The 59684-nt window shown below is 41.1% G+C and overlaps 1 protein-coding gene across 1 annotated transcript; it reads left to right on the top strand.

Annotated features, from left to right (window-relative positions):
- Positions 1 to 38014: 38014 nt before the first annotated feature.
- Positions 38015 to 40307, top strand: MID1IP1 (MID1 interacting protein 1). Its single transcript, XM_012730418.1, has 2 exons — positions 38015 to 38300; positions 38498 to 40307. The coding sequence occupies exon 2, from the start codon at positions 38759 to 38761 to the stop codon at positions 39308 to 39310; it is 552 nt and encodes a 183-aa protein (XP_012585872.1). The 5' UTR covers positions 38015 to 38300; positions 38498 to 38758; the 3' UTR covers positions 39311 to 40307.
- The last annotated feature ends 19377 nt before the right edge of the window (positions 40308 to 59684 follow it).

The raw sequence follows: 59684 nt of genomic DNA on the forward strand, positions 1-59684 counted from the left end.
GGGCCAGAGACTGTCAGGCCTCCTAGCCCCCTGCGAATCTTAACTTTTTACGCTCTCTGGCTTCTCCTGGTCTCTACTGCACTGTCCTCTGCCCCCTCCCGTCTCCTGCTGCTGTGTTTGTGTGCTCTTGCCCTCAGCTCTCCTGCCGCCCTTGTATGCTCCGTCTCTCAACTCAGGTGTGCCCACTCACACCCCCCCACACACACACACATCTTCCAGGCGCTGCCATCGGGCATGCGTGTAAGACCACAGGTGTTGATCATTGATGCTAATGATGGGAGGGCAGGGGGCTGGGGGGGATCTGGTCACTTCCATTTATCCTACAGAGGCCTTTTGATTGCCCGGTGCAGGGATGGCAGGTGCTTAGGGGATGTGGGTGTATCCCAACAGAATCCAATGCGATAAACATCCCTGGTGTTCTAGATGTGGCCAAGGCTCAGAAGAGACCAAGTTTTAGAAAATTCACTGGGATTGCATGCAAAACCACCCTAGTTTTGTTGCCTTTTTAAATGATCTTTCTGGTTATACCCCCTTTGACAACAGCCATCAGCACAGATGAAAACACCGACATTTTATGAAATGGGTTTCATCTACGCTGGAATTTTGCTACACTTATTATCAAGTAACCCACGCGAACAATATATAATGAACTAGAAATGACCTGGATTAGAAGGAAAGAAAAAAGCACGGTGTCTCATCTACTGCTGCAGAGGAAAGAGCAAGGGTCACAGTTCATATGGAGGTGTCTCAATTGTCTCAGCAGCTAGACCAAGGACATTGACATTTTCTATGCATCTGGGATGCCTTCCAGCTGCAGCATCGGGACCTTAATAAACGAGCCATATTATGTTTATACTTTACTGTTTAAGTAATGCTATTTCATTCTGTGTAAAGCCACTTAAAACACCAGTGGAAACACATGCATGGACCATGAAACAACTTTAAATGGATAATCAATTTTTATCACATATTGAGGGTTAGACTGGTATATCTGAGTGAATTATGAAAGTCTGTATTTGCTCCGGCAAGGAGTGTTTGCATCCCAAATCTTTTTCTTTGTTACAGAATCTGTTTCAGGATTGTATTAGAACATCTTAATTACTTTGCACGTCAATTCTCCTCTAAAATAGAAGGGATAGGATCAACATGGAACACACTGAGAAGAATTGCCAAGCATGAACATGAGCTTATTGATAAAAGGCTAGAGTGTATGGTTCTGGAGCATGGTTTTAGAACAAACATGAAGGATTTGTTTATGCAGTGACTAGCAAACACGTGGAACTCATTAGACCAGCAAAGCTGGGCGGGATGAGAAGGTGAATGTGGTCAAGGAGAATTTGGATCAACTCATGGATAACAGAAACTTAACAGTTCACTAAGGGGAAATTAGGCAAGTTCAAGTTACATCCCTAACCTCTAAGGATGATGTCATGGTGTAGACGGCCACATTCTTACAGCGGAGTGGCACCACCGCTGACACAGAACACAAATTTGGGGAGCTACTGATCGGACATTTCTTAAGTTAACTTGGGGATGTCAAAAATGTCCTAAAACCTGAGTGCCCCACAGGGACTATGGCAATGGTGTATGAGTGACTTGGTGATGGGAATTCTATGTGGACAACACCCGAGAGGAGAAAGCAAACACAGTACAAAAATGAACAATAAGGGTCCTCCCTGGTGGCCAAGTGGTTAAGTCTTAGCGCTATCAAGCTATTGCCAGCCACTGAGGCCTGAGTTCCATCCCCAGCCAGGGAGCTGACCCACATGGCCCAGCAGACCTCTCCTGACTCACTGCTGCTCCCCTCAGCAGTCTGTTTCAGTAGATCCGCCGTTCTGCTTCTTGCTCTGTCTCTGATGAATCTTCCTATCCTCCACACCTCTGACCTACACCCTGGTGTTTGTATGCATAAATAAATAAATTTTTAAAAAATGAGCAATGCGGGCCCTCCTTGGTAGTGCAGCAGGTTAAAGCACAGCACCAAGAAACTCAAGCCACTTCCGCATGAGTTCGATCCCCGCCCCAGAGGTGACCCACATGGCGTGGCAGACCTCTCCTGACCCGCCTGCTGCTCCCCTCAGCAGTGTACTTCAGCAGTCAGCCTGTTCTGCTCCTCACTCTGTCTCTGGTGAATCCTCTCACAGTCCTTGCACCCCTGTTCTGTATGTATAAATAAATATTTTTTTTAAATGAGCAATGTTTTAAAATATATAAGCAAATAAATTATAATGGAAAAAAACACACACAAAACAGAACCTGAGGGCCTTAAACCACCAAGAACCTAGCAGCATTTTGACTTCCCAAGTTCTCCAAAGCACATTCCTTTTCGGGTCCCCAAAGTTAAGGGAGTATAGGTGTCCTGTCTTGATGACCCTCTTCTCTCAGACCACAAAATTCTCACCAACTATGAGCTAAGATAAAAAAAAAAAAATCGATATACTCTTCTACTGGTAAATGAGGACCCGGAAAGGTGAAGGGCAAACTAGGTCAATCTTAATTTATTTAAAAAAAAATCCATGCCTCATGCAAGCATTAATTTATTAATGCAAGATGTTTGACCCTGTTCTAAACACCAAAAGAGGTTCAGGATCAGTATTTCTACCAACATATCCTCATCGTCAGTTGGTTTCACTTGTAAAACTGTATTACGTGGTGAGTCAGGTGAGACAATTTCAATCAAGTCCCCATTTGATATTTGACCAGGTGACAGGTTCACCTATACGGGCACTACCAGAGGGGTTACCTTCTGAACCTTCACATCGTGACAGGTTTATATCAAGAGCACTGATGCTGTAAGATAGGATTTTGAGCATGTGACAGTTTTAACTTGTATTCATTGATCACATTAAATGGTGGAATATTTTTTTAACCATAGTCTGACCTGTGTGCTGAGATGAATAAACATGTGTCTTAATGTAAAACACTCTTACATGAAAAAGAAAATTCTGGCTTTATTTTAGGTCATCATTCACACAGATCTTTTCTAACTCATATTATTTTTCAAAATGTTCCTAACCCTCTGAGAATTTATTCTTATTACCTCTGCCCCCCTTATGATGTGCAAATCAGGAATAAGAAAGAGGTTGAGGAGAAAGATGAAATGCAAAGAGGTTTTCTTTATTAGCAAAGAAGTTATTTGTGCATCACAAATGTGCATTCAATCAACAAATGACTTTGGTCAAACCTTCATTTTAAGTGATAAATATATCAAGTTCATTAAAAAGTTGTATATTAATGTAGGGTTTATTTCGTCGATATTGTTTTCATCACAAATAATTTATAGATGTAGATTTAAGAGAAAAAAAAAACTAAAAATTTCCCTTTGGAAAAAAATTGGTATCAGATGCTGGACTTGGGGATACATTATAGTGATTCTGGTTAAGTCAAAAATAATCTGAATACAAAAAATAATACATTATAAGTATTTTTAATTAAAACTAAAATAGCTCCTTCCTGCTTAGTAAATGTTAAAGAAAAGGTATAAGTGATATTTTTATTTACTTTCAGAAAAGCCCTAAACACCTAGCTTTGATGCAAAACTGACATAAAAACATAAGGAACATAAGGAACTGAAGAAAATATTAAATATGAAAATGATTGCTAGAACTAAAGCCAACAAAAATATAACTTTCCAAAGTTTTTTTTTTAATATTTCTGAATCAGTTCCTTGAACTCTCAGTCTATCCTACTAAGTCAATGGTAAATAATAGCAAATAAATAAATCCATGCATTTATCTGAAAGCAACTTTAAGTACCTCATCTTTTGTACTAAGCACCAATGGTAAATAATAACAAATAAATAAATCCATGCATTTATCTGAAAGCAACTTTGAGTACCTCATCTTTTGTACTAAGCACCTTATGGTAATTTACAAAAGAAGGGAGTTTACAAAAAAAGTCATGAGCCCATATGCAGGAGTGAAAATTGAACCCCTGAATTAAAATAACCAAATACATTTAAAATAACACATTGATAAGGAAAATAACAAGAATAATCTGTATATATACATGCAAACAATTTACACACCCTAGTAATTAGCCCGACTTTAAAAGTATATTGCTGCTTTTGAAATCTTTAGTTGGATTTTGATAGTCACTCAGCAGTATTCAACAAATCACAAATTAAGAGGAGATAGAAGATAATCTTTCTAATGGGAAATTCCCATATACCCCTGAAATGAACTTACTCTGGCTAATTTATATAAAATTCTTCATGTATTTGTTTCAAATTATTCCACATTAGGCAAAAATATGCAATACTTTAGGGTTCTACCCTAATGTTCTTCCTTGTGTCTCTAAATCCTAACACATCCATAACATTCATTTATGAATAATAACATTTCAGTGCACTAGGTAATACATATGTTTTTTATTTGCCACAAAGAATTGTATTTCCTCAACTGATTTATGTACCACCTGGACAAAATTATTTTTATTATGGTTTATTTCATTTTCTCCGGCATCCACAACTGAAAAACACTTGTAAACCACTGATGACAATGGTTTTAAAAAAACAACCTTGAAATTCAAAATCAGAACTCTACATTTCTTCAGATAATCCCAATGAAGAATGCAGCTACAATATTTTCAACTAGCAAATTCAAGGTAAAGCAACAGGCTCCAATATTTTGCTGTGTTTCCATATAGGCAACTAGATAAGATTCACGGACAGTTCCAAATTTTTTCCAAAACAAAACTATTTGGGTTTAGAGAATGCATAAGGGAATTGTAAGGAAATGATTCAAGTCCTAAAAAAATTATCATGATATAGTAACAAAGAAAGTTAATGATATTTTCTAATCACATGACTTCATTTCCTGAATTATACTTTATCTCAGACCTAAGAAAAAGTGCAGCGAGTGTTCTAAGTGGAAAATGCCTTTTCACAGATGGTGTGGTATATCATTTTGATGATTTCTATTGAATTTTCTTGATAATATTTTAACCAACAAAATTGCAACATGTTAAAGGCAGCAATTCACAGAATATTTGGAAATCATATCAGATATTTGAGGCCATTTGCCTAGTGAATATAACATGAACTCATTTCATTGCTTCTTTCCTGGAATAGCTTTGAATTTCAAGCATTTGTTAGTCATTAACTACATTTTGCATTGAATACCCCGTATGTGTAAAATAGAGTCTAGTGTCCATGTGCAAAGCTAACTATTTTGTGAGCTTATAACTCTACTAATAGCCTGCCCAATAGCCACTCAGGTTAACCTCTCCCACAGTTAGTCTAACTCAACAATTAGTCTAACTCAAGCTAAACAGTTTCTAGGGCCTTTTCATCTCAAGATACTATCTATGACTTGCAAAGATACCTATGCAAAGTCCTCCAGTGTCTTGTCTCAGTGGCTCAGTTTTGTTTTCTCCCTTTAAGTCTTACCTATGTCAACATTTGCATTAATATAAGCCATCCTTTTAAATCTGGTGACACTTCAGCTATTTTTTTTTTTTCATGAATCTGTGAATCCAACCAAAACAGCAATGCTCATTTGTTAATGAACAGGCTTCTAAATATAGGCCATAGGGCACACATACAGACATACCCATTACTAATGTAGGTATTCCTTGACTCGGGAATGTCTAATTTATGAATGCCGTTGTGCATACAAACAGCTAGCCAGAATGGCCCCAGTTACTTTGTGAGTAGATTTATGAGTCTTTTCTAATCACGGGTTTCATTCTTAAACTCATCCACAAACTTTTGGGGGGAGGAGAGATGAGATGCTCTGAATTCCACCAAATAACAGACCCATTTGTAAGGTGTTGGTTTACAAAGCAATTTACCAAGTAATTATGCCTGCGACCCCACCCCCACTTACAAAATGGTGGCTCTAGGGGTGAGCTATAAATGTTCACTCATATGCAGAAAGATTGTCTTTCTACATGCGCTATGAATTATCCCATAGATTTTATAGCCTTCCAGATAACTCCCGTGAAGCTGATTAGATTTATAACTCCAGGGCCAGCTGCACTGAGTGACCTTTTTAACCTAGTTGGGCACGGTAGCCCAGTTCCCAGGATGGCATGACCCAACTTTATATATAAGCCAGTAAACCATACTGGGTGTGCTGACATAATCCTCAGTGTGCCCACAACAAACCATGAGCTTTTTCCAGCAGGCAAGCCTTTGCAAAGGTATTTTAGGCTCCAAAGAGCCAAATGGATAATCATCTCATTAATCTATTGGAGAACAAATGTATTTTACATTTATTGAGCACCCACCTACTGTGCTTAAAACTGATTTGCATATGAATGAAGAGGACACACACACACACACACACACAACCAATGCAAGGAAAATAGGCAGTTGTTATGAGAGGATCAAAAGGAAATGAGAATTCAGAGGCAGAAGATATTACCTTGACCAAATAATTCGGGAGCCACTTGATAAGGAAGCCTTAAAATATGGATGAGAAGCCAATGACTGGAAATGGGGTCAGGAGAAAGGGGTGGGCAATTGAGGCGTGAAAGTGGAAGCAGTACCAAGGGCAGGAAATAGGATATTGTCAGAGCGCTAGAGGTCCCCTCCTCACGTGCCATGATATCACTGCCCCCACAGGTAACCCTTAATTTAGCTTTAATGCCAATGACATCATTGCTTTTCCAGATAGTTTTACCACCTAGATGTGCACTCCTTAAACATAGCTTAATTTTGCTTGTTTTATAGAAATGCAATAATGTATCATTCTGTCATGTATCTGACTTCTTACATTCTGGGATATATTTATGAATTTGTTGTTCGTTCATTTTCTTTGCTCTCAAATATGCATTTGTGTGACCATCACATGTTTCCATTTTGCTGCTAATGAATATTTTGATTGTTTCCAGTTTGGGCCTATCATGAAGAATCCAATCTCTTGCACCTGTCTCTTGAGCCATATAAAATCTAATGCTTTACCTGCTGATCCTATCAGCACATAAAGATGGTGTAGCCTGCCAAGTGGCATTGCCAAGGAAACTCCTTTGAAGATCAAGAAACTAGTTAGGCAGTTCTTAACTAATTTTGCAAGTCTAGTCTGGGGTAGGGCCTGACGTCAAAAACTCACTAGGAAGAATTTTTGTTTCCAATATTCAAACCAAAGTAGGACTATTTTCTTCATTTCTTTAAAAATATACATATATTTTAAAGATTTATTTATTTATGCATACAGAAATGGGGTACAGCCAGAGGTACAACGGTGGCGAGAGGATTCACTAGAAACAGAGTGGGGAGCAGAACAGGCAGATCGACAAAGTACACTGCTGAGGGGAGCAGCGGGTGAGCAGAAGAGGTCTGCTGCGCCATGTGGGTCACCTCCTGGGCGGAGATGGAACTGGCACTGAAGCTGCCACAGTTCGGCTTATCTTTGCAGTGCAGCTCCAACCCACTGTGCCACTTTCTTTTAGCATTAGATTGCAGGAACGAGGAATTTGGCCCACAGTGGGCTAGATCAGCAGCTCATTTATGACCTATTCAATTAATTTCTCATTTTGTGTATTCCATTTGTTTGAAGCTCGTGGTAACCACCTGCGAATGTACAGCCACAAACAAAAGACAGGAGGTTGGCGATAACTACAACTAACTCTGTTTCCCTCATGAGTCCGTCCGATGGCCTCCCGCAACCAGGAGGAGTAGAGGTATTTTCGAACATTACATAAAACCCTCAAAAAGGACTATTGACCCTAAGTAAGTATCCATTTGTGCTGGGCAAGTAGAAAAGAATATTGATTTCAGTCTCTTTATGTCCTGTTATTTCCAGGGAGGCAGATAAATGATAAAACAATAAGTTGTGTGAATCATGTGCACACACATTCTTCCAAGACAAAGCAATTACTTTGCACAGTTTTTTCATATATTGCTACTCATTCCTTTTAGAAAGGTTTCTAACAAAAAATACCTTATGCAGTAACAGGCTTCAAGATAAGCCAGGAGATCCGAAAAGCCTTTTCTTTGATGCTAAAATAAAGCAATGTTATGAATTTTAAATTCCTTTTTTGTAATTTTGCAACCGAGAATGGTTGGTTTTCAGTTTAAGCCTGAATACACACCTTTGGTGGCCTGAACCATGTCGGGAAAGGCACCACGGTTTTTAAAAAGGAATGTTAAATCCAATACTGGAAAGTTACAGTAGATGGCGCTAGACAGGTGCAAAAGGCCTCAACAGCCATTTGGGCCACCTTGGAGATTTCTCCTGAGCTTAGCAGTTTAGAAGATGTGCAATTTAGATTTATCAATTCAGGAGAGGCACTCAGATAAAACAGTTGAATTAGTGAGATCAATGAATGCAGAACCCTATAATTAGACAAATGTTAAGGTTTTTATGGAAATTAACAATGAAGACAACTTTAAAGCCGAGGTCAAATCGTCTATCTTCCTGGGGTACTGGTGCCAATGTTAAATTACTAAAAGAATGATTTTCCATTCATTTAAAATAATGTCATCGGTAAAGTTAATTTTAAAGCTAATTTTCTCTTGGTATTAGTTATTTATCATTTATAAAGTATTTGTACACTTTGTAGGCTAGCTTTGAGATTTAACTATCGTGTATAATGTATGCAAAGTGATTTACAAAGCATTACCTGCTGTAAATTATTCTATAGACATAGGGTATTGTTATTCTTATTGTTACTGCTAATAGCGATTTCCGAATCTTTGTGTCCATTATTATTTTAAGCCAGGTTGTGCTGGGTATTGGCCTTCGTAACTTTTTCACTTTTTAGGTGAATCCCCCGAGACTTAGGATAATGAAGTGAATAACTTCAAACATATGTATTTTCCTTTGCAGCACCAGCACCAAATAACTCTTAAATCAATGAGCCAGAGAACAGGCAAGCACTTGCCCTTAATGAGAGGGTTATCTAGGGTTAAGAAGAGAGTTTCCCAACCACCTCACTGGATGCTTCTCTGGAACAGCTGTTTCTCTCCCCTCATCTGCTGTGAGTTTCCTTGATGCGTCGGGCCTCGGTTTCCCTTGAGAAGGGTGCAGCACCATGCTGCTCACCATACTGGACATGTGAGTTATCTCAGGATCTGGCAATGACTGCAGGAAAATCTCGGCTGTAGTATAAGTCACCCCTGCCTCTCCGGAGAGAATATTCTTCAGCAATCCTGGTATGTCCAGTGTAAAGTAGCCTCTTTAAATGTGTACTTACAAAGGCATGGGACACCGAAGGTCTTTTCAGAGGTTGTAAGCTCATACTTTTAAGTGAACTCTCTCTGTGTATTTATGAATCATTAGGGCCTATTGATTGAAAGTATGAGCTGCGGCTCTAATACATCCGTTGGACTTATCTAAACAGAATATAAAATGTCCTGTAAAAGGAGCTACTAGCAATAGCGATGAGATTTTGGTAGTATTTGCTTTTTATGAATTCTAGTATCTAAAAGCTTAAATATACTGTTAGCGCTAAATAATGATAGTCACATGCATATTTCTCATGTTTATTTTCCAATATGCACTTAGTGTTTATTGTCCCCTGAAGAAAATGTGTCTCATCCTCGCTGTGATCAATAGTCGCCATAGTCAAAGTGGAGATGGTTTCTTCAAGTGTACGGACAGTATGTCCAGAAATTAATGTGCAGTAGGCCTGTCCAGTAAGGGGCGGGGAGAAAAATCCATATTTTTAAATGTCATAGAAGCTATTTCTACAGTTGCCCAGCAGTCGACTTTCAAATGTTAATAATTAGGCTGTGGGCCAAGCCTAACGCTCCGCAGCTAGCAGCTAGCAGCTAACGTGTCTTGCGCGTGCTCTGGCTCACTGGAAGCTCCCCTATCTTCCAGCGGGAGCAGGGAGCACGGTGGAGGTGGCACGGGGTGCCTGCAGAGGAGAGCGCTGCATGATATATTACCACTCACCAGCCCTCCTGGAGACCTGTTTCTCCTGGTCGAGGGGTTGTGGAGCACTTTACAACCTGTGCTGCAGGAAGGCAGGGAAGGATTTAAATGCAAGGCTGGAGGAACTCCTCCATAAACCTTGACCTGATCATCCCTGATGCATGAGAAGTTTCTGCTTCCTTGCCTTAGAGACAGTCAGATCAACATTTATAGGAAAATGTAAACTTTACACATGGACTGGAATGTGAGACGTGCCTATTTCAATCTGATGACAAATTTAACAGATAACTTGGGAAGCCTCTGGAATTCTAGCCTGAAAATGGCTCTTTCTGACAATTGAGGTATCTCTCCCACAGATCGCCATAGTGCACCCACCAACACTAATGGAAGAACACTCCTAATAAGGTCAACAAGAATGTTCCTCTAATAGTGTTCATTAACAGCGCTGTTCAATGTCTGTTTAAAATTGTTCCTGCTACAGCCTCTCCCATGGATGAAATCATTTGTTTCGTTTATTTAACCATTGCTTGGAATTCTAGTCTTTCCACAACTTCCACTACATTCCTTACTTTTAAGATCACCATCATCATCATTATTGACTTTATTTTCAATTTACACATTTGGGGAGTGCTTTCAGTGGGTTTTCAAAGTCACCCCATCGCAAAATAAGGTCATCTTCCTTTCTCGCGCTTGTCACCATTACTCTGTCAAAGGGCCCATTCACTGCCCAGATTCATAACTTCAGTACTTGGTTTTCTCTCCTCTTCTTCTTAAAGTTTACCATGGACCCCACATGTTTATCTTTTTCCTCCACACTATCTCTTCTATTTGGCAATTCACTAACTATGTAGTAAGTGTCTGGAATAGGGCTCCCAGTGGAAGTTCTGTGCTGGAGCACAGAATTAAATTTCTACTCATTGCCCTGGGCTAAGTCTGTGGTAGGTCAAAGATGGCCACAAATTCTCTGACAGTTCTCCCATTGAGAGTTTCTACACATCTCATGAGATTATAAGTCTTATCAGGTATGATATTTACGCTCTACATGTAGATCAAATATGTGACCCACCACAACCAACATTTGTTAACACACCCAAAATATTCATGCTATTTTGAACTTGACAGAATCACATTAGTATTGATGTGAACTTTGGGAGACTCACAAAAGTCTGCAAAGGATTTTAGATCTAGAATCAGAAACTTGGCATTGCATTTTCTTATTTTTGATACCCCCCCCTTGAAAGAACTCGTTATAACTCCTTTTTATGTCCTTCATAAGACCCAAGGGATCCTTTATTCCCTTGCAGTAGAAAGAAGCACATTTTATAGTCCAAGGATTTTCTGGTGGGTCGTAAGAGATCAGATCTGTATACCGGTTAAAGAGATCCCATAAATGACTTGATTCTGCCATACCAATTTTATTGGGCAGTGATAATTCATATCCTTAAATTTAAATGTTAATATTAAGTTATCACTAAACCATTTGAACTCTCCAAGTGCTCTCTCTAGTCATTCTGGGTAGAACCTAACTAACTTAATTTGACATTCAATGTAGCTGGCAAAAACCTACCAAGAGCCAGGTTGATGCATCAGACATGGTAATCTGAGAACTATATAAAAATGCTCTACAAGCAAAAATAGCAACCTTCAGATGTCCATAGAATTCTTATCTTGATCTTCACCTACCACCCAAACAAAGCAAATAAAGGACGAGTAACATTCATTTGTTTTTCAAAGCCATAAGCAATGTTGGCCCTAACTATTATATGTACTTTATTTTTTACAGACATTTAATAAAAACAAACAATCCAAAGATCATGTATTGAGCACTTAACCTTGTAGAAACCCTGTGCAGGAATTATTTTCCCATCATCTATTGGGGGTAGGGAGGGAATGGACATAAATTACCAGAAAACCAGTGTTTTCTGGTTATTTATGTAAATGGAAAAACATGAAATACAAAACTACAAGCACATGCTTTGGGAGTACCAGGGGGAAGTGATTAACTTCACTTGGGGGAAGATGTAGATCGTGACAGGAATTGGTGAAAGAACCCTGAAAGGATCATGTTTCTTCTAGGGATTGAGGAATAATTTCAACCAAGTGAAGAGGAGAGGAAGCAGGGATTCTGGTTGGGGAATTCTAGGAGTGACATGCAGTGTAAACGTGGGGAATGGAAAACACAGAACCCATAGTGGCTGCTGCACTGGGCGAGAAAGAGGGAGAAGCAAGTCGGGAAAGGTAGGTTGTGATGGACTTAAGAAGCCCTCCGGAGACATTGGGATTTTTTGCAGGCAATGAAAAGCCATAAGATTTTTTTGAGCAAGGGAGTGATATTGCTGCTAAATTATGTTTCATTATATTTGGCGTCAGTAAAAGGACTAGAGATAACCCACTCTTGAATACAGAGACTTGTTGGGGGGAAGAACGTACATCCCTCATTATACATAAATAACCTCAGGATATGTCATCAAGCAAAAAAAAAAAAAAAAAAGCAAAACAGTATATTTAGCATGCTACCTTGTATTTAAGGAGAGGAAAGAGAAAATACTGATAGATACATGTACTGACACACATTTTTGCTTGTACTTGCCAAAAAAGAAATCACTGGCAGGGCAATTGCATAAGAAAAAAGAATGTATAGAGGAGGGAGGAAGCAGGGTGGAGGAGACAATACTGGAAGGGAAACCTTTCTGAACATAACTTGCTAAGTTATTTTGACTTTGGAAACTTAGATATATTTTAGATAGCTAAAAATAACTTTAAAAGGAAGCAAATAGATGGCAGGCATAGTGGGGAGACTGGAAGCAAGGAGGCCACTCAGGGGGCCGGCCGTGAAGAAATAAGGGCCCCAAAGCACATCCCTGGGGGGGACAGAGGTGAGGAGGCACAGAGGCTAGCAGGTGATAGCGAGTCATTCCTTCCCGATGTTGATGTCACTTTCTCATGTGGAGGGAAGTGTCTGACTGAGGACAATTCGGGCACCTCTAAAGGTGACCGTCGAGGTGAGGGGGGTGGTGGGAAAGTTGCCAGAGTGCAATGAGGCAGCCTGGGAGGTGAAACTTGGTTTTTGTTAAGTACGGATTTATCCTTACTGCCTCAGCCCACTCTAGCCAGGAGAGTGGAGAGAGGAGAGTGTGGGTAAAAATGGTGCCAGAAACACCTCTGGTGTTGAACCCTACAGGATTCCTTAAACCCCTGAAGCCTGTCACTTCTCCCAGAATGACTCAGCACCACTGAGTTAGGTGGCAAGTACATTGCCCCCTCACCTTAATGGCTCCAGTTTTTCTGTGTTACCACAGATGTTGTTATGGTCCTTCTAGAGGGTTCATTGTTCCCCAATATGCTGCCAGCATGAGCCCCAATGATGTCATTCTCCCAAGGCTGCTTTGGTAACCTCACTGAGGTGGCCTTGCTCTGACTTCTCTAGTCTCTTACAGCATGAAGTTTCCTCAGGTTGGGGAAGGGAACCCTCAAGAAGCATCCACCAACCTGTTGTCACAGCAACCAACTCACCTTGATTGTCTGAAGAGGGAAAAGGCCTGGAAAAGAGGAGAGAGGGGACCATTGTCTCCTTTCAGCTGAGGAATTTTAATTGTAGGGCTCATATGTTAATTCCACTTGTCATCATTTTCATGAAGGCCACATTGAAGAACTGCCCAAAGTAAGTATGTTTGCTTTAAATTGGGTGCTACCATTGACTCATGATTCTTCACCCCTCACATAGAGGTGACAATGATTCTTTTGTATCTATTCACTATTTAACAAAATAGTACCTCAGGAGAGTTTTGAGGCCTTTTTCATCTGGGCTCAGGTCCCAGCTGCAACACATAACAGTTGTGTGACTTTGAGCCACTCAACTTCCCTAGGCCTGATTTCCTTATCTGTGAGGTGGGCTTGTCATAGAGTCCACCTGATAGGTGGTATGAGGATTACACTCAAAAATGCATACAAAGTGCTAACCAAGCAGTGCATAGTGTTTATTAATGTCCACTATTACTTATTAATGTTTGCTATGACTTAAAATATAATGGTATTATAAGCAGGGGGATATAAATACAGGCTATGTGACTTCAAATATAATGATGTGATAGCACGGGAATGTATTCATAGTGAAATGTGGAGTGGAATAAGTTGAAAAGATTTGAATTGCTCTAAAATTGTATATATAAAATATGTAACACATAGAAAAATAATACCTGGATTCTATGTATAGAAATAATCCTGGCACAAGATAAAATGTTAACAGTGGCTATCTTTCCAGAAGTGTGATTACAGGTGATTTTCATTACCTTTTTATACTTCTCTATATTTTCCAATTCTCCACCATTAAAAACAATTACTTTTCATGATTAGGAAAAGAACAATAAATACTCTCTCAAAAGACAGAGAGGATAACTGGAGAAGCCTAGATTTGGGGAGCCAAAAGCAAGATGGAGTCTAGAGAGATAAGCAGAAGGCAAGCCACCTGGAAGGTTGATAAGCTTCCTTGGAGTTTTGCAGCTCTTGATTCTGAATGGAAATGGGAGCCCATCAGAGACTTTAACTATCAGAGTGGCATGGCCAAGTCAGACTTTCTAAAAGCTCACTCTAGATGCAGGGTTTCAAGGGTGATTGAGAAAAGAGACATTTCTTACACTCCTTTGCTCCAACCCCACAGATTTGCATGAAGAAAAGTGACAGAAAATTCCATCCACAATGACACTAAGATATGACTCCTACAACCCAAGTAGTGAAGGATATTTGACAAATACAGTTGTCAAAATGGCAAAGTTATGGCTAATGCTGAGAATTAATAAATAACTCTGGATACCCATCAGGGTGTAAATGTCGCTGCACATAAGTAAGGGGGTTTTGAGGTACTTACAGACAAGCATTAGATATCACAACTAGGCTGCAGGAGTGGGCTGCAGGACTGGGCTTGAATAACAGGGGTTTGCCATAAAGGCTGCTGGTGGCCAGAATCAGAATAAAAAAACAAACAAACAAACAAACAAAAAAAAACAAAACAAACAAACAAAAAACAAAGAAAACCAAACAAAACAAAAGCCCTAAATCTGTGAAAGAAAAAAATTCTAGTGAGGGAAAAATTACACCAACAGATCTCCTCTGACAAATACCTCCCCCTTTAGGTGGTGACATGAGCTATCAGAGACAGGTTGGCTCCAAAGAAGAGATCCCGATTTGGACACAAAGTTTTCTAAATATCTGATATGATTTAAAGCTACAGGTACCACAGCGCACTTTCTTTCATCCACCCCAAAATTCCTTTGGTTTGCTTGTTTTTTTACAGTACAATTTGCAATAAAAGACACAACTCTGTCTTGCCCACTGCTCCCCTCAGCAGTGTCCCCACTTGGTCTTGGTGAGTCCTCTCACCACTCCTGTACCTCTAGCCTGTACCCCAGTTCTGTATGCATACATAAATAAATCATAGAAAATAACAACTCTTAGTTATATGATTCAAGGAGCTCTAGCAATTTCATATAGCTCTGTATTCACCCTTCTAATGAAGAAAAACATTTTCAACAGGACATTTTCATCACCTAAGAAAGCTCTTCTGTGTTCCTTGGTAGTTAACTTCTAAATTCCCTTCTATTCTGCCCTCCCCTATCAGAAATCACTATTCTGATTTTTATTGCCATAGATCAATGTTGCCTATTATTGAATTTCATATCAGCATAATCATAGGCTATGCTTACTCCTTCATGTTTGGCTTCTTTTGTTCAACATAATAGTTTTGGAATTCATCCATATTCTTCCATGTGTAGGCAATTCATTCTTTTTCATTGCAATCTAGTATTCCACAATGTGAACATATCACATGTTAATTAACATTTGGATTTCCAGCTTTTGATTCTATGAACATAGGCACTATAAGTATTCTTGTACAAATCTTTTTGTGGACAGTAGTTTTCATTTCTCTTGAATAATTTGGAGTAGAATTAATGGTTATAGTATAGGTATATAATTCACTTTACAAGCAACTGACAGTTTTTCAAAATGGTTGTACCATTTTATACTCTGATGTAAGTGTTGAATTTTAGTTACTCCATGTCTTCACCAAAATTTAGTGTTATCAAACTTTTAAATTTCAGTCATTTTAATGGGTATGCAGGAACTGTTACACTGTGGTTTTAATTTGCACTTTCTGATGACTGATGATGTTTAATACATTTTCATGTACTTATTGACCTTCATTTATTTTCTTTTGTGAAGTGATTTTCAAGTATTTTATGCACTTTAAATAGGGTTATTTGTCAGTTTTATTGAAGGTATTCTTTATGGATTCTGGATACAAGCCCCTTGTGAGACATATGTATTGTGAATATTTTCCACCAACCATGACTTGCCTTTTCATTTAATTAACAAATTTTTGATGAGCAGAAGATTTTACTTATGAGGATGCCCAATTTATTCTTTTTAACGATTAGTTTCTTTTATATCCTAATTAGGAAATTTCTGCCTCTTCAAAGTCATAAAGATAGTTCCCTGTTTTACTTTAGAATTTACAGTTTTAGTTTGTTTGCTTAAGTCTATGATTAATCTAAAATAATTTTTGTGTATGGTGTGAGGTAAGGTTTTTTCCCCTTTAAAATATGAATGACCAGTTATTTTAGCCATGCTTCAAAAAATAATAATTTATTTTTATCCTCTGCATTGTGTTGGCCTCTTTATCAGAAATTGTGCACGATTGTGTATGTATATTTATCTATGTCTTTATGTACTGTGTTTTATTTCTTCAATTTATTTTTCTTTCCTGTGGCTTTTGATTTTGATGACTTTATTGCAATCCTTGAATTTGGATAGTATGCCCTCTAACTATATTGACTATTCCAAGTCTTGTTCTGCTTAGCTCCCTTCTCCCTAGAACACTGTCAGAAAATTCCATGTGCTTCCGCTGCTCCAAAGTCTGAGCCTCTCTCTCTCTCTCTTTTTTTTTTTAAGATTTATTTATGTATATAGAACTATAGTATAGGCCAAAGGTGGGGAAGGGTGAGAGGAATCACCAGAGACAGAGAGGGGAGAAGACAAGCAGATTTACTGAAATACACTGCTGAGGGGAGCAGCAGCAGAGATAATGGAGGTCTGCTACACCATGTGTGTTAGCTCCCTGGCTGGGAAACGAACTATGCTGTAGTGGTTGGCAATTACATGATAGTGCGGAGAATTAACCCTTATACCACCAGGAAGGCCCAATGAGCCTCTTATTTCAATGAGATTGCTGAGTATATTCTGCTCGGCCTGCACTATGAGCCCAAGGTACCCTAAGACAGAAAGGTGGTGTGGACGCTAAGTTTACCTCATGTGTTTCAAGGATCACATCCCTCTACTACCTGTGCTCCAGGCCCGAAAACAGTTGTCTCATGTACTTTTTCCAGTTTTATTGCTTTGTTTATATGGTGGAAAGGATAAGATCAGTTCCAGTGACTCAGTCATGTCTTGATGAAGAAATCTTCCTCACATCGTTATTATTATTGTTAGCATAACTTCCACCATTTAAAGACAAGGAAAGTGAAGCTAGGAACCTGTATGGCCTGTAGATAAGCAAGATATTAGCACCACAACCACTGTCCCACCCACAAGACGAGAAAGGGAAGAAAATAAACATATAATATTAAGTCAGAGGAGGTGTTTGCATCAAAAGGATCATCTTGAGAAGCAAGAGAATGTCAGTTATTTAGACCAGCACCATCCAGGAGAACCTTCAGCAATGATGGAGGGTTCTATTTCTGAGCTATTCAGTGTAGGGACCACCAGCCACATAGGAAATACTTGAAATGTGACCAGAGCAACTGATGCACTGAATGTCTAAAATTATTTATATTAATTTAGATATTAACTAATTTGAATTAAAGATCATTTATTTTCACTGATTTAATTTCAACTACTGGTTACTAAAATCATACAACTCTAACGCTCTATACACTCATTTTATACTCTCGTATGCATTTTGGGGGAGGTAATCACAAAAATAATTAGAAAATCAAGTCTGTGAGGGGCCACTTTTACTAAGTATCAGATTATACCAGAAAACCACTTTTGTCAAATCAAAATAATATTGACAGAAAACACAAAATACAGTTTAACATAAGAGAATCAAGAATGATATCGTACTATATATGGTAAATTAATAGACGACAAAAGTCACAGTTCAAACCACTCTGAGGGGAAATATTAATTTATTAAAATAAGTGGTACATTACAGTTGGATAGCCTAGAGAAAACGTTGGGGGAAACATTTTAAATCAAGATTGAGAACACAGAGCCTTAAAGGAAAAGATCGGCAGACACGTATTTGCAATGTGCCTAGTGTGCAAGGACCGCTGCTGTCAGGGATGAGGGTGTTGACTGCACCCCTCTGTGGGGGGCAGGAGCCTCAGAAGGGGGGCCTGAGGTAGCAGCTCTCTGCTGAGAAGCTCCAGCCCCACAACCACTTTCTTCCTTTGGGAGTGGGGTGTCTGTCTAGCTTATGCCTGTCTCCTCATGGTATTTTGGAAGCATTTCTTAGTTTACAATGTCAGAGCTCCAGAGATGTAGAAGTTAGCCCCTATAACTCATACCCCAACTCTCACCCCTTCTTCATTTAGATGTTTTATATGATGAGATTTTGAAATTTTTAAGTCTGTGATATTTAGGTGAGATTATAGATTTAGAATGAATGCTGAAACAAGGCAAGATTCTGGGGATGTATTTTACATCTGGTGGTGGATATGGTTTTGGGCACAGGGGCAGGCAAAAGGTGGATGGTACCTTGAAAAGCCCCTGACCGTGCAGAATGTCAGAGTGTTATACTTTATCTAGAAACATGGTCCTTTGTATATGTCAGGGGAGACTCCAGCACAGGGTGAGTGTTGGTAAATACAGTGTGACAGAGTCATCAGATGAGGCTGCCAGCAGCCAATATGTTTTAAACGATATTTTTGAGGACTGTTTGATGACACAAAAAAGTTTATGAAATCATTTAAATGATGACACACACAGAGACAGGTGACAGCAGAAACAGGCCAATGTGCTCACCATGGTTATTTCTCAGGAGAGCAATTCTTTCTCATGCAGTTCTTTATTTCCTGATCATCTGTTTTACAGCTATGTTTCTTACACAAGAATAAAGGCAAAGAAAAGAGAGACTGTCTAAAATGAATGTGGCTTTAGGAGTGAGACAGATGTGGGTTTAAATTCCAGCTCCCCAATGTGCTAGTCAGAGGGACTTGGACATAACTTACCACTTGGAACCTAATGATCTTCACCCATAAAATAGGGCCGCTTAAACACACACACCACCACCACCACCATCATCATTTCTGCAGAAGTAGTCATAATGGATTCTAGTGAACCTTAAAGGCAGTGACTAGTGCCCTAATAAGAAGGCCGTGAAGACAAACCACATAAGATGGAGGCAGAGATCAGAGTCTTGTGCCTGCAAGTTGAGGAACACCAAGAATTGCCAGCAACTGCTAGGAGCTAGAGAATGGCATGAGACAGATTCTCCCTCAGAACCTCCAGATAAACAACAATTCTGTTAACACCTTGATGTCAGATGTTAAGAACTATGAGACAATAAGCTTCTGTTGCTTGAAATCACCAAATGTGTGGACCTGTGTTACATCAGCCCAAGAAACAAATGCAATGTTCTGGCTCAGCTCCTTCCTCAGTTCTAGTTAACCCAAGTGGGGTTTCTTCTGTTAAATAACAGTGATTGGGGCCTCAATCACATGTCCTTTACTTGTGACTTCTCATTTCTCTATCCCTTTTCAATTTTGTTGAGGTATAATTGAAATGTCCTATTTCATTTCTCTTTTGCATGCACTGAGAATTGGGAAGAAGCTCCAGGCAGTGTCAAGAGATAATTCCCTTCCCCCACTCACTCTCCTGATGATACACTGGCTTAGCTGCAGTAGCAGTGTTTCTAGATTCATTTAATTAGTAATTATTTGAACACTAAAAGAGCATCCTACAAAACTTTTGCATGGCAAAGCACACCACGAACAAAGTCAACAAGCAAAATCCTGCAGGGTGCTATAGACCATAAGCCAATCAAAGGCACCATATCTATAATATACAAAGAGCTCTTACAAACTGACAAGAAAATGAAAACCAACTCAATAGAAAACTTAGAAAAGGGTATGAACAGTCCAGGAATAGCAGTGCAAATTAAGGGGGCATTACTCTGGGCGGGGGTGGGAGGGTGGGGTGGGGTGCTCAAAAAAAAAAAAAAAAGAAGTGCAAATTAAAATAGCAAAATTACATAAAGAAATGCTCAAATTCATGAGCAATCAGAGAAATGAAAAGCAAAGCAGTGCGAAAAGGTGGGGAAGATTAATAAAGAACACTGCCAGCACGTCTTGGCAGCGATATAGGGAAGAATGTCATAAATTTCTGGTAAACGAGAAGCATTACAGCCTTATTTGAAAAGTAACCTGGAAATTGCTATTAAAATTAACAATACACATATGTTTTGACCCAGGAAAATTATTCCTGGGAAATTAATCCCAAAAGCTAATTTTCTGGACTGTTCAAAATGACCAATTAAAAAAAAAAGGGAGGGGGCAAATTGAGTACTTATCGAAAGAAAAATGGTTGAACAATTCTAGTAGGTTCGTAAGATGGAGTAATATGCAGTCACTGAAAAGTTGAGTCAGAGATAAGATGACACTGTAGAATTAGTTCCACGAGTTGTTACTGAGAAAAGCAAGATGCAAATAAATTACAAGACATGATTCGATTTGTGTACAGCAAACGTGAAGGTGTATGTGTTTGTTTATCATATCCACAAGACAGATTGTGTTATGATTCCAATTTTATGTTCCTTCTTCTGTGCATGCCCTCAGTATGAAACTTCACAGTTTCTTCCATCAAGAGATGGGATAGATTGCCCTGCCCATTGATAATGATTTTAGTCAATGTTGGTCTGATTGGCACTGAGAATGTTAGCTGATGTGCCGCAAGTAGACACTTACCAGTTATCTAGGTGACTGGACTTGCCTTCTTCTACTTTCACAGCTCCTTGCAAAGGATATTGTGCTTTCACTATCCTTATGGGAAGGATATTTTGGTAAGACCCCTATGATCTCAGAGGAGGGTGAGAGATACATGAAGCAGAGGCCCTCAAGATGTCATCCATACCCAGTTTCTAATAGAGTCATGCTTTAGTATCAGTGTTAGATATATCTAAGATGTCAAACTGCTTTTCCAGTGGTACAAAGTGAGTAGGGCAAACAGAAAATGGGCAAAAGTGACAGTGTTAATCTGTCCACTTTTAGAAAAGGTTTCCTGAGAGTCACTGAGAATGTTGTTTTCATGTCACTGACCAGAACTGACCTCTCCTACTTACAAGGAGTCATAGTCTCAAGGTATTTTGAAGTTGGAGCCAGGGTCATTTAATGATGGGTTCAATGTGATGGAAGGAGAGATGTAAAGAAGTAACAAATGCACAAGTGGAAAAAGGCAGCTGCCCTCAGTTAAAAAGAAAAGTATAACTATGAAGACATTATAAGGAAAGATAGTTTTTAAAAAGGGAAAGGAAGAGTGGCCAGGAAGACCTTCAAAGGATGAAAGATGCTGAGAAAGGGAGATAAAATACATTAGTAGGACTAAGGACATCCAGATACTGGCCAGACAAGTATAGAACTAAAACCCACATTTGTAATGGAAAGTATGGCTGTGCCAGTGCAAGTTCATTGATTATAACGAGTGGCACGGGTCTGGGACTGGGTGTTGGTTGTGGGGAGGCTGTGGGTGTGTGGGAGCAGTGAGTATCTGAGTACATGGGGATGCTGTACTAAAACTGAATGTTAATTAAATGGTTAATTAAAATATTTTTTAATCAACCATGCAGAAAAGTATAGAGAATAAGAAACAACCTATATACCTGTAACCCAATTTCACCAAATATTGGCACATTAACCACAGTTAAAAATATTTTGAATAAACTACATTAGATGGTTGAAAAGAAAAACATGACATTTGAAAAACAAAAAATGGAATAGACGTTATTGACATCAGAGGTGAATAAGATGGAGATTGGTTTGAAAAATTATTCAATATGAATTGGAAAAAGACAAATAAGTGACAGTAATTAGAGGAAAACTGATAGCTATGAAAGAGAGAATACTAATGAAAAGGGAAAGAATACTAATAAACCTTAGAAGAATAGGAAACCTAAAGAAGAAAAAAATTTCATTGATAAGATGAAAAGAAATTTGATTGAAACTACAGAAGACACGAGCCTGTAGATTGAGACTATACCTCATTCAATAGAAAAATTATTTAGCATGATAAATATTCAGACATATACTGGTGAGGTTACCGACCTCAATGAATACATTAAATCCTAAGGGCATCCGTAAAACAAAGCTAGAATAAATCAGTGAAACTTTAGACTTCTCCACAGTAACATTTAGCCCTGGAAGATAGTAAAGCAATGTGTTCAGAGTTCTGAGGGGAGAAAAATGATCCAATAATATTACAGCCAATTCAGCTGTTGTCCAGAAATTAAAAAGAAAACTATTTGAAAGCATACAAAAACTCAGAGAATATTGTACCCACAAACCCCACAAGCTCTTCCTGAAAACAAACAAAAAATCACCTGATGGCAAAATCCAGTCAATGAAGAGAACAATTGAAGTTAAAATAACAAAACAAAACAAAGAATGAGAAAGCTGATGAAATTCAATGACCGAAAAAACAGTTTGATATACACAGATTTGCATTAAAACAATGGGTAAAAACATCAGGCAAATGGGAACAAAACAAAAGAAATCATTGAAATGAATATCCTGTAAAGCTGCATTAAGAAAAAGCACATTAAATTGGCAAAGAGAACCAACTTTCAATAATAAAAGCTACAATTCACATTAAGAAAAATATATATATTCATCAAATAATATATAATCAAAATGCTTAAATTAACAACCTGAAAGAATGGCAAGTAACATTTCAGTAACATGCTCAAAAGCTAGAGACTGACTCACCTACAATGAAATAGATTCATCATTTCATTTCATCCATACATCACCGAAGTCTAAGTAAGAATTCAGAGAGGGTGTAAATAACATAATTAAGAAAAGAGATTGAATAAGATACTGAACTTGATACTCTGAAAACAGAAAGTATTTCTTCTTTTTGTGTGTCCACAAGCTGTAAGACTATGTCTTGAATTCCAGGATTTTATCACAGTAAGAGATACCAATGATTCAACAGTAGCTGTAGGTGGGGAAAAAACCTAACAGCTGTCAAATTTCTTTTAATAGAGACTGTGAAATGTGTAACAATTTTCAAAAAAGTTGAACAAAACATATTCATCAAATTTAAGATGCCCTCAGATTGTAAATTCTGGTGTTATTTTATGGAAAACTGCTGCCAATTATAACTGTAAGACATCATTAATTGTTGATAAAAGCTCCTTTTTATAGACATTAACATATGCCTTAGAATCAATAAAAAGGACAGTAAAATAAAAGGGGCAGTTGATGGGGATGTAAATTGATGCAGCCTTTATGGAAAATGGTATGGAGATTTCTTTCAAAAAACAATGCAAATAAGGTATAAGCAAAGAAAACTAATAAATTCTCAAAAGCAGGAATCATGCAGATTATATCAGTTGCCCTCAAATAAAGAAACCTAAGTTAGTAAGAAACATTGAAACTAAAGTAGCTTAGTTATGGAGAAACAGAAGAAAATGAAACAGAAGAAAACATGTCTCTGTGGCTGAGGTGGATAATTTCTCAGGAAAATAAACACTTTTACAATTGATTTAAAACATTTAGAAAAATCCAAATGGACCAGAGTGACCAGAGCTGTTGCAGCCAGAGCCCACCCGTGCAAGGGAAAAATTTAGTTGATTTGAATTTTCTGACAAGGTGTTATTTTTTTAAAGATTTATTTATTTATGCATACAGAACTGGGGTACAGGCCAGAGGTACAGGAGGTGAGAGGATTCACCAGAGACAGAGTGGGGAGCAGAAGCCTGTTTGACGAAGTACACTGCTGAGGGGAGCAGCGGGCGAGACAGGCGAGGTCTGCTGCGCCATGTGGGACACCTCCCTGGCCAGGGATGGAACTCACACTGAGGCTTGTGTGGCTAGGCTAGCTTTGTAGTGCTGTGCTATAACCCCTTGCACCACCAGGGAGGGCCCAAACAAGGTGGTATTTCTTTTAAAGATTTATTTATTTGTGCATACAGAACTGGGGTACAGGCCAGAGGCTCAGGGGCGGTGAGAGGCTTCACCAGAGACAGAGTGGGGAGCAGAACAGGCAGATCGACGAAACACACTGCTGAGGGGAGCAGCGGGCGGGTCAGGAGAGGTGACCATGTGGTCACCTCCGGGGCAGGCGGGAATCAAACTCATGCGGAAGCTGCTTTAGATTCTCAGTGCTGTGCTTTAACCCGCTGCGCCACCAGGGAGGGCCACAAGGTGGTATTTTTAAAAATATATAAAGGACTCATACAACTCTGCAACAAAATAAACTAGCAACCCAATCAAAAAATGAGCGAAAGACCCTAAACACACTTCTCTGAAGAAGACACACAGATGGTGTGCAGAGCCATGAAAAAAATGTTCACTGTCATGTATAAGAAAAGTGCAAATCAAAACTGCAAGGAGATATCACTTCATCCTTTTGAGAATCACCTGTATCAAAAAGACTGCAAACAAGTGTTGGTGAAGCTGTGGAGAAAAAGGCACCCACACTTAACTCTAGGTGGGGATATAACTAGCTGGATCCTCTATGGAAAATGGTATGGAGTGTTTAAAAAAAAATGGAAAATTTTTTTCAGTGATATCTTGCCTAGGTATTTATTTGAAAAATATGAAAACATTATTAATGTAATAAGATTGATTCACTCTAGGTATGTTAACAGAGAGTTTTAAATATGGAGAATGAGTTACCTGGTCAGTGAAGGGCTGAAAGAACAAAAAGGTGGCTTTCGGGTAATGCAAAGCTTTAGCTGAAGCAGCAGATAATTTACCAAGGACTGGGGGAGCCAAAGGGAACAGGTTGACATGATTAAATCCTAAGTGTTTGGAGAAGAGGTCCTGAAGTTGGTGCTCAGAGCTCTGAAGAAAGATCCTCCCCAACAGCTACTGGTGGCCCATGCTCAGGGTTACCTCCTGGGGCCTGGCCTCAGGATTCTGAGCAAGTCACTAGGCTGGGCTGTGTCTGAGGCCGAAAAGAACCTGCAGGCTGGAACTTCCCACTGCTGCTGGAATGTTCCACCACTGCTCAGATGAGCAGGCAAGGACAGCAAGAAATGGAAAGGAAGCCTTTTCTTACCTCTGCTCACATCCCATTTTCCTCTTAGTTCATCCTCCTCCTTAACAGAGACCTGGCGTGCAAAGATATCTGGAAAATGTAGTTTATAGAGTGTAAGCCCCCAACATGCTTAACTCTGGAGGAATTTACATTTTAATGTATTAGTGGTGGATCCTAATTGTCTGGATGTATGTGCACACAAAATATACATTTGTGGATGTGTCTGTTGTAAACATATTTAAAGTTTTCACATCGGTATTCATTAGTGTGACTGGGCTGTTGTCATGTTTTAAGCATTTCTGTGAGGTTTATTTATCAGTGTAATATTGGTTGGACAGATGGAGCCCACTAACACATTAAGAGAATGATACCCTATAACCAAAGAAAGCTTGATCTAGAAATTTTCAATGTTCTACTATTATCAACATAATTTACCATATTAACTGGTCAAAAAAAAAACCCATAAAATCATGTCAATAGTTGTTATCAAGTCATTTGATTTAAATCATTCTTGACTCAAAACCACCTTAGTATGATTCAGGACATATTTCCTTTCCAGCATCACATTACACTTATAAATTCATCTAACCAATCTCTCTTGAATGCCTATTGTATCAGCTCCTTGACTAGGTTCTGGGTGTTCAACTGTAAATAAAGTAGACAAGGTTCCTATGTTCCTCAAGTTTATATTCTTGTTGTGGCTAGACAATAAATAGGCAAATTAATAAAAATAACTACTGACTGTGGATAAATAATAGGAGGGAAATCAATAAGGTAATAGGATAGTAGCTGACAGAGATTTGTCTTAAATAGGTTTATTAGAAAAGACTCCTTTGAGTTGAGATCTGAAAGAGCAAAGCAATCATACACAATCCAAGAAGAGGATACAAGACCAAAGCAAAGGAGTTGAAGGTGACAGATATGAGATTTGTTTAGAGCCGAATGACTAACTTGCATAAGGTTTCTTCCAAATTTCGGGCATAAGTAGCTAACTGGTTGGATAGTCGTGCCAATTTATGAGAAAGGTGATACTTAAGGGAAGCAGTTTTGGCAAGAGTGAAGGTATGGCTTTCCACATGAAGAGTTTGAGATGCCTGAGGGCATATTGATCAGAGGCTTAGAAAATGGTCTTGGCTGAAGACACATTTTTGAGTCAACCCCATATGGATGATATTTGACACAATGGATAGATAATATTGCTCAGGGCAAAGTATAATGTGAGAAGGAAGCAGAGCCTAAGAGAGAGACTTTGTGATCTCCAACTTTTAAAGTTGGCTAGAGAGGGCTAAGTTAGCAATGGAAACTGAGAAAGAGAAAGGAGAAAAACACCAAGGAAATAGTTCATTTCAATGAAGATGCGGTCGACAGTGTCAAATGTTGACAATGTCAAGTATTATGTGCAGTGCGAAGTGGGTTTGAATCATGGACCATGGCTCAACCATGAGTAGCAGTATCTGCAGGAGCAATTTCGAGAGTCACAGCACTGAAACCCAGAAAAGAGGGAGGAAGAAATGAGTGTGAAGTGACAAAGATGGTGGATAATTCTGGGTGGACAATTCTGTGGGAGGTAAGTTGAAGAGGATGAGGGAGAAGATGTAGATGTTGAGAGGGTCAGGGTTTTTTTTTTTTTTTTTAAATGTTAACAGTGGATTTTTGTAATCAAAATGAAGCTAAATTAAAAATATATTGTAATTAAACCCTTTACATATAATCACCTGTGATGTATAGCCCTCCTGGAGGGCTCAATGTTTGATATTCCAAAATTAGCATTTTTAAAATTGAATTCTTGATCTTCTCAAACATGCTATGGTATCAGTCTTTCCCATTTCAGCGATAACCCTTTTTGGTGGTTTTGAGCAGAAACATACCCTTGATTATTTTCTTTTTCTCACATCTAATGCAATCTATCAGCAAATTTTACTGGCTCAAACTCAAAAATATACAGCTCTTCCATGACTTACATGGAGTTACAACCCTATTAACCCATTATAAGTTGAAAGTATTGTAAGTCAAAATTACTATAAGTCTAACTTATCAAACATAGCTTAGCCTAGCCTAACTTAAATGGATACTCAGAATGCGTACGTCTAGTTCACTGTAGAGTGTTATTTGTTTATTCTAGTGACCAGGTCGCTGGCTGGGAGATCCAATTCGCAACCTCTGTCCTGAATGACAAGAGAGTATCATACTGCTAATAGCTAACCTAGGGAAAATACCGACATTCAAAATTCAAAATATGGTTTGTACAGAATGTGTATTACTTTCACTTCAACCTAAAGTTGAAGAATTGTGCGTCAAATCATTTTAGGGTGGATCCCTTCTGTACTTAGAACACCACTGCTCACCACGGCAAACGTCGTCACCTCCATCTCTTTCCTGAACTATTGCAATAACCTCCTTACTGCTTGTCTACCGAGCCACCCACCTCTCCTCTAGAGTCTATTCTCCACCTAGTGAATAATACAAGGTTCCTCTTAAAGATAAATTGAATATAGTCATGCTTTTGTTCAAAACACACCAATGACACATCTTCCTCCAATATAAACAAAAGTTTTTAAAATAGCTTACAAGTTCTTATGTGATCTGACTCCTTTGCCTCTATGACCCCATTACCTGACACTGTTTTTCTCAGTCTGCTCCTGCCACACTGGCTCTGTCATTCCCTGAATAGTCCAAGCATATTTCTGCCTCACAGCTTTTGCACTGACTATTCCCTTTACCTGAACTCCATTTTCCCTCAGTATCTATTTGGCTAGCTTTCTTTCTGTCTTCAGCTAGTTTTTCATCAAGTACCACTTTTCTCAGCTATATGGTTTGAGAGGTTTAAACTACATAAAATCTTAATTATATATAATGTTAAATATAAATACAATGTGATGTAAATATACATATAATTTAAACTATATACACTATATATTTTAAACCATATAAAAATTTTCACATTTTATATGGTTAGGGACTTGTGTATTGTTTTAAGAACGTGCACGGCTATAGAAAGCATAATGAGAGACTAGACAAAAACAAAATGAGAGAGAGAAAATGAGGAAAAAGAGGAGGAAGGAGAAGAGGAAGAAAAGAGAGAATACTGTTACTGTCTGCAAGATAGTTCTAGAAGGAAAGAAATTAATACCTTATGATTAAATAAATATGCAATAGAATTTTGAATAAACATGACATTAGGGAGTGGTAGCCAAAACACTCTGTTGTCTAACCACAGAGGAATTACATAAACTGTAGAAACAAATCTGAAGATTTGAGACAATTAGTTGGATGCACAAAAAGCACCATCCCTTCTTTTCTTCAGGCCAAGACTATAAAAGCAGCTGAACTGGCCATTCTTCATGATATCTGATTTGCTTTGAACCAGATGTAACAAGACTAAGTGTCCTATCTGAAACTAAATGACTAAATAGGATAGAATGAACAAACATAAAGCTCACATTTAGAATGTCTTAATTTCATATTTCTTAATCTCCCAAGAAGCTTTAATCTGTAATTCTTTGGGTTCTGAATCCAAAACCCAAAGATTAAAATTATCTTCTAGTGAAGATGACTAAACAAACAGAGATGTGTTTTAATACCTAGTCATGTTGTTCTTTCTTTTAGATTATTTTAGTTAGTAAATCAGGTTGTTCATCCTAAAGCCCCCAATCTAATTACTATGTGAATCACCTCAGTACTCCCACTTATATTTGCTAATCAGGATGGGAGTGATATCTGAGTCTCACCAATAGTAACCAAGGAAGTACTTTCTAGAGGCACAGACACTATGTTCCTCAAAATAAACATTTATAACAAATATTGCTGACTGAACTGATACCACAAACAAACACTTTATACTTCTGGCCAAAATAATCACCCACTTCACACAAAATGAAATTACACAGAACACTCTGTGTCTTAAAGATAGAAAATGTTTCCTTGTTTAATATTTTTCCAGGAACAAAATGATGGTTAAAACAAAGTTCAAGGTGCTTATTCATAGTGCACACACACATTTATTTTAAAATTTCTACTAACTGTGAAACCATGTAGGAGAAAAGAAAATTGACCATGTACCCCAGCTGCATTTGAGACACCCAGGCTGAATAAATGCTTATCTAAATTTCAATCTATGGCCAAACTCACAAGAATAACCTTTGCACAGTAACATGGTGAACAGTTCTGAAAACTGAGTAGAAGCCACTCTTTTGTAAGAGACATACCCATTTATAAGGGAAATCCCCATTTGTAAAAGGCCTCTCACTCTCTACCAGGAAGTGAAAGATGACCAGCTCTCTAGAAACGTTATCAATGGAGAAGGCAGCCCCATTTAAACAGTGCTGTGCCTGATGACTTCCTATGACTGAGTTGTCTTTAGCCTAAAGACAATATTTAAGATGGTGTCTGGGGTCATTGCATGGAGTTCCTTAATTTTCCTGGGTTTCTCCCATGTATTTAGAAAGTGCACATGCTATTAAATTTCTGTTTTTCTCCTGTTACATTTTTTTTTTTTTAATGATGGGGTGGCGGGTCTCAGCCAAGGCTTTAAAAGGGAAAGGAAAAATTACTTCTCCCACTCTACAGAATTATCTTCAAGAGACGAACAGCAGGGGCAAATTCCCAGTCATCAATGTGGGATGCAAATGCACTTTTAGAACTAGTTCAGAGGAGTGTTATAGAAAAAGTACTGTTTTAATGGAATGTCCTGTAAGAACATCACCTCTCCTGGACCAAGACTTGGAAGCTCCCAACAATGGACTTGTTGAATTGTAGTTGAAAGAACCAGAGAAGTAGAACAGTAATTTCTGCCAAAGGGTCCAAGGTTCAGAGGATTTATGGCTTTAGTGCTCCCATTTAATTTGAGTCCACAAGTTTTTACTAAAACAATGCAGAAAGCACTTAAATCCAAATGAGATCTCCAGATCATACTGTTGATTCTTTCTCTTTCAGAATTTCATGCTAATGAAATTTCCAAAAATGAACTCAACTATAACATATGAAGACAAATGTTCAAATGTAAGTGTCGGCGTCATGCATTTTCACAAATTGAACACACCTGTGTAACTAGGACTCAGATGAGGAAACAGAACATTATACGTGCTACTTTGAATGAATTCTTAAAATTCACTTTACATGAGCTTAGAGTAGGTTAAAAAAAAAAAATGACCAGAAAGAAATAGTGTGCTTATAAAGGAGCTTCTTTGTTTCAGCATATATCATTTCCTAAGAGTTCTCTTAATTGATAAAAACTATTTTAAATAGTATTCAGCTGTTGGCGGCATTGATAAAGAACACAGTTGCATAAAAGGGGAAGCAGCATTTGAAAGGAGTGGATTGGCGCCCTCTTCCCTGTCCTCACTTACATTTAGCCACTTTGGATTACAAGCCCCAGTGTGCCGTGAACTGGACTTCCTGAGTGGAGAAGCTTCTGGGAACTAAGGGCAGAAGTGAGTGGTCAGGTGAAATTATATAACATGGACGTCAACCGGACTTTGGGGATCTTGTTTTCCAGCCTTGACTTGCACCTAAGTGCTTGGAGAAGAGACATGTGGAGGGAAGACATGTGCTTGGAAAAGACACATGGGTAAAAGACATGGGGAGAGGCTGATCCCCAGCGGCAGAGACAATACCAGCTCAATCTTGATTTTTACTTTGATTTTGCATCTTCTTTTTCTTCCTTTCACCCCAGCTTTCTGGGACCTGCCTTAAACCTTTCTTGCATTTTCCCACTAGAAGGTGCTTTAGACTTGTGGCAAGTTTTTGGGTCTCAGCAGGCCTGCTTTGGGCTGACCCTGTTTGGCTGGGTATTTGCTCACAAGGGTATGGGTAATTTGGGGTGTTTTAGTTGGGAAATCTTTCTTTATGAACAATATCCTTTTCTCTCCTCTCCATGCCCACTAATTCTATTACCGATGTATTACATTCAGAATATGTTTCCTTTGCCACTGATGGCTGGACCCTTTTAGAATATTTACCCTTACACTTGGGGTTCCAGAGTGCCTTTCAATTGCATGTTAACATTAGAATTTTTCAAATGGCACAATGTGGCTGCAGACCATTGACCTGCTACAAAGAAAGTTTATTAGCTGTAACTTTTTATTTGTCCATCTTCCAACTTTGTTGCTTACATTATCTTTTTATTTCAGTGTTTAAAATGTTATCTTGTTCTGCAACCATAATACCCACACTGTTTAATCTTATCTGCATTTAAATGAATCTCCTCATCAGGGATTTTCTGCCTTGGGTTTTCTATTTTGTTTCATATTTTGGTTTAGCAGGATTTTATCACAGAGTAACTCTTTCAAGAAAATATCTGATTTATGTGTGAGGATGTTGACTATTTTTTTTCACGTGAGTCCCATAATATTCTGTGTTTGAATTTTTCTGTGAAACTGACTTGATTCTTACCTCCCCTGCATCCACCATCTTTTTGGTGATTTCTTTTCCTGCTTGGATACTTGAAGATTGCTTTTTGCTTTGTTGAAGTTGAGAAATATAACTAACTTCTTTTTTCTTAATTAAAAAAAAAATAATAGATTCCATCTCAGCTGCAATCCCCCTGGGTTTCCCATCACCACTAACTTGTTTTTTTGTTTTTTTTTGTTTTTAAAGATTTATTAATTTATTCGTACAGAACTGGGATACAGGTCAGAGATGCGGAGGGTGAGAGTTCACCAGAGACAGAGTGGGGAGCAGAACAGGCAGATCGACGAAGTACACTGCTGAGGGGAGCAGCGGGCGGGTCAGGAGAGGTCTGCCGTGCCATGTGGATCTCCTCCGGGGCAGGCGGGAATCGAACTCATGCGGAAGTGTTTTAAGCTTCTTTGTGCTGTGCTTTTAACCCGCTGGCTACCAGGGAGGGCCCACTAACTTTTTTTTTTTTTAATGTCAACCTTTCCAAATAGTTTTACCTGGTAGAGTGTTTCTATCTTAAAAGTACAGATGAATACATTTAGTTAAAATTTTTCTATATTACATCTGAGTTTTATTTTCTTTTTCCCTTGCAGAGCTCTCTACTTTAGACATCAAATGTTTATTTTGTGTTGCCTTTGTTTTCTAGAGCCATCATGTTCTCTCTATTTTCTGTCTTTGTGTCTTTCTGTGATTACCTGAACCCTTCACTTTCTGCCAGTAATTTAAATTTCTGTCACCCGTTTTGATTATAGTTAATTTATAAGCCCGCTAGTTTGTTTTATTGTTTTTTGGTTTGCTTTTTAGTTTACTTTTTTTCTTTTATTCTGTGATTTCCTTTACAATTTTTTCTTAATGGTAGATTATTCTTACAAATGTATTCTGTAACTGGAAGATGTTGTGGGTTGTATTTGCATCCAGATTTATATCTTTTGCATACTATCTTTTTTTGGCTTTAATTTAGTATGCTTTTATTCTTCCTTGTGATTATGAAATTAGGCTAAGTTCTCTACTCAGACCTTCTAATATGATGTAGGTGAATTGTCCTTGATTCCAATGCATCTTGTTTAGGTCTAGTTTCCTTTCTATTAGGGTTAAAACAGTAAATCATGTCATGGAGCTACTGAACCTTTCTATAAGGTAATGCATTTAGAACACGGTAGCTTTAATAAGATGGATTGTATACATACAATAATATGAATATGTAAAGTACATAATGCTACATATATAATAATTAAATAGAATATATAAGTAGATTAGGACTTGAATATGTGTAATATTAATAACTATATATTTTCTCTATATGTGTAGTACTACAATTTATAAACTTTGAAACTAATTTCAGAGTTCAAACTAACTGTATTGACACACTTAAATAGGATAGAGTGAAGAAAGAACACTCATCAATCCTTCTATGCTGATGGTACAAGAAGGTCCTGGAACTCTAAGAGATCCCAGAAAAATCAAATTGACTAGCTCGTATATAGTAGGTAAGCAAACCTATAGTGAGTCTTGCACTTTTCTTATCTACCATATTGAAATTGAATGCTTCATTTCTATACAGCTTAGAGCTCCCAAAGATATAGAAATGCTGAGAACATAAGAAAGGTATTCTTTGTTGTGCTCAGCTTTCCCTGAACTCTACTCTTCCCAGATTCAAAGCTAAAGAGGTTTTCTAAAAAATAAGATCGTAACAACATTATAACTCCAATGTATTCAGACATAGTAAAACCTGAAAGTTTAAGGGTTGAGACCCACAGATTCACTACTGTGATGTTGCTAAGTTTAACATCTTCCTGTCTCTCTGCTTCAACTAAATCATAGTGTGTTTCCTATAATGATAATTACAATAAGGTTGCCCCCAAAATTTTAGCTCAGGTTATTATTATAAACCTATTTCTGCATTGAAGAATCTTGTGTCAATGTTGTGTCTGACATATCAGAAAAACGTTTTGCTTCTTAAATCAAAAAGAAGGGAACTGGCAATTAATGTGGACTTCGCCAAAGCATTTAGCAAGGTGTCACATAATATTCCGTGGTTAAAAAGAAAAATAAAGGCTAGTTGATAGTATTGGAAACATGGTTTGTAGCTGGCTGAAATGGAACTAATTAATGGATTGATATCAAGATGAAGGCGCTCTTCACATATTCTAGAGTACTTTGTACTTTTCCCAGCTCTACCTTTTTTTTTTTTTTTTAAGATTTATTTGTGCATACAGAACTGGGGTACAGGCCAGAGGTTCAGGGGCGGTGAGAGGCTTCACCAGAGACAGAGTGGGGAGCAGAACAGGCAGATCGAGGAAATACACTGCTGAGGGGAGCAGCGGGCAGGTCAGGAGAGGTCTGCCACGCCATGTGGTCACCTCCCTGGCAGGCGGGAATCGAACTCATGTGGAAGTGGCTTTAGCTTCTTAGTGCTGTGCTTTTACCTGCTGCGCCACCAGGGAGGGCCCCAGCACTGCCTTTTATCTATTATCAATAACTTGGATGCGTGCATAGAATAGCTATTGAATGTCTGGGTAAGATAACTTGCCCTGTTCAAAAATCGAGATGCCAAAAGTTGTTAACCAGCAGTATGTCGAGATAGCTATTCGAAGAAGCTTTAAGTGGTAAGAGAAATATAAACATTAAATGCTAAGCAGCACTGTAAGAAGTAGCTCTTTGTTGGGTGGTAGAAGGAACATTAGATCTGGCATCAGAAAACTAGGTTGAATCCCAGTTCTACTTTCTTTAACCACCTAAACTCTCTGGTCCTTACTTGCTCTTCAGGGTTGTGATGAAGTTAAAATGCATCAACATGTCTAATTTCCAAATACTTCTGTGCAATAGATATGTCCTAGAAGAGTGACCACTTATGGTAAAATAGAAGGTTGTGCTAATCTGTCTTGTCCTAGAACAGAGAGGGCTTGGTATGATTTCCAAATTTATAAGCAATCTGGAAATACTTCCAGAGAAAGTCACCAAGATGGATGAGCAACACAGAAGAACACATGAAGAACTGTGGCAGGAGCCAGGGATAACTGACTTGAAGAACAGTGGCTTTGAGGGAGACCATAACAACCTTCAAACATGGCTTCTTCCTGGAGTGCTGAGGAGTGGGAAAGCTAATATTGGAGCATAGAAATGCCAAAAATGTGGGCCAGGGTGACCACTTGGTGGACATATTGTGAGTGATTTCAGCACAAGTGGTAGCTGGAGTACATGCCCTTTAACTTGACAATTGGGTTATCATATAGCTAGGACATCTCATGTAATGGTTCCTTCTAAATTCTGCCTCAAAGTAATAATCCAAACTCTCCACTATCTTGGTTTAGGCTGGTTTCTAGCCATAAAATTCTATCACTTTCACTCCCATGCTAGGTCAAACCTCTTGTCTCCAATCTGTCTTCATTTACAGGTTTACACCTACTCTCTACTTTCTTGAGAAACTTCTGGTTATTTAAAAGGCATCTTTTTGTCAATCACCAAAGGACACATTAGAAAGGGTAATCGGTGGACATTTTGTGGAGATGGGCCCCGGAAAGCATGATTTCCTGGTTGCTGAAGTAAAATGAGATTAAGAACTTGAATTTAAGAGCTCCAGAGTTGGAACTGTGGACCAAGTAAAAGTGGAGTGGGTATCAGCACCCAGAGAAGGTTATAACTGAGAATGTAGGGCATTGGGGAGAAGCAGCCTCCCTTGGCCTTGAATCTCTGAGCCTACTCCAGTACTCAAAAGTTATTTGCTCAATGGGTGATTTACTGTTTTCTGGAGGAAAAATAAGACCTGGACAGACTGCTCAACATCTTCAATCCGTTCCAGATCATGACCAGGGAAAGTGTCCAGGGCAACCAGAGAGGCTGGCCACTCCCCTCCCAAGTTGACCCCAGGGAACGATTTTTGGTGTGTGTGTGTGTGTGTGTGTGTGTGTGTGTGCGTGTGCGTGTGCGTGTGTGTGTGTGTGTGTTTAAGCCGCCTTTGGGGGAAAATTGGCTGCATGCCTGTTGCCAAGGACGCTGCAGCCAGTTCCCCCAGCTAGGGTGAAAGAGGACGCTGGAGGGGGGGAGGCGGATGCTCCCGGAAAAGGGGGTGTGGGGGGGGCGGAGAACCATGGTTCCTCACTGGCTGGGGCATGCAGGTTATTTGCATAACGCTCTCTGACAGCATCTGATTGGCTGAAGCCAGAGGGGCGGCAGTGGGGTGATGACAAGGGCTAGAAGCTCAGGCCAGAAGACCTTTCGTTCCGGAGTTACCCCAGTGGGTGTTGGTTGTAGCACTGACTTTTTGGAGAAGTCTCCTAAACTGGAGAGGCCCAGTTTAGGAAGTTTTGCTGGCAGGTGCATACTATTTACAATAGCATGAGCCATCTTTCTCTTATGGCATTTAAGAAATGTGAAAGAACAGAGACCTTAGTCAGGAAATGGGGGGATGGAGAGTGACCTGATCTGAGGAAGGAAGGAAACTGATCAGGGAGGGACATAGGACAAAAACAAGGCTTTAGGGGCTTTTTCCTAAATTGGGCATTTTGGGGGTGGGGAGAGGGGCTGGGATTCTTTTGCTACATCACTGAGATTGCCTTATTCTGTGAGCTATCATCACACTTTGTTGGGTCTGGGAAGAGGATAAAAAGCAGCAGAAATCTGGCATTTAGTAACTCATATCTGAATATCGTTTTTTACCCAGAGAAATAAAGAGTCTGCAATCAGGGACAAAATTGTAAGCCGATCAACTCCTGGAAACTGAGTCTGTGTTTTTCCAGAGTTCTACTCTTGCGATCTTCTTTGTTATCTCATGGGACTTAAGGGTTTAAAATCAATGTGAAGTTTGCACTGTGTACTCTCCTGCTGCCTAAGCACTGGGGGAGGGCATGTGGCACATCATAGCCCACTTCCACATTTTGAAGGTTTCAGACACTTTACATAAACACTTCTAGTCTATGATGAGGTTCTACACTAAGTACAATTAATCTTTGCAAGGTACTTTATTTAAAATTTGCACAATAATTTTTATATCCACTTTTGTTTAACCTTGACAAAAACTTGGCACAGTCCATGGAGAAGGTCCATTTTGTTGATAAGGAAACAGGCTGGAAAAGTTTCTAAGTTTCCATGTTGGCAAAGAAGGAGGATGAAATTATTTTCATGTATGTAACAAATGTATGTAACATTATTTGTTCTACATTTCTTTCCCTGAACCTCCCAAAGACCCTGACAGTAGATAGGGGTGCGGCAGGGTGTCCTTAGACTGGGTTCTGTATAATCCAGGAGTCACTGCCTTGTGTCTGTTGTCAATAGGTCAGTCCTAGTTGTACCAAATCAGATTTTCATCCAAAGGACAATTAAGAAATGGCTTGTCCCTAGAAAAAAAATTATGTGTGGAAGAAAGAGGGGAAGAAACAAACTGCTTTCTGTGCTTCTCCTTCCTTCTGTGCACTTTTTATCCAGCAAGGAAACATTGTACTAAAAGCACCCTTGAAAGGCTTTGGAGAAAAGCGAGTTAAAATAAGAAACTTAAGTCTGCTTGAACACAATGATCTGTAGGATGGCTGGAGAACACTGGCCAACAGGGGACATGAAGAGAGAAGTGACATGGTTGGGCAAAAATGAAAATGAAAACTTACTGTGCTTTGGGATTCCCAAGGTGACATTTAAGGTGCTGGCCCTTAAAAAGTTAAATCCAACGATTTGGTAAATAACCTTGTGCTTTAAGAATTCTATTTGGAAAGGGTAATTCCTCCAACCCCTCCCTCCCAATTACAGACTTTTCACCACTTTTCTCTTAAGTGATGAAAGACACCCGATGCCAGGCCTAACTACTGCCACCCACTCCTCACCCTTTGGCAGTCAGAAAAGCAGTCCAGCTCCAGGCCTCCAGCATCTGTATTGCTGGGCTTGAATAAAATTCAGGAGCAGTTGCCACATCTGCTGTCTTAGAAAAAGCTGTGGATGCGATCTGATGATGGGTCGTTCTTCATCCTTCACAGCAGTTGTTACAGCACAGATTGCAAAAGAGCTAGCCCTGAGCTAGGCAAAGGCCTCTGAGCAACCCCACCCCCCCAAGCAACTGGCCAAGACCAGGGCCACCATAGAGGCCACAGTCCACGTGCACCCAGCATGGCCTGCCCAGCTACCCTTCTTACATAAGAGTCCCGGTATGGAGTCCTGAGCCTGTGGCCTCCCCAATTCCCCCAGACAACTAATAATAAACCAGAAAGGTAGTTTTGGGGCCCTGATCACCATAGATGAGAGGCTGGGGGTGTCACTTTGCCACGTGGGGCATGCCTTCTGACCAATCCACTCCCAAAGCCTTCTCAAGGCACCCCTCCCCCCCGCAGCTCCTGCCGACCAGCCCACCCTCGGCCGGCCAGTCGGATGCTGGTGCCTTCTTTACCGGAGCCCTGCCGGGCCCTACCCCAGCTGGCCGGTTCTGTGCCCGGCGTTGGCGGGGTGCGGCTGCTCCATCCCTCGGCCCTGCCCTGCCCTGCCCTGCCCTGCCCCTGCGCCCTCCCTCCGCCCGGGTATCAGGCGAGAGGCGGAGCTGGCCCGGCTCGCCCCGCCCCCGCTGTGGAAAGGGCCAGGGAGTGTTACTCGCGGTCATCCCAGCCCGGGCCTTTTATCTTGGCGCCGCCGGGGAGGCGGGAGGTGGAGACACCGGGGGTGGCCCTGAGCGCCGGCGACACCTTTTCGGGACTCTATATATTGAGCACCTGGGATGGGTAGGGGGCCCACGCCACTACCGACGCCTGCAGTCACAGTCCGGCCACTGACCACAGCAGCGCCCACAGGCAGCCGCCGCCAGCTCCGGAAGCGCTGAGCTGCCCATCTGCGGAAGATCTCGAGGCGCCAGGGGAGGTGGGTGCCCCTGCTCCATCTCTGCCCCGATCCGCGTGGTGCTTAGCCTAGACCTTTGGGGGGAGGGGGGGTCGGGGTGGGGACACCCCTTCCTTCTCTGGGCGGCCCTGGGCGGACGCGGCTGTGGGACCGCCGGACTGCAGGAGGCAGCCTAGCCGGGTAAATAATCCTTTCTTTCGTCCCGGTCTCGCTACCAGGTCCGGGCTCGACCCACGACCGCGCGCCATCATCGCGAGCTTCCGGACGCCAGAGCCAGAAGCCGCGCACCCGGCGGGGCCCGGCTGCCAGAGAGCCCAGAGTGGGCGAGCGCGGAGGAGGAGCCGGGAATCCCGCCGCACCGGCTGTAGCCAGGCCCGCGGCCCGGCCTCCGAGAGAGCGTGAAGGCGGGCACTCCTCGCCCCGGTCGGCCGTCCCCTGCCTGCCCTGCGTCCCGGTGCTTCAGCGCCCGTGTGGTCACCATGATGCAAATCTGCGACACCTACAACCAGAAGCACTCGCTCTTTAACGCCATGAACCGATTCATCGGCGCCGTGAACAACATGGATCAGACGGTGATGGTGCCCAGCCTGCTGCGCGACGTGCCCCTGGCCGAGCCCGGGCTGGACAACGACGTCGGAGTGGAGGTGGGCGGCAGTGGCGGCTGCCTGGAGGAGCGCAGGCCTGCGGCCCCCGGCCCAGGCGGTGGCAATGGCAGCTTTTTCGCGCCCTCCCGGGACATGTACAGCCACTACGTGCTGCTCAAGTCCATCCGCAACGACATCGAGTGGGGGGTCCTGCACCAACCGCCACCGCCGGCGGGCTCCGAGGAAGGCAGCGCCTGGAAGTCCAAGGACATCCTCGTGGACCTGAGCCATCTGGAGGGCGCGGACGCCGGCGAGGAGGACCTGGAACAGCAGTTCCACTACCACCTGCGCGGGCTGCACACCGTGCTGTCCAAACTCACGCGCAAAGCCAACATCCTCACCAACAGATACAAGCAGGAGATCGGCTTTGGCAACTGGGGCCACTGAGGGGGACACCCGCGGCTGTCCAGCACCCTTCCGGGCCCCATCTCTCACCCTCTCTCTTTCTTCAAAGCTATTTTCTTTCTGGCTGTAGGGCGCGATGGGCGAACTGCAAAGTCTGGGAGCTGCGTACATGCGTGGTGGTGGGGAGACTCTGGGAGAGGAAAGCGGCGGCCGAAGGGCGCTCAAGGACCTCCCGGTGGCAGGGGCGGGGGCGAGAGACCTTCGTTCTAAGCTGGTAGGAAGGGGCCGAGCTCCAGCTCTGCTTTCAGCCTGTGCCTTCCCTGGAGTTTCTTTTCTATTCTTTGTGGCGGAGAAGGGCCGAGAAGGGGCCTTGCCAGGGCGCGGCGCCCGGTTGCCACACTTGGGAGCGCCGCCCAGAGCTGGGCGCTGGGGGAGGCGGGGCAGGCAGCCTCCCGCCGCCCTGCCGCCTTTGGGCTGGTGGAGGCCGCGGCGTTGCTAGGATTGCATCAGTTTTCCTGTTTGCACTATTCCTTTTTGTAACAGTGGCCCTGTCTTAAGTATTTTGTACCTCCTTGCTCTGAAACTTCAGCGATTCCATTGTGATAAGCGCACAAGCAGCTCTGTGGGTAACCGGTACTACTTTATTAATGATATTCTGTTACACTGTATAGATGTCCTGTGGCACCCTTACCCCATCCTTTTAATGCCCCCACCCCTGTGTGTAAATTGGCACTGTGCCAGCTTGTACAAAGCTTGTCACTCAGCCGTTGAAAATAATAGCATTATTATGAGAAAGTGGACTTATCTGAAATGGAACCAACTGACATTCTATTCGAGCTGTGCATAGAATGATGAAGGGTTCCACTGTTGTTATATGTCTGAAATTTATTTAAAACTTTTTTAATCCAGATGTAGACTATATTCTAAAAAATAAAAAAGCAAATGTGTTAACGAAACGCCAAAGAAGTTTGTTGCTCTTTAATCCACTATTGAACCACTTGGTAGTTAAATAAAAATAAAGTCAGTTGGCATTTTTTAGCAAGAGTAAATTTTGGTGGCCCTCTGATTATTTCAGGTGATGGATAATCATCTCTGTAAGTGTTCTGTTCCGCTTTAGAAGTTGCTATTGGCAAGATTTCTCTCCAAGTTTTTCTAATTCAGAACCAAAGTAGGCCCACACACCTCAACGACATGTTCATAAATATTTAAAGTTTTGGGGAAGGTACCGATGTTGTGTTTTTTCAACCAAGTCAACCATTTTACAGGAGCATTCAATTAACATTCTGAATTTTTTTTTTTTGAGAAGTGCAAGCACAAACAGGCATTTGGAGGCATAAAAACTTGAGGTGGAAATTGCATTTGGCTCCAGAGGAGTGAAGAACTGAGGGAGCAGCAGCTGGTATTAGTGCACACCCCGTGCAGGCTTTTATTTGCAAGTCTTTTATGTTGATCTTAGGAGATATTTATGGTGTTATGACTTGTGCCTCTTTCACCAGCTCCCATAGAAGGCTTAGGTTTTGTTAAGTGGGGGTCTAACATTTTCTGGTGAGCTAGTCTGCAATTCTGGACAGCAGAGCTGACCCAGGCTGCAGTGGGGCCCTCAGGAGCACCTCTTCCATGCCATGATGATACTTTCCGGGGATCAAGGTGCTCTGCTCCTCCTTATTTCATTCATTCTTTGGTGGTGGTAGTGGTGGGGGTTGGTAGGAGTAAGATTTAGACCAACTTCAGTCTTTAGTTATGCAGTCAGACAGTAAGCTCCTAGAGCTTGAATTTAACATGCATATAACTGTAGTTTAAAAAGTCATAATGTTTTTGCAGTGTGGGCAGCTGAAACCTATTATCAGCTTTTAGCAGCAGTGAAAGGACTGCGGGACTAGGGTGCTCGCCAGCCGTTGCCAGAGAAAGTTAACCATTAATGTGTAAAGATAAGCGAGGCAGCGCCAAAAGTAAGGTACACAGCCTCTTGCTTTGGAACCCCTTGAAAATATCAAAGTGCAAGCACAAAATACGAAGTTAGGAAACCTAAGAAGTCACATATTAGAAGCACCAAAAATTTCAAGCCATAGTTGTATGTTCAGAACCTCTTTTTAGACTTAGGAATCGTGAGTGCTTAACCATCCAAGATTGTTGCCACCTTTGAAATGAAGCATCATAATAATGAAAATGCTTACTTCATGGAGCTGTAGCAAGAATTAACTGAGACATTACAGGATGCTGATCTTTGATGTTTCTTGAGGCTGCTTTCTTTCTATGTTGGTTCATGTTTCTCTCCCTTCCCCCTTTCTTTCTTCAGGAATACACGGAAACTTACCATTATGTCTATTTAAAGGAAAGTATCATTTCAGTCATTTACACTGTTTCCCTTGTCAGAGTATAGAGAAAGAACCTGAATTAAAACTCAAAAGTCATGGCCTAACTAGATAATAGCAAGAATTTTATGAGATGCCAATGCTCGGTTATTTTTTGAGAATATTCTTGTGGTATGTAGATTGTAGAAAATACTGCATAGTGCATAGATGTTGATAACAAACTGAACTGAAAAGAATTACCAATTTTTAACTTTATTTTTGAAAATGTCTTCATGTAAGAGTATTTTTAGATATAAGTAGCGATTCTGAGCTAGGCATATTGGCGATTAGTTGTTGTTGTTGTTGTTTTTTAATGCACCAGCAACATTTCCCAGGTGCCTTCAGTCCACTGAGAATAGCCAGGACTTAATTCAACATCAGTTTATGAAACAAAAGGTCAAGTCTTTAACGTTGACCTGTGAAAACTTGTCTCAAGCTACGTAAAATTTTGCTTTAACTTCTGAGATGAAGTGATAAGTGACTTCATGTTTTCAGGAGGTCTCTTCTGAAGAAACTCGAAATATTTCGTAGTTTTTAGACGTTGTAAATATAGTGGCATTGTCGTCGAAGAGTTCTCAGAGATGCTGCTGGTCTCTCAGCACCCTGGAGGCTATTAAGAGAGAAGGAGCATCTCAATCAGCTAGGCAGAAAGGAAGACCTTAGACTGGAATTGATCACCCTCCAGATAGCTACATTTAGTGAGATTCCACTGTAAAACCCACATGAAGACTCTGGGAAGGTCTGGTTTGTCATAAAAACATTTTCTGCTTTGCCACGTGGGTTTTTCACGTGCTACCTTAGTGGACCGGCCTAACCCCACTCCCTCTTTCTCTGAACACAAACCCAATGGTTAGAGGGCACACCTGCGCAGCTGAAAACTAGTTTGGGCCAACTTGAAAACTAGTCTAACAGTTTTTATTTAAATGGAAGTTATTGTCATTTTTTTTTTTTTTTGGCTCATCAGTCCTCTTTATTTTTAGTTGCTGAACATAAGTCATTGGAAAATAATGTCTTCCCTTCTTTATTCCGTGGGTCTCAGATGTTTGCAAATGGGACTTAGGTCGGGTAGATTGAAGGGTCAGGACTTAACAGATCTTTTTTTAAGAAAGAGAATTTTATAGGCTATCTAGTACATTTATTCTAACCATTACATATTTGTGTGTTTTATTTTGAAGGGTTCTGAATGAGATATAAACAGAAGGAATATTTACTCTACAATATCAGAGGTGAATTTTGTTCCTAACAAAAAACTAAACATTGAATTACTCTGAACACTTTATTAGACCTACGGTTGGTACATTCGAAGCAGTATAGAAACTTCTAGTGGAGATAATAATAGTCTCCTACCAACATCCATTTCTTTACTAGAAGCCGGTATCATCCTTTGCCTCCTATAAACATAATCATTCCCTGAAACACCCCCACTGCCCTGACTTAGGGGCCTCTTAGGGCCTTGCCATGCCCCACAAGACTCCTTAAGCAAGGAGCCCTCAGAGCCCAGAGAATACCTGGAACTTGTGCCCCACTTCTAGACCACACTTGCTTAACTTGCTACTTAAAGTCCCCTGACCAACTCACCCAGAACCCATTCCAGGGACTTCAGAGTTTACTCTTATGAGGGTAAACCCCTGTGGATGTGGACAGGGCTTGGGTGTGCAAACTGGATTGTCCAAGGATGGAGGCTGGGTACAAAAGAGAAGAGGGTAGAGCAGAGGTTGGCGCCCTCACACACCCCTCCTCCTTTCAGGACAAACAAAGGGATTGCAAGCCTGCAGAAAAGAAAAAGAGGAGAAAGCAACTCAAGCTTTAAGGTCTCTTCCAGTATCAGCATGCGAGATTGCCAAGGTTATCTCCCCAGTTCCCACAAAACTTGGCAATCTCCTTGCTCCATTGAAGAACATTATTTAAGGAAATGTTGGGTGAGGAAAAGGAAGCCCACATCTGGAACACAGAACTTTTCTAGCTGCTTGCTACGCAGCGTTTGGGTAGTGGCAATTATAGGATCATCACAAACAGGATCATCTATAAAACTATGACGATTTCACCTCTTTGGATGTTCTTCCATTGTTTTTTCAAGCTTGAGTAAGCTGTTCTCTTTTTAGTGTGAAAATTCTTGTTCAAAGTTAAAGCAGTAGGCTCGTAGCTGAGCATCTGTCTAAACAAGGCCTGCTAAAACCACAACTATCTCAGAAGCCCTTCCTGTTTTGCCATTCTCTGTTTTAAAGAGGAACAGTTTTTATAACTTCTCATTCTTTTTCTTAGACTTTATGACTTTGACTAATGTTTGAGAATGCTTTGCTTAGCAGTTTTAAAAATATGCTTGCCTGTGTGCCCAACTTCAATAATCTCAAACTGGTAAGAATTTTGATTGGAGAAAAGTCTTATCATCTAGCTAAGAGCAGGGTAGCTTTTTGACCTTGAACTGTCTAGAGAAAGTGCTTTCTCACACAGTCAATAAGAAGACTGGGAAAATACTAGCAAATAGAAAGCTCAGGTCTTTCTTTTCACTAGCTAAATAAACAATGTTGGGTGTGGGGCATCTTCTACAATCTGTTTACTTTTCAATATCAATCTTACTGGTGTTGATATATGCATTTTTATCGACAAGTATTCAGTTAACAGGATGAAACTGGACATGATTCATTTGATGTCTTCAAAGACAGGAACCAACTTTGTAGTTTTTTTTTTTTTTTTATTCTCCTTTTGAATACCACACTGCTGAGGTAAAGAATGTTGCAGTTTGTGGGTGAGCTCAATAGGGCAAATTAAAACCTGACTACTCTTCCACCATGTTGAAATACCTGACCGAACTTGTGATGCCCGTGCATAATAGCTTTTTTTCTCTTCTTTGCAGATATCTAATTGAGGCGATTTCCTGTTTGGTAGTCAAGGAAAGATGAAAATGAAAGCATCACCTTCTTGGTACTAACCCAGGCATTTAAAATGTGCCAGTTGTTCACCAAGTGATATTAATGTTAAGCCCTGCCTCTTAAAGGGAACACATATGTTGGGAAAGAACACATATATGCGCCATCGCTGTAAAACTATGTGCAGAATGCAAGGAGTGTAGTTAATGTCGTTTAGTCATTCAAAACAAGGTGTAGCGTTTTGTGGCATGTCACTGACATTGCAGCTTGTAATGGAGTATAATTTAGTTTCTGTTGTGATACATACTTGTTGACAATTCCTTCACAGCTTAAATGGTGAGAGGGAAGTGCCAGAAAAGTAGATGTTTAACCCAGGTATTGAAGGTGGAGAGGAATCTTAGAAGCCAATAGCCTTTTGTGTCTCCCTAGTGGGGTAGTGGTTAAAGTCTCAGTGCTGTCAAGCTATTGCCAATTTGATCCTGGCCAGGGAGGTGACCCACATGTCACAGCAGACCTCTCCATTCTCACCCGCTGCTCCCCTCAGCAGTGTATTTCAGTAGATCCACCTGTTCTGCTTCCCACTCTATCTCTGGTGAACCCTATCACTCTCCCTTCACTTGTTACCCCTGGCCTGTACCCCAGTTATTGTATGAATAAGTAAAAAAAAAAAAAAAGAAATCTAAAAAAAAAAAAAAAAGAAAAAGGAACCAGCAGACTTTTCCCTCTAGCAGGTTCAGGAGCAGAGGAAACAGCCTGTTCCCTGCAGCCTCTTTGGGGCTTTTTGGGAAAATGAAGGTGCCAAGACAACAAACCTGCCTGATTCAGTTGTTCTAAATTTCCCAGCTGGCAACTCACCATCCCTACGTCAGCAGGATAAGGGAAGTGAGGAATAAAGACAACGTATGTTTTAGAGTAGTCCCACCCTTTGGAAATTGGAGAAATGTGAAAAAAACAATTATTGTCCTCTGACAGAAGGTCATGATACATTTTTCTCTGACTAAAAAGGCAATGAGGCCCTCCCTGGTGGTGCAGCGGGTTAAAACACAGCACTGACAAGCTAAGGCCATTTCCACATGAGTTCGATCCCCGCCTGCCCCGGAGGTGACCACATGGCGTGGCAGACCTCTCCTGACCCGCCCGCTGCTCCCCTCAGCAGTGTATTTCCTCGATCTGCCTGTTCTGCTCCCCACTCTGTCTCTGGTGAAGCCTCTCACCGCCCCTGAACCTCTGGCTTGTACCCCAGTTCTGTGTGTACAAATAGATAAATCTTAAAAAAAAAAAAAGGCAATGAATATTAGCTGAAGTATATTAAATTGACTTTTTTTTTTTTTCAGTCCAAGGTGGCCAAATATCTCCTGAGTCCAAAAGTTGGTTCTCCCTCTGAGTGGTAGTGCAGTAGGCCCTTGCCAACCCAGGAGTGGCCTGATTTTCCGACAGAAGGAGTAGGAGAAAAACAGACTGAAGGGGAAAATTGTATAAAGGACACAATAGGATGGAAGAAAGAGGAGGAGACTCAAAATGTAGATGTGGAAAAGTAGCTGTAGCAATTACATAGTATAAGACTGCGAAGTTATTTATTTCTGGTTCTACATAGTCCTCCACAAGCTTGCCACTTTCCATCAAGTAATACAATCTTCATCTCCTCCCCTTGGATTTAGGTTTGACTTTGTTTTCACAAAACAAAAGAGGCCACCACTTCCAAGGCCAGACTATCAAGAGTGATACATCTTCCTCTTGTGTGAGATCCATGACTCCTTTGGCATGCTTGTCTGTGGAAATAGTTGCGAGGCTGTCAGGGTACCTGGGCCACAATCAAAAGTCACACATAGGTATTGTTGCTGACAGTCCCACCGAGAAACCAGCCACAGCCATAACAATGGCCAGATATGTCTGCGAACTTTCGATTGATTTGGCCCCCGGCTCCTGAGCTATTCCAGCTGTTGCCAAGTTGAGCTGAGACAATCTGTCCCCATCGAGCCCTGCCCAAATTTCAGACTTGTGTACAAAATATTTTCAGTCTTTTAAGCCACTAAGTGGTTTGTTACACATTAATGGATATTTGGAACAGAGACCTCCTACATTTCAGGAGCCTGTATATCTGATCTGATGACTGGTGTGGAGAATCAAAGGATTCGAAGTGAGGAATGATTAGAGATGCTCCAATTAACATTGTATAGTTCCATTAAAACTCACAGAGTAGGCAATAATGTCCCCGCAAAGATGTCTGTCCTAATCCTTGGGACCTATGATTATGTTACCTTCCACAGCAAGGGGCCAGTGAGGTTACAGCTCGGATTAAAGTAACTGATTATCTGGCCTTCAGATGGAGAAACTATCCAGATGAACCCAATGTAATCATGCAATCACAAAAGTCTTTAAAAATGGAAGGAAGAGGCAGAAGAACCAGCGTCAGAGTGAGTTGACCTTGCTGGATTTTAAGATGGAGAAAAAGACCATGCGACACAAAATGAAGGCAGCCTCTAGAAGCTGGCAAAGAGAAGGAAACAGATTCTTCGTAGAGTTTCCACGAGGCATGCAACTCTTCCAGAAGTCAGCACCTTGACTTGAGCCAAGCAATCCTCATTTTAGACTTCTGGACTCTAGAAATATAAGGTACAATTTTGCATTGTCGTAAGCCAGCACATTTGATGGAATTTGTTAGGGAAGCAATGGGAATCTGGGGTACTTGGGCCTCTAGTGTGTGTCCAGAAAACAAAGTTTATATACCTACTCTTGGCACTTAATCTGTTCATTGCCTTTGAGTTGGCTGAAATATACAATTTCAAGCACAACAACGTCTCAAAAACCGTATTGAAAGGTTCTTTTCGTCTCGTGTTGTGAAAGAGACTTTATTTTTCTTTTCAGCTCTAATCTTAGTGACAGTAGCCCTATATAAACACACCACTTATGGTGCTGCCATTGTATTACTAAGAGGGCTTGTTTCCAACGTAGCAGCATTATTTATTACACATCTTGTGGCTGAGCTCTTCAAACCACTCTTTTTCAAAGTCCCACTTCTTTCCCTTCTAAAAAATATTTTGTGATTTGTAGGTGTAGCATTTATTTCCACAACCCCCATTTCATTGTTATTTTTGGTTTTGATTCAGATATAACTACACATCATAAAATGGATGGCTTTTAAGTGTACAGCTTGTTAGGTTCTAACTAACGTACTCACCCATGTAACCAACACCTCAATAAAAGTACAGAGCTTTACCATCACCCTAGAAAGTTTCCCACGTTCCTTTCTTTATTATCTTCCTCTCCCCATGTCTCTTCCCCCAACCAACCATTCTTCTGAATTTTTCTATCCCAATGTGTTCATTTTGCCTGTTCTTGAATTTCATATAAGTATTCACAACACAGGTAGTATTTTTGGTCTGGCTTTTCCCCCCTCCATATATATTATTTCTGACATTTACCTACGCACTTGCACTAGCTCATTCCTTTTCTTGTTGAACAGCCTTCCATATTATAAATCCCCACAGTCTATTTTCCCATGAATGAATATTTAGGTCGGTTATATTTTTTCTTTGAGCAATTATAAATAACACTGGAAATATCACTTATGTTCAAGTCTTTCTTATGGTTAAAAACAAAGGAATGGGATTTTTAGTTCATAAGATAGAGACTGTCAAGAGTTTGCCATAGTGCTTCAACCATTTCTCCTCACCAGCAACGTATGAGAGATCCAGGTGCCAGCGCCTTTCAGTCATGATGTCTTCATTACTGGTACCTGGCCCCGTAGCTCTCATTGAATGGTGATGAGTTAGTGCTGGAGTGGAGCGCAGAAGCTTTTCAATGGATTGAGGCATATCAAATGTTGTTTTGGTTATAAAAGGAAAGGGTTTTAATAAAGAGAGGTAGTTGTAGAAAGGTGGGGAGGAAGGAAAGGTGGTAGCCAGTAGTGAAAGAGAATCAGGATTTAGTGTTAAACAATCTGGAGTTAGCTCTAGTTCTTTCAGTTCAATCTGTTTTCAGGGGGAATTAATTAACTTCTTGGGTCTTTAATTTTCTCTTTTACAAAATGGAGATGCTATCCCACTAGCTTAATGGGAACAGCAATAAACTACTGTGTGCACTTCCTTCTTCTACATAGGAACAAGGAAGAAGGAAGTCTTTCATTCTCTGACTGGTACAAACTTCATGCACTATCTCATTTTTTGTTCCTTACAATGACCCTGTGAAGTAGGTGTTAGTAAATTGCCTCAGTGTGTGTGTGTGTGTGTGTGTGTGTGTGTGTGTGCGCGCACACACACACACACACACACACATCATTGTCTTCTAATTCCACCAATTTGTAGCTGGGAACTTGTTCACCCTAACTCAAACCTGTAATTCTCAGCTTTCCTTGCAGCTAGGAGTGACCACGTGATTAAAGTTCTAACCAGTAAGCTAAAGACAAAAATGTGTCATACCTTCTAGGAAGTGATTTTAATGGCTGTAAGAGTGAATACCACTGTCCTACTCCTTCTCATTCAATGGAATGAGAGAAAACCTCTGGATACCCAGCAGTCATGAACTACAATGTGTTGAGGCTGGCAGTGCAGCAGGAAAGGAGAGCAGGTTTCCGATCATCCTTGATTGCCTATCTCTGGACTTTGTTTTCAAAAGTCAGAAATAAGCTGACACTAAGCCATGCCTGCTGCTCACGGTCACATCTAATCCTAACTAATACTGAAACAAGGGCTTAAGGAAGTCGTTAGAAGGAAAACCGACTCTTCATGATATTATAAAGGTTAAATGATACCTTGTAAAACCTCTATTTTACATAGGTTTTATTTAATGTTTGCTAGTTATCAGTTAAATATGATGGCCTGACAAAGAAGATTAAGGAAGCCCTCAGGAAGGAGAGTCCTTTCACTTAACTCGTTCTCTAAGGCTCTGTAGGACAATGCAATCAAATTTTGGGATATTCTGACTCATTATTTAATCTGCGAATTTTCTAACCTACTTTTTCTTTTTTGCTCATAGTATATGCAACTATGAGAATTCACACTAGAAACTTTTGATTCTTGTTAATAAGCCATAAAAACATGTAAAGAGCATGGGCTCAAACTCAAAGCAATCACTCCTGAATTGGGGCTGACAGGAAGGCAGCTAAAGGAACTGGACTGTTCCCACCTTCCAACCCTCCCCAGTGTGGTGTTGAGAAGCAGAATAAACAGGAAATGGGGTGTGCGGGGTGGAACAGCTGGGAAAGACTCTCCAAACATTCTGCACCTGCTCAATACAAACTCAGAAGGAGCAAAGTTCTAAAATAAAAGGCACAATCTCTCCCTTCCCACCTCCCTTCTGTGCTAAGTTGCCCTGGAACCAAACACAAGAGCTCTGATATGGTTCCAAGAATTTCCAGTCTAGCAGAGAAGATCAAATGTAGACAAAACAATCCAGTAACAGCAAGAGATACTGGAGTCTGCAGGCCTCTGGAAACACGTAGGGGAAGCTGGCAGGGATGCAACGCCTTAGCCGGGAGAGCTTTATTAAGGCCTGACCATGGGCCAGGCACTGGCCTCCATGCTGGTGAGGTTGGTGAATATTACACAGCCCCTTGCAGTCTACGTGCTTGCAGTCTAAAAGAGGACACAGGCAGGTAAAGGGGCGGTCAGAGAAGCCTATTAAGTGCTATGATGGTTGGGTGTGGAGCGCTGTGGGAGCTCTGAGGAGAGGCCCTACACCAGGTCTGGAGTTTGAGAACTGTGCTGTGGCCAGAGCAGTCTCTGTGCTGAAATCTGATGGATCGGTGGGGATAGGTCGAAAATGAGGTTGCGAAGCATTCTCTGGGCCTATATCAGAGAAGCTGGCAGCAGAGATGGGTAAAGGGTGATCAATAAGGGCAGACAGAAACAATATTAGGAATTTTTTTTTAACCTGCTAAAAATCTGCCTCCTGGTATGATGGACTGAGGACGCATCACTTCTCTGATCCCCCTGCCTGACCCCACACACACAAGTGAAATTTAACCATGAGCAAACACCAGATACAGTAACTGAGGGGCATTTTAAAATATAACTGGCCTAGACTCTTCAGAAGTGTCAAGGGCATGAAAGACAAAGACCGAGAAATTGTCCCAGAATAAAGAAGACGAGAGAGGTGGGAAAAAAGGAATGTTAAGTGCAATCCTGGCTCCTGGACAGTCATGTCAGGACATCCCTCGCTACACCTGTTTCTCTTTTGCTGTACACGACATAATTTGTTCAACTGGAAAAACCTGAACAAAGTGTCTACCTTCGAGTGTGGCATTGTGGCAATGTTAATTTTCTAATCCTGATTGTTGTGCTGCAGTTGTGGGAGTTATTCTTATACCTAGGGAAATATGCATGGAAATATTTCGGTTTAAAAGGTATTGTGCTTACAAGTCTCAAATGATTCAGGAAAAATAAAGGGCAGGAAAATGGAGTTTCTGGGTGGTGGGTCTATGGCATTTTATTTTTTGATTTTTTTTACTAATCTTGAAACATTTTCCTATAGGTCACAAACGGACTTCTTTTGAGAGCGATAGGAAGTAGTGGGCCATGGGAGGCTTTTGTGCTTTTGAATGATGCCTCCTGCAGCAATGCAGTAAATGGCTCAATTTGCACTGATGGCCAGATCGCAGGCTTTGGTAATAATCCAGATGGGTGGTGATAGTGGCCTCAATAAAGTGATAGCAATGATGAAGCAGAGAAGTGGATAGATAAATGAAATATTAAAAAAGTAGGAAGCAAAGGGCATGGTCAGGGTATTATGATGGTTATAGAGAGGGAGGGCTCGACGGTGATCTTTGGGATTCTTTCCGGAGTGACAGTAAATCTGCACTGAATTTGTGAGAAGCACCAAAGGAGCACGTATTGGAGGGAAAGAAGATTCTAGTTTTAGCTCCTACCTCTGTAACAGGTACAGGTGTCATGGACTCCACCCCCACTCCAGATACTGGGCCCACTAATCCCATCAATACCAAGGAGAAGCAGCTGGGACTTGAGGGTGGAGCTGCGCAGCCAGGTTGAGATAAAACCGGACATGTGGGCTCTGGGGGGCTCTTGGCCTGGTGGTTCACAGCTGGTCATTTGGCTCTCGATCGGTTTTCAGCGTGCCGGTGGAATCCAAGTCAGCAGAACTGGCAGGATATTCTAGTTGACTTGTATTTCTCTCCCTCTTTCCCCGGGTTGTTCCTTTACCTTTCTCCTTGTAAATAAATCCATTATTGAACCTTTCTGAGTGTGTCCATAATACGATTGAATCTTAAACACGCAGGTGAGGACCCACAGACAGGCAACCCAATCCACATTGGGGTGCCCTGTAACACCTCCAAGCCAGCTCTAGCTGCAGCCTTCCCCACCTAAGTTCATGGCACCTCCATGCTCCCATCGCTCAGGTACCTTGGAGGCACACCTGGTTCTTTCTCTCACATCCCACCTCCATTTCATCAGGAAAACTCGGCTCTGTCTTTATGACATCCTAAATATCTTCACTGCCCACCTGTGGGTCTGCTAATCCTAGGGTCTGCTAGGCCTAAGCGGCCTATCCGGCCTCCATTTTGTTACCTACAGTTCTGTAACAAAGCACGGACATAATGGCCCTGTCACCAGAACCCAACCTTACAAGGTGACTTTCATATCAATTAAGACCAGAAAGCTAGCTCACGCCGGGAAGGGTGTACAGCAAGAGCTGTAACAGGGAACAGCCCTGGGGCTGAGGTGCATAAACTTATTCCTGACTTATACATCAGGAGGTATGACCGGGAGTGAGGGCCCTTGACTGATGTATAACAAAGGACCCCAGAAGCTGATCAGTGGAATGCCTTATTGATAAGCTTGAAATCCTGACTAGGGACTCAGGGCTGGACCCAAATACCTTGATGAGAAATACAGAGCCACCCTGCACCTCCTTCTTCTACTTCTCCCTTTTCATTTTAACTTCCCCTTTTGACTAATATTGTGTCAATAAAAAGGCCAGGATCTTGCATCCTGCATTAGGTAGCCTGCTCCAGACTCCCAGTTCTTTGTCAGTGTGTGTTGCTGGATGCAACACCCACCACGTCTAGTGACGCCCTACTGGTTCAAGCCTCCATGATATCCCACCTGGATTATTTCAAAGCTTCTCAACAGGTGTCTCTGCATCTACACTTCCTCTTTACTGTAGACAGATGGGTGTCACTAAAGGCAGAGGTCGTGTGTGTCATCCCTCCAATCCAAACTGCAGTATTCCAGTGTAAACACCATTGTCCTTTCAAAGCCTCCAGGATCCTGCCTGGAATGGTGTTTGTACAACTCTGACTTCACCTCAGATTCTGCCCCTTGTTGTCTCTGTTCCCGCCTCCCCAGACACTTTGATTCTCCTTAACTTTGCCAGGCATACTCCGGTGTTAGGGTCCTTAAGCTTGCTGCTCTCTCTTCTGAAACACACTTTCCTCGGATAGCAATGTAACACAAAGCCCGGACATAACAAAGGCTTCCACAAGATGAAATCACTTTCTCATACACAAAGGAGATATGAGGGTAAGGAAGCGGCTGTAGCCCTCGCGGGGCCATCAGGCCCCAGATGCACACGTTTTTCTGCTATTGCTTCAGCAACTTGGCCTACGAAAAAAAATCACTGCACAGGGTAAAGACGGCAGTCCCAGCACTGTGTTGCTATTTCTCACTGCCAGCAGGAGGGGAGGCAGAAAGGAATGAAGAGTATTAAACGGTCACCCTCAGGTGACCGTTTCCACCGATAATTTTTGCATATAGTTTTTGAATATAATTTACACACAACTTAAAGTGTATAAGTTTTTGGAAGGACTTTGGCTTTTCTTTGAGAGACTGACTGGAGAATGCAGTTGTTTATTTCACATGGGTACATGTCCAGCTAAAAACTAGAGTCTGTTACTAAGGAGAAAGGGGATAGTGGATGTTGGCACAGGCAGTGAGCAGGATTTGCTGCAGGTACCTGCTTTCTTGTGGTGAGGAGTTCACCATCGCCACAGCCACAGGGTCTGGTGCCACATTGCCCATCGTCATGGCAGGAGGTGGGGGGGTGATGGGCAGTCTAGGGTGCAAGTGACCACTGGAAAGGAAGGAGAAAGGAATAGCAGGCTAAGAGAGAGGATATGGAAGCCCTGGACACATCGGAAAGGGAAGAAGAAATAAATGCAAGGGCCAGAGTTCTGGTCTTGATGTGTCTAAAGCTAAGCAGAGGTTTGGATCTTACCATTTGATGTGGTCTTTTGAGTTTGGGGTCCTTGGGTTCACTCTGGGAAAGGTTTTGCTAGTGCTCCTCTTTCAGCAGCACACAGCGAGATTCTCCACGAGGCAGAGACTCAGATTTTTAAGAGGAAGTTTATTAGAAAGAGACAGGAGAGAAAAGACACTTGCATAGACACAAGCGGGCCGGAAGAGCTGCCCTGAAAGGGACAGGTTTGCAGGGAAAGAGACCTGCATGGTCTTAGGAGAGAGGCCTCCCCTGAGGGAAGTCAGTGCAGAGGAGTCCCAGTGTAACAGGGGGGTCCCTAGGAAAAAAGGAAGTTCCAGGTTCCCTGCCCCACCCAGAAGGAGGGTGGAGCTGAGCAGAGAAAAAGGAGAGAAGAGAATGAAGCAGATTGGAGGAGCAGGAGACCTGAGGAAGCCGCATGGGGCAGCAAGCATGTGATGAAGAAACCGCGCTTGTTTCCTGACCCTGGACTGGCTAAGGCAGATGTGGGTGAGATACCTGTAGGGAGGTGACTATGGCAGTGTTTATATTGATTTTGATGTTGCTCTTTTCCTCCCAGACTTGTCTGGCCATCTCTGACCCTTTTCCATGGGTCCCGGCCAGAAGGTGCTTTAGTCTTGTGGCGGGCTTTCAGGCCTTGCTTTGGGCCAATCCCTTTTGGGTGGACTTTTGCCCGTGAGGGGATGGGTCACTTCAGGTGATAGATTTAGATGCTATATTCTTTGTGTTCCGTATTGTATATTCACTGTATTAAAGTCCCTTTTCATTAAAGTTTTGTCTTGTTGCGGTGGATGGCAGAACCCACTTAGAGCAGGCAGGTTTTGGGGCTTCAGGGGTGTCCCTCTCCCCCTGTCCTGTAACACCAGCATGGTACAGGTCAGCAGCAGGCATGACGCTGCTGCCTTGCAGAGGGAGAGGGGGCGGTGGAAAGACGCACCTGCATAGTCACAAGTGGGCAGAGGAGTGGCTGCCCCGTGCTGGTGGAGAGACTGCCCTGATAGAGACAGCCTCTCCCTGGGAGGGCCTCACTCCCTGCAAGCTTAGGTTGGTTGACTTTGAATAGAATCTGAAGAGATTTCTGATGACCTCCGTCTCCTTGTCCTTATCTTTCACCTTTTGGATTTGAGCTTCAAACACAGCCCCTCAACAGTCTGTTATCTGCTGGGAACTCCTGCAGGCATTCAGGCATCCCGGGGGGCATCCCAGATTCAGGTTTTGACCTTGATGTTATGGCTGTGTCTGTTGCTGCACGGGCCCCTTCTACCTGTCCCTTTGTGTGACTCAGTCTTGTGATGCCTCCCTGCATTCCTTCCTCCATCACATTGATGCTTATCTTTGTTTCTCTTTTCTCTATAATAAGACACACTCAGGGGGGGTCTGTGTGTGACTGGCAGGATGAGGTGTAGGTAGGTGTTCTCCTGACCAGTGTGTGAAATATGTGCATTTTCAGAGTTTCTCATATTTTCCATTTCTTTTTCATTTCAGTTCGTAGGACATTGGTAATGTGTTTTAGTCACATGTGATATTATCAAGTGCAACTTGTACAAAGAGACCCAGTGTGAGTGAAGTTTTCTACCAAGAACTAGAAAAGACTTAAAAATATAATAACTTGCAATAGTATATTTTCTCTGTGAAAGGAATGTATATACAAATTCATCTATTTCAATAAGCTAGCAGGATTGAGGTATCACAAGAGTTAAAAGTTAACCACTAGGAAATTATTTCCTAGAATTTGGCATATTTGCAATTGCCTTTTAAAAACAAGGCAGGCAAAATATGCATATTGTAATCTAGTCAAAAAAGTCTCCAGAGACATTTGCTATTCCCCAATCACTGGTTATCTTTTCATCAGTGACAGGAGAAGTTTTATTTTTAGTATGTCTTAAAAATATGTGAGTTTGTATAGCTTTTTTTTTTTAAAGATTTATTTATTTATGCATACAGAACTGGGGTACAGGCCAGAGGTGCAGGGGCGGCGAGAGACTTCACCAGAGACAGAGTGGGGAGCAGAACAGGCTGACTGACAAAGTACACTGCTGAGGGGAGAGGCGGGCGGGTCAGGAGAGGTCTGCCGCGCCATGTGGGTCATCTCCGGGACAGGCGGGAATCGAGCTCATGTGGAAGTAGCTTTAGCTTCTCAGTGCTGTGCTTTAACCCGCTGCGCCACCAGGGAGGGCCTGTATAGCTTTTTTAGTGTCTGTAGACCCTCACCCTCAAACCCAAGACAGGACAGATAACCAAGAGTGATGGGTATTACCCAACCAGGAGGCAACTCACAGGGTCAAATGGTCCCATGGGACACCAGTGAGGGAGCTCGCACCCTGCAATGGTGGAGCATGTGGTATAGGTGGGGGAAGGGAGCCCCTATTTACACCAACTCTAGAGTTACCAAGAGACTCTGTTCTAACTTGGTTAGTTCTTCTGGGGAGGTGTGGCCCAGTCCCAGGCTGGGATGTGTTTGCTTCCCTACCTTCAGCATCTTTCCTTTGGGACAGTTTGTGACAGTGGCTAATTCTGGAATGGGTAGTTTCCCTTTTTGTTGTAGGGTAATGTCTAAGCAACAGGCCCCTAAGACTGCTCTCTTTAGAAACTCAGGACACCATAAGGAGACCATAGCAAACACAGTGATTCTAGAATTTTCAACTCCTATCTAGATTCACCATGCGAAATCTTATTTGGGGGGAGAGTAGGGAAATGTAGGAATCTTTTAGGCATAGAACACTAGAAAATGGAGATTGTTCTAAACACCTAAGCCAGCAGGGATCTGTACTTTTGGTATAACATTTAAAGGTATGTTGCATATATAGCAAAAGGGGCAGGCAGAAGATGGAGGTTTGGATACGGTACCAGGGAGCATTGGACTAGTGAAGATGAGGCATTATGACCAGCCAGGAGACAAGGAGCAGCATGACAGGGCCCACAGGATACCCACTGTTGAGAATGGGGTGAGTGCACCATGAGGCCAGGGTACAAGTCTCTGAGAAGGACAGGAGAGAGTCAATGTCAAAATTTTTCCCCTCAAAAAGGTAGAAATAAAGGTCTGGATATCTGTGTTTTGCAGAATCAGATAAATCTCCAGCTCAGCAAATTAATTCCTTCTCCAAAGATGTGTTTGTAATTCTGTAAAAATAGCGAAATTCTCTAATATAATGCCTGGTAGGAATGCTAGACCTTTCTCCATACAAAGGTCAATTTCTTGCTAATGATTATTCACTCGTGGAAGCACACTATGTCCGTAGTGGGTTATAGAGATCTGATCATTATTCCAGGATAACATAAATGTCTGCATTGGTGGAATGAAACATTTTGCCAAGAGAAACCATTTCTTTTTTCAATGGAGGCAATCATCTCAGTGATTAAGAATTTTATGCAATATAATTTAATAAATACCATATAATATGAATTAAAAAATTAAGTTCCTATTTTTGGTAGGAATTCCTTGCCCAAGGTGAGCTCATACATTCATTGACACCACGTTTGACAGTTCATGTCATCATAAGCGTCGCTACTCTGTGACTGAAAGCAGAAAGAAACCCTGTGACTAAATTTTACTTAGTGGCTCTGGTGACCATATTGCCTTGATGTCAATGGCAGGGAAATTTATTTATTTTGGTCATTTTAACAATAGATCGATCTCTACTTATTCTGTACATTGTGCTTATCCAGACATGGTTCATTCACAGATGCTTGCAGCTACTATATTCGGACTGGATTCAACTAGAAAAGTGGCATCTTTTGTTTTTAAATAGTGCAAATGAAAATGCAGAACCATAAGTTCCTGTGATGTGTGAATCTGATATTTTAGTCACCTAAGTCAAAAAGTTAAGTTTCCATTTCCTTAGCAACTATATCTGCAGGTGGCCTTATTGTTTATTTATATCTATTCCTAGAATGGCTCGGGGTCTTAAAAAATCTTCACACCAAGAGGGTTACTGAGGTTCATACAACTAGGCTGACATTGACAATGACCCCTCTGACATGTTTTGCCCAGTGAAAAAGCAGCTGATTTTATGACCTTGTCACCCAAACAAGGGATGACCTCATGAAGGACATTGTGTAGAAAGAGATGTGTCAAGTACTGGAAACCCAGATATAAAAAGAATAGTAAGATGCATGGAAAAGTGACCAGCATGGTGATACCTGTTGTATGACAAGAAAACACCCATGAGATGACTCTAGATATCCCTTAGGAAAAGAAGGGAGGTACTCTGCTAGAACCTTCCTTAGACAATAGTTGTGCCCCTGCGCAGCTTAGCTTCCCATGATGGTTTCTGATCAAAGTGACATATACTCCCTTCAAAGTTAACTCCATTTGTACATACTTTCTTCCCAAAGCAATTTCTTTCCACTTAAATAACCCAAGCTGGCTTTAAAAAGTCTCCCATGAGAATTAACTTGTACATGATACTTAACCACTTAGTAAACATTAAAGTGTCATTGAATGCTTAACCTTACTACAGGGAGACATAAATCTATGTGAAAATAAAGATGTAAAAGGCAATGCTAAATTTTCATCACACTGTAACTAAAATAAAATAATGAATGAAGACATTTTAGTTTATAATTCTTGTGAAGTGAGTAGTAACTGTATATATGAAAAGAATTTCACCAATGCTTCTAAGCTAGTCTCCCCATCCCCCAGGATTACTTTGAAGAGAGTTAAAACACTCTGATGAAAAGGTTGCTTATACAAATGTATGTAGTCTATTATTTATGTGTATACAGAAAACCAGTCATAAATTCAGAAAAGGTTAGTGCTGAAACGAACCTCAGGGATAATATAGCATATTTTCCATCAACAAAGGCAAGATTAGAACTTAGGCTTCTCAGTTTCTAGTTCTTTATTTCTTTTAGTACACCAAGCTCTTAAATTTCCTCCATTTAATTTTTTGAGAAAATTAGTCATTTTTTAATGCTTAAAATTTTATCCTTACATATGAATTTCTAAAATGATAGGAATATCACAAGTTTCTATAGGAAAGGGTCATTCATAATATAAATCATAAATAAATCCTTACATATGAATTTCTAAAATGATAGGAATATCACAAGTTTCTATAGGAAAGGGTCATTCATAATATAAATCATAAATAATTGGTAAACCTGTGAAAGAAGTTTTTTTTTACCTCAAACATGGGTTAGGAGTACTTATTACAAAATAAATCTTTATTCTTAACCTTGAAAAGATTTCATTTATTTTCTTCCTCCTTGACAGTCATGCTGAGCCCTTATTTAAATCAAAGATTAAATCCCCAAACTCACTATAGGAAAATAAATGTTCAAAGTTTTGGTGGTACAACTTTAAGGAATATCTGAAGTCCTTCTTTGTCGTTGTCTCATTCAGATCATAATAAATATTTCATTCCCAATCTAATGGATTTGGCTTGGAGGTACCTTACATAGCCATATTGTGATGTTAGGGTTTGGTTTGTTTTAAAAATTTATAGCAGTTCCAAGCAGAAGTTAGATCTGTTCTCACAACTGCCAATACCGCAGGCCATTTTCTATAAACATCTTCTCAAAAAAAAAAAAAATCAAACACACATTACCCAAAGAACCAGAGACACAGCTGTTTCTGGTTCTGATCTTAAGAGACATCAACTTTTTCTTGGCAAAGTGCAAGTGAGAAGGGGACTGATGAAGTCTGATCACCTGTTCCAAGGAGTTCTGCCTGGGGATGGAAAAAAAAAAAAACAAAAAAACAAGAGGCTGCCACTGACATCACTTTCCTATTTAATTCAAAACTTATTTCCTTGCTGAGTTGCGAAAGTATTAGTGAGAGAGTCCACAGAGTCCAAAATGAGAGAAAAAAAATTTTTTTTCTTATTTTAAAAAAAGAAGTGAAAAGTTGGCCCTCCCTGGCACAGCACCAAGAAGCTAAAGCCCTGCAACATGAGTTTGATCCCCACCCCGGAGGTGACCCACATGGCGCAGCAGACCTCTTCTGACCCACCCGCGGCTCCCCTCAGCAGTGTACTTTGTCAGTCTGCCTGTTCTGCTCCCCTCTCTGTCTCTGGTGAATCCTCT

This window comes from Condylura cristata, unplaced genomic scaffold (assembly GCF_000260355.1).
Source record: "Condylura cristata isolate star-nosed mole 26May11 unplaced genomic scaffold, ConCri1.0 scaffold00027, whole genome shotgun sequence".
Classification (NCBI taxonomy): Eukaryota; Metazoa; Chordata; class Mammalia; order Eulipotyphla; family Talpidae; genus Condylura; species Condylura cristata.

Coding starts and splice junctions, on each gene's coding strand:
- MID1IP1 (XM_012730418.1), top strand. CDS start 38,759: ATGATGCAAATCTGCGACACCTACAACCAGAAGCACTCGCTCTTTAAC.